Source organism: Citrus clementina, unplaced genomic scaffold (assembly GCF_000493195.1).
Source record: "Citrus clementina cultivar Clemenules unplaced genomic scaffold, Citrus_clementina_v1.0 scaffold_3, whole genome shotgun sequence".
In the NCBI taxonomy this organism is placed as follows: domain Eukaryota; kingdom Viridiplantae; phylum Streptophyta; class Magnoliopsida; order Sapindales; family Rutaceae; genus Citrus; species Citrus x clementina.
In genome coordinates this window covers 16,696,938-16,761,415 of record NW_006262339.1, presented here as the reverse complement: position 1 = coordinate 16,761,415, position 64,478 = coordinate 16,696,938, and the positions used below count along the sequence as shown (strand labels likewise).

At 32.7% G+C, this 64,478-nt stretch overlaps 3 protein-coding genes across 6 annotated transcripts in view; 1 reads left to right on the top strand and 2 right to left on the bottom strand.

Annotated features, from left to right (window-relative positions):
- Positions 1–15,089: 15,089 nt before the first annotated feature.
- LOC18045897 (organic cation/carnitine transporter 1) lies at positions 15,090–17,796 on the bottom strand. Its single transcript, XM_006441321.2, has 2 exons — positions 17,289–17,796; positions 15,090–16,303 (listed from the first exon to the last, which is right to left on the bottom strand). The coding sequence occupies exons 1-2, from the start codon at positions 17,794–17,796 to the stop codon at positions 15,090–15,092; spliced, it is 1,722 nt and encodes a 573-aa protein (XP_006441384.1).
- A 6,590-nt stretch (positions 17,797–24,386) lies between these two features.
- Positions 24,387–35,478, top strand: LOC18050224 (S-adenosylmethionine carrier 1, chloroplastic/mitochondrial). Of its 4 annotated transcripts, none has more exons than XM_024189511.1 (14): positions 24,387–24,612; positions 24,717–24,830; positions 25,409–25,516; positions 26,288–26,370; positions 26,628–26,704; positions 27,457–27,547; positions 28,045–28,098; positions 28,183–28,278; positions 28,553–28,642; positions 29,391–29,442; positions 29,987–30,048; positions 30,124–30,204; positions 30,479–30,637; positions 35,383–35,478. In XM_024189511.1, the coding sequence occupies exons 2-13, from the start codon at positions 24,788–24,790 to the stop codon at positions 30,602–30,604; spliced, it is 963 nt and encodes a 320-aa protein (XP_024045279.1). In that variant the 5' UTR covers positions 24,387–24,612; positions 24,717–24,787; the 3' UTR covers positions 30,605–30,637; positions 35,383–35,478. The 4 variants fall into 4 exon arrangements, with proteins under 4 accessions (XP_024045279.1, XP_024045278.1, XP_006441383.1 ...); XM_024189510.1 differs by lacking the exon at positions 35,383–35,478 and adding an exon at positions 30,728–30,865; XM_006441320.2 differs by lacking the exon at positions 35,383–35,478 and adding an exon at positions 30,716–30,865.
- Positions 35,479–61,829: 26,351 nt separating this feature from the next.
- The window catches only part of LOC18050222, a 4,811-nt gene continuing 2,162 nt past the window's right edge, over positions 61,830–64,478 (bottom strand). The window contains exons 3-4 of the mRNA XM_006441317.2: positions 63,591–63,968; positions 61,830–62,527 (exon numbers count right to left, since the gene is read on the bottom strand). Of these exons, the coding sequence (XP_006441380.2) occupies positions 62,060–62,527; positions 63,591–63,968 (846 nt within the window). The 3' untranslated portion in view covers positions 61,830–62,059. The remainder of the gene's footprint in view (positions 62,528–63,590; positions 63,969–64,478) is intronic.

The window sequence follows — 64,478 nt, the reverse complement described above, 5'->3', positions numbered from 1 at the left end:
GATAATATTAGATTAATCTAATTATTTTCCCCATCGGTCAATAAATAAATTAATTCCACAACCATCAAGTGCAGGTTTTTTTTTAAATATGTCTGTAATTAGAATGCTAAATTATAACAGTAGTATTAAAAATAGCCCAATCTCACAAATCATCAATTGAATTTAAGATAAGTAGAGTTTTATTATTAATTGAGTTATAATCTCTAGTAGTTAAGATTTTTTTGTACTTCATTAAAGTACCAATAATGATATTCATCATTAAATCTTATTATTTTTGGTATTTTTTAAGGTGAAATTGTAATTTTCGTTTTGGGGGTAAATTGGTCATTTTTTAAAGTTTCTGTTAGTTTTCTTAACGGATTCCAAACGGAAGTGGAAAAGTGAAAAAAAATGTAACTTTAGGTGGATTCCAGCCAAAAAATGAAGGAATTGTATATTTTTGAAAAAGGTGTAAAAAATATGTGGACGGTGGATATTTTCCCTAGTTTTTTTTCCTATTTGTACATTCTTATGTGAAGGAACCATTACTTTAGCAAGACACCCCCACACTCGTAAGAATTTGTAAGATGGTACTCTACCTTTTCACAACTCATATGGGGTTTCATCTTCTTGCTTTCAGGGTATCTTATTTAACAAATAATTAGCTGACAAGACAACTTCTCCCCATATATTCTGAGGTCACCTAGAATTTATCAGCACTGCATTCCCATTAGATTGAGATGAATAAGGAGTCGTGACTTGATGTATGATTCCACTTTGTTCACATAATGTCCCAAATAAAACAACATACTCACCGCTACGGTCACTCCTTAATTCTTTGATTTTCCTATTAAGTTGATTTTCAACTTCATTTTTATAGATAACAAATTTTTCTAAAGTTTCATCTTTACTTTTCAACAAGTATACATAACAATATTTTGTGTAGTCGTCAATAAATGTAATAAAATATTTATTACCACCTCTTGTTTGAATAATTTAAAATCACATATATCACTATGTATTAAATTAAGTGGTTTAGTGTTTCTTTTAATTGTTTGAAAAGATTACCTTGTTAGTTTTGCCTCAACACAAGTTTCACACTTATGTTTTAAATCAATTTGGAAATTGAGATTATGCTTCATTTTAATTAATTTATGCAAAGAATTAAAATGAACATGTCCTAATCTACCATGCCAAAGATTAGAAGACTCAAGCAAATAAATAGAAAAATTGGCTTTATTATCAATTTTTGGTTTCACAATCGTTACATTAAACTTAAATAGCCCATTATTGACATAACCCTTTCTCATATACATTCCATTCTTACACAAAAATACCCTATTTGACTCAAACACCATCCGGAAGCCATGTTTGTTCAACAACGATCTAGACAACAAGTTCTTCTGAATCTCCAGCACATAGAGCACATTATTAAGAGTTAGCTCTTTCCCAAAAGTCATCTTTAAAATCACCGCCCCTTAACCCTCGATCTCAAATGTAGTTGAATTCCCCATAAACAACTTCTCTCTGTTGCTAATAGTTTCAAATGAAATAAACAACACTTTGTCCGAGCAAACATGTTTGGCTGCTCCCGTGTCAATCCACCATTCTTTCGGATTAAAGCCGACCAGATTCACTTTAGAAACCATTGCTGAGAGGTTAATGTCTAAAACATTTTGAATGATGTTTTCTACTACATTTTCCTCTCGTTTCTTCTTATGCAATCTGCAATCTGAAGGCTTGTGACCCATCTTGTCACAATTGAAGCACTTTCCTTGAAATTTTGTTTGCTTCTTAGAGACTTCTCATTTCGGACTTAGCTTTTATTTTTCTTGGTTTAATGTCCATGTTCAATAAATGTTCAACAACATTTGCCTTAGCCACAGAAACAACCCTCTTTCTTTCTACAATTCTTTTGTCTTCCTCAATTTGAACTTTAACAACCAGCTCTTCAATGTTCGTCTCCTTGCGTTTGTGCTTTAAATAACTCTTGAAATCTTTCCAAGCAAGAGGCAACTTTTCAATAATAGCAGCCACTTGAAAAGTTTCACTCAGCATCATCCTTTCAGTAAGGATTTCTGATAATATGATTTGAAACTCTTGTACTTAATCTTATATTTTTTATTTAAGGACTTCTTATATTTTTTGTCTAAGGACTCCCATAGCTCCTTGGTTGTTCTTTTTCCAATGTATACATTATACAAGGTATCACCGAGTTCATTCATGACATAATTCTTACACAAGAATCCGAATGATGCCATGCATCAATCGCACTGACAATTTGAAAATTAGTTTCACCCTATTTGGGTTTAAGAGAATCCTCCGTCAAGAACCTTGCAAGGTTTAATGTGGTTAGATAAAAGAATATTTTTTACTGCCAATGTTTAAAATTTTGTCCAGTGAATTTTTCTAGTCTTTCTACATGATTCAAAGGAATAGCCACAGAGACTGGTTCTTTCACAACAAAGGGCTTAGCAGTAGATGTTAAAACAGGGGCAGTCTCAGTCATAGTTGGTACTGCATTAGTGCTTTCAATTGCCATCTCAACTTAAAATCTGTTTTAAGATTATTAGAAAATTATAGTAAGTCAACAATTGAAAGTTTATTAATCTAATTGTAACAGAACGTAAATACATATAAGTAAATAACAAGTAAAAGTTAGTAAATAGGCTGCAGTAAAGAGATAGAGCAGCAACAAAATAAATAATAGAAAAGAAAATGAAAAATGGAAAGTATAGAGAAAACTGAGGCCTGTTAAACAACAGTCTCCTTAAAACAGATTTACCACTTATTATGGTACTTTTGGTTTGTTGGTATCTGTTTCCGAAGGCACAACGGGAATAAATTAATATTCAAGCACACACAAATAATTCTGGCGAACAACAACAGTGCAAAATCTTGATCAAAACAGAACGTTAGAGGAATGCTTTTTCTTTCAAGTGCTTTGTATGTTTGTTGTGTATAAAACATAAGAGAAATATTGCCTTTTATATACATGAGGGTATGTAACTATTGAATAAAAATTATAGTTAATTTGCTTTTGTAGCAGCCCATTGAATTCAAAACATTCAATTCTGTAGCAAATTAAGGTTTATTCACAATGTAACAGCCCATTGAATTCAAAATATTAAATTTTATAACAGCTCAAAATTTATTCACAAATCAAAACTGATTTTGATTTTTAATTATGAAAATGGTTACAAAATTTAAAAGGAAAGGAAATAAAAAATGTGGCCATGCTGGCCTGGGTGATTTTGGGCCGGCATTCATGTATGCAGGACGCGCGGGTGCACACGAATTCAACTAAACCAGGCTTGGATTTACACGCTCCTTGCGCACGCGTGCATGAAGAGATCCTTTATCCCTAAAATTCTTACTCATGTATGAATAAGTATCTATATATAAACACTAATCCTTTTGCTTATTTTTCCCTTGTGGGATAAGTTCCATTTCCTTTCAAAATTCCAACGTCAAGGGTGCACGTTGAGAGTCAATTTCTCATTCATCCAAGCATCATTTTAAGTATACAAATATACTATTTCGAAGTGTTCACGGAGTAGAATCCAAACCTCTCAAGATTTTCTACTTTTGCTAAGTGCGTGCCACTCAAAATGTGTCCTCAAAATAGCATACTAATATGCTTTTTTTTTCAACACTTAATCTGAAAAAAGTAATGACGAGGGGTGAGCTGTTAACTTGGTAAGTAAAATCATTCTCAACACACTAGGCTTATCAATACCAAAAATATTGCAAGCCTTCTTTTTATTAAAACATATATTATAATTCATAAATTTCATAAAGCGACATATTACAATAAGATGACATAAATTCATAGCAATTCAGAATATCAAAAGCATAGTTAATTATGAAAGGAAATCGTATAACACATACACAAAACAAAATGTTAGCTCATGTCACATAGTGTCACATATACTCCCTGTGACCCGGCCAGAAATAGAATCAAAATTCAAATCAGAATATCGTGTGCACACTCAGAACATAAACCCAATACTGGTCCAGGACATATATATTGTATAATACGATCAGAATTAGAATTAGAATAACTACAGACAATGAGTCAAAACATTCAAATTAGTTTTTCATATGTAATGATTTGTACGTGGCACTTTGTACTGTATGTGACACTTTACACTGTATGTGACAATTTGTGGCACTCTGTCCCTCAAGAGGTGGCCCCCATACTATCATAAATAATTTAAATCATACATGGGCACAAAACATTCGTATCAGATTCATAAATGACAATAAACATAATCTAGGCTTGCATAATATTTTATTGACAAAATCATAAAAGGTAATCATGTAATAAAATAAATTACATGTTTGAAAGCATTTATAATATTTAAAAATAAAATAAAAAATAACATAATTTTTCAGGCCTGAAAACATTTACATAACTAATTTTGTTATGAAAATCAATTAATCTTTTTAGTAGTATAAAAACACTTATACTTATAATAATATTAAAATAATTATACATATCCAGTACATTAGGAATGAAGTTACTTACCTTGACGAAAAAATTGATCTAACACACCTCTAAGCCTCTAAAAGCCTCAAACACCTCCAGCATCTTAAACAAATACAAGATATAACTATTAAGAACTTATTCTAAGAACCTAATTTTCTAATTTATACCCGTACAAGTCTTATTCTTAGAATTTTAACTCTTAATCTAACAATCAGAATGGCATACTATTCTGAACATCCATGGGTATCTCATGTAAAATTTCAAGAAGATTTGATAACAAAAACATTTTCAAAACACTTGTTTCTTGACAAATTCGAAACTGTTTCACAATGTCTTAACTGAACAGAACGAGTGCCAAGATTTTTATAAAATCAGAAACTAATAAAAAAAATTATGGAATTAAAACTGCGAATACTAGACACATATATCAATCTCTATTTAAAATTTCAGAATTTTTAGAATTCATTTGGTACTACAAATAATTTTGTGAATTTTGTCATTATACTGAAGTCGCAGTTTTACAATGCAGCAGTGTCTGTTTTGAAAATAAATATAAAATTAAAAACAAAAATTCAGAATCGTTCATAAAATATATGTTTAATTTCGAGATATTCATGCTGTTTAGAATTGTCCAGTGTGTTTATTGTATGAAGGATTGATTAACAAGATTCAACAATAAATCAAAACCCCAAACACAACTTAAACGCATCCTAAATTATGTGTAGTGGTCTATAACAATCTAAAATCATGCCAATTAAAACCTAAATAGAGTGATAGGAAAACTTGTGGAGAATAGGGAGAGGAAAACTTACCAACTGTTATGATTCTTTCCTTAGCAAGAGTTTGAATACTAGGATATGAGAAAGAGAGCAATGAGCAGCAGAGAAAATAGAAGAAAACATTGTGCACTTAGGGTTATAGAAGAGGGAAAAGTATAAATTTATAGGAGTTTTATGAAATCCTATTAAATTTGGAAAAAATAAGTATTTTCTAAAATTATCTCATGAATAATCCTTATTAATAAGGACAATAATGCCATTTGCAATTCCTAATAAAGCAAAATTTCCATAATTTAAAATAATGGAAATTTGGCTTTACAAACCCCCTCAGTTGTTCTAATTGCCCTGGAACGATAGCACCTTGTTGATCCTGATTTACAGTAGCGGAGACTCGCTCTTTCAGGCTCCTAATCGCTCTTGCTGATCTTGTATTATATTACGGAGCCCATCCACTTCCACTTGTTGATTTTGAACCAATTCGTGTAATGCCTCCATCTCTACAAGCAACGCTCCTGTCTACGCATGTGATGTTGTTGTGCGGTGTGTGTCATGGAAAGGATTGGCCTGATTGGATTCCTCTTCAGTAGGCAGTCTCTTTTTAATATAAAAAATGGTTAACTTATTTTTTAAAGAACACAGTGTTAGAGAAAAATCAATTAAAAAAAAAAATTTCAGGATCGATCTCATATAATACATAAGAATTCGTAATCTAAAAAATCATATCTTAACAATCCGAGAAGATGAACAATTGAAAATAATCCAGGCTCCCAGATCACGATCTGTCACCACCACTCCTGTTAGATCACGATCTATCACAACCACGCTTGTTAGATCACGATCCGTCACCACCACACTTGTTAGATCACGATCTGTCATCAACGATCTTCCAGGTTATGACTCAGATTTGATCTGCACTTGACGTGTGGACTTTTTTATCACCACTAAAAGCAACTAGTAGGAGAAAAATTTTCTCTTAAAATTAAAGAGAAATTTTTTTTTCTCGAATATGTATAATGTGACATCTCTCTATTTTTTGGGAGAAAATAAGTCATTTTATATCTCTATCTTAGTAGAAACCCTAGACTCCATATTTTATATTTTTAATTCCATTAAATCAAATTTGATTTAAATTAAAAATAATAAAATCAAAAGTAACGTTACTTTTTCTTGTTACAAGAGCCCACCTTGTAAAATAACACAAGGCCCCTTAGAAACAAGCACATTATATGGAGCCTCTCATTAAATAACATATTTAGGCTTTTAATCCAAATAACTAGTTATCTTTCTTATTAATCCAGTAGAGGTGTAGTCAATTAAATAATCTAACCCGAGGATCATATGGGTACATACAGTAGTGGCTACAATAATTAGGTTTGTAATTAAACTAGTCAAATTATTTAATTCTAAATCTACTCCACTAAAAGATTGGAATTGACCTCCATAATTATATGCTATTTAGGATAGTGTTCTCGAATAATAATTCGACCCATGCCTCATTGATTTCTTTACTGCATAATCTTTTGTACCACATCGTTAATTAAATCGATATATCGACTTTCCAATCAATTTAATTACATCTTGTTTCTTGATACTTACTGGTTTTCTCTAATGATCATTTTCAACATACTAAATATGTTGACACACTCTGGTCATAGAATTCTATAATCAAGTGCCGAAAACCCATCAAAAGATATTTTGTACAAATTTTATATTGTTAATCTATAATTCCAATACTCATAATTGCTTCCACCAAGATATCGGGTAATCTTGACTACAATTATGTGTCATGCCCATTGGTAACTCAAATGGAATAACAATTACAATTATGTAATCATAACTAACTCAAGATTAAGATTACAGTAAAATTAATGTATATGAGATTTAATAAGTTTGACAGTTATTATAAAGTTAATTAAATCTCATATGTGATCTTGTTTAATAAAATCGTACTATATTAATAAATTCATACATGATTAAGACAAATCATTTAATGAATTTATTACAGTGTAAACATAAATAGAGTGTCCAACTCTATTTATCAACTGCGAACTAAATTTATTTAATCATAAGATAATTTATATTATATCTTTTGTTAATCCATTTGATGATCACATAAATACATATAATATGATTAAATGAAACTTATTCAAAATATTTATGCAATTGAAAATATTTCAAATATTTTATTAATAGAAAAATTAATATACTTTTAAAAGAGCATGTAATCCCAACACTTACCTTAGGATCAACAGAAAATATGGATTTTGACCATGCCCGATGAGTATATGGGAGCTCTGCTCGAGTAGCGGTAGTCTTTTTGGGTCGCTTCTGTAGATAAGCAATAGAAAAGTTAACGTGTAAGCACAACAAAAATGAGAAAGAAAACCTCAAAAGAAGTATTTGCCTCAGAGTATTTGTTTTCAGAAAAGTGCACAACCATTCCACATCTTCCTCCGTTACATTTCCTTGAGAATGCTGTGTGCCTCTTCTGCTGTCTTGAACTTCTTAAAATATTGATGGAGCTCATATCTATAATCCTTCCACCTCTTTTCCATCACATAATCCACACCTCTACGCAGGGAACTCTTCCATGTCTGCTTTCTGTTTACAGGTCGTAAACGAAATCAAAGCTTACTCTTTTAGTAACCGGCAAGTTGAAATCTAACACCCCAAGGCCCTACTCCATCCTAAAAAGGCAAACAAATCTCTCCTGTTTAACATAATTTCATACTGAAATTTCAAACCTGAACAATTGATTTTATTCCCAGAAAAATTCAGCAGTATCTCCACCCATTTCCCTGAGATACGCTATTTTAAAATGTATGTAGAAACAAGAGTAGCCATGAAAATTTCTATGAAAAATCAAAGACAGAACTACCATTTGAGATAAAAAAATTGTACGTTATCACTGTTAGATGAAAAATCCAATAATTTGAGAATCTTTATTAGACCAGAGATTTTTATCATCACCATTTAATTCACAAGGATAAGTACTCTCACGTCCGAAATAAGTCTGCAACAATGCACACAATCAATAATCATATGTCAAAGTTCAAACGCATAATTCCATAATTCAATTAATTAATTTATTAATAATTTACTACAATTTATTTATTAATTGCAACGACAAAATAACTTGATTACTTATTGGAACTAATAAATTAATTACATAGGTGTTTAACTAAATATTTTAAATTTGTTAAAAAATAATAATAAATACTTTAAATGCCGAATTATCCAATAAGGAGTTCATATTTCGTAACTTAATTGTTTAAATTTCTACAATCCACCGATCATTGGATACTTTAATCTCAAAAATATTACTAAAGTACAAATATTATTGACAGCTAACTAGACACATTTAATAAATATGATTAGGATCCTTAATTTTTTAATTACTTATATACTTAAATATTTATTTATTAATTTATCTAACCACTGAATTATTCATCAACATAATAACTTAAATTCCTAACTTCTCATAGTACCTAAATATCATTCAACACTTTTAATCTAAAAAATATTACTAAAGTACAAGTACTGTTAATAGCCAACCAGCTAATTAATTTCATAAATATGACTAGAATCCTTAATTTTTAATTGCTAGTATACTTTTTTTTTTTAAATGAATTTTATTAATCTTACGAGACATTCAACATTGGACATAACCATGGAGGTGGAACAGACCTCCACTCTCCCAAATCTGACATAGAACCCTCCACCCTAGCCACGTTATGGGCAGTGACGTTCGTAGATCTACGCACAAAAGAGAATCTCACTTCTCCAATAAGTTGAGCTACAGTTTGACAATCCGTAATAATCAATCCAAAACCGTTAGGACTAGTAGTTGGATTAGTTAATGCAGAATAGACATTCAGGCAATCTATTTCAACAATAATCTTCGACAGCTGCAAGTTCTTGATCCAGCTCAGAGCTTCACAAACAGCCAAAGCTTCAGCCTCACGAGGACGAAACAAGCCAGGAAATCTTTGACACTTAGCCGCAATGAATGCCCCACCAGAATCTCTAATCACTCCTCCAAAGCTATAACGACTTTGAGAGCTAAAAACCCCTGCATCCACATTACATTTTAACCAGCCCTGAGGGGGCTTACCCCAACACACTGAGCCATGGCCCAGCTGCTCTTGCTCTTCCTCAACAGTGATAAAATTCTTCCTCTTAGCTTCCTGCCAACTGAACAGATAATGACCAGCAACATTTACTAGACTTCTAGCACTACTACTATGTCCATTCCACACTTTATCATTCCGATTAAGCCAAAGCCGCCAACACACCATTACAACTAGCTTACAATCTTCCTTACGACAGTGAGTAAAAATTTCCTCTATCCACTCAACAAAAGAGAAGCAACTCCCACCCAAACCAAGAGAAGACATGAACCAGCAAGATTTTGCCAATACACAATCAACCAGACAGTGGAAAACTGACTCGTTAACAGCACTACAAATGGGGCAAATAGGTGACACATCAACCCTCCTAGACAAAAGATTATCCGCAGTAGGCAAAATATTCTTTAAGGCACGCCAAAGAAAGTGTTTCACCTTACCTGGAACCTCCAGACTCCAAAGGAACTTCCACAGCTTGTTGTTTGGAGCATCAGAAACAGAATTTAGTAAGTTATAGCAGCTTCTGACAGTAAATTCACCTTTTGGATCGGCAAGCCAAAACCAACGATCGTTGACTTGTCGAGTGCTGAGAGGCACTTGTAAAATCAGAGCTGCATCTCTGGAATTGAACACATCTGCAACCAGATCGGTGTCCCATCACCGATGTCCCGGAACCATAAGACAGTTAACCTTAGCTTCTGCAATATTCTCAACCAACTCAGTGGTAATGAAACCATTATCAGCATCATGAAGCCATGGATTCTTAGAAATTTGAACCTGCTGTCCACTTCCAATTTGCATGTGACTACCCTTAACTACGACATGCTTGGCAGCCATAATTGATCTACAGGTGTAGCTTGGATTAAAGCCGACAGTGGCATCAACAAACGATGATCTTGGATAGTATCGAGCCTTGAGAATCCGTGCTACCAAAGAGTTCGGATTAGTAATTAGCTTCCAGCATTGTTTGCCTAACATTGCAATGTTAAAATCATGAAGCCTTTTAAAGCCAATACCCCCCATTACTTTTGGTTTACACATTAAATCCCATCGAAACCAGTGAATGCTGCGGCCACCATTGCTAGTCTTACCCCACCAGTAAGCATTCATCATAAGCTCCAACTCTTTACATAATTCAAGGGGTAATAAGTAGATATTCATAGCATAATTTGGAATGGATTGAGCAACTGTTTTCAGCATAATCTCTTTCCCAGCCTTGCTTAAGAATTTCTTATTCCAGCCCTGAAGTCGCTACCATACCTTCTCTTTAATAAAACCAAAGACTGCACTCTTCTTTCTTCCAATCAAAGACGGCAAACCCAAATAGGATCAATGATTACAAGTAGCCGAAACTTCCAGAATTCCACATACCCTGATTATTCTGCAGCTTGTCAATGGTATTTTTCTTCTTCCTCATTGAAGCTATGGCATGGAAAAACCGAGAGTTTATGTCACCCTCCTTTAGCCAAAGAGTCTTGGCTCGCTGTTTCCAATAAACTTCATGGCTATGGAGCAATGCATTGTATTGTTTCTTGATTTCAGTAAAAGCTTCCAAACCCTCCTGATCTCTTCTACCACGAAGTCGAAACATTCTGTGCTTACACTCCGCAATTCGTTTACGAAACTCCCTACTGAATTCCCCCCCCCCCCCATTTCAACAGGTCCTCACCACAGACAGTAAGCTTTCGTTGAATTGGTAAACCAACAGAAGCCTCCCAACTCTTGTGAATAATGTCATCACAGTCAGCTTCACGGATCCAGAAGTTTTCAAACTGGAATTGTTTGTTGCAATGAATGGAATTCGATGGGTTGAGATCTAATAAAATTGGGAGGTGATCAGAGCACGTTGCCTCTAAGCTCCAAACTTTAGCCATTGGGAACAAGCTGCACCAAGCCGTAGTAGCAAAAACCCTATCAAGACGCTCCTCAACCCACGCGTCTGTACCCCGGGACCTTTCCCAAGTGAATTGGTATCCCTTCATTCCCAAGTCCACCAAACCAGCATCAGACACAGCCTCACGAAACCCATTAAACTTTTAGCTGGGGTGAGCTCGGTTCCCTCGTTTCTCAGCACTGGAGAGAAGATCATTGAAGTCCCCTAAGCAAACCCAAGGAAGAGAGGAGTTGTTAGCAAGATGGCGGAGAAGATTCCAAGATTCTCGTCTTCGAGTAGATTTCGGATACCCATAATAACAGTCAACCGCCATTCACCCATATCCGAACCCGTTTCACTCACAGCTATATCAATGAAATTTTTTGCAAACTTTAAAAGTCTAACATTAAACTTGGCTTTCCAAAGTAAAGCCAACCCACCACTACGGCCCACTCGATCCACCACAAATAAATTTTCAAAGCCTAATTTTTGTTTAAGATGCTCCAATTGATGTCTGTAGCAAAGAGTTTCCATTAAAAAATAAAAGAAGGTTTTCTATATTTGACCAACTCTGTCAGAACTTGAACTGTCCATGGGTAGCCCAGCCCACGACAGTTCCAGCTAAGGGTACTCATTGGGATCGGTGGGCCTGATCGACAGGACCCACCGCTAACCCATTTTTTGAAACCATAACCATTTCCATAATAATAGATGTGCCACTTTGAGGATCCACATTTTCCTCCTGCCCAATCTCAGACCTTCGCCTTTTAGCATTTGATATAACCAAGCCCATTTCTATTTCCTCCTCATCCTCATTCGTAAGCCCAACATTACTTTCGTTTTTGCCTTTGTTCTTATGTTGATTGGAAGCTAGCACTAAATCATGAGATACCTTATGAGATACTGGAATTCCATCAATTTCGCCACCAACTTTAGCAACTCCCGATTTTGTGGGAATTAAAGAATCAACCATCACTGCTTCCACAGATTCTGTGTACTTTCCATATTTTTCTTCCCCCATTCCCAACGGCTCTGAACGCAGCCACTTCTCACTGGAATTGAAATTGTTCCGACGTGTGGGAGCCTTCATCCAATGCCCATAAGGCTTGGTGATGGCACCTTCAGGACAATCATATAGCGATGGACATTGCTTCTCGGTGTGACCCAACAATCCACAGATGAAGCAGAAGACTTGAAGGCGTTCATACTTGAAATCTATCCAAATCCATTCTCCTCCTGCTTTCTTCAATCGCATGCGGCGTTTGAGGGGCTTTCGAACATCAATAGACACCCTTATACGCATATAATTTCGCCAAACACCCAGTAAATTATTCTCATCGGATGTTTGAAATTCACCAATGTAATTACCAATATTTTGCAGTACCTTTTCAGAGAGAAAACCAACTGGTAGGTTATAGACTTGAATCCAAAAGGAGTTGTGGTAGAGTGGTACGTTTTGCGACTGTTCTAGTTCATCCAATCGCTTGACAATTAGGATGTGTTGATCGAAAGTCCAAGGCCCTGATTCAAACACTCTCCTTATATTGACTTCATGAAAAAATTGAAATAGAAATAAAGTTGGTGATAAGTCTCTGATATAGATCCCTTTCCCCGGACGCCATAGACCCGCCGTTGTGTTTTTCATCGCCTGAAATTTAATAACTTTGTCCGTTAAAAATCTACCCACCAAACAAAATCGGCAGTCGATCTTTCCTTCCCTTTCCTCGTCAATATCCTCCCCTGTAATGATAAGACCCCCTTCATCTTCGTCATCAATAGATAAAGAAGCATAAGCCGCGTTCATGTCCATTTATGGTCTCGTACTATTGGCCGTCAGAAGGCTGTAAACTTTGCAAAATTGCAATGAACTAGGCAATCAGAGCAAGAACTCCACTTGTCATAGAAGACAAGACAAACTCAACTTGTCATAGAAGACAAGACTTTTTGACAATCTGCCAAATCAGGTTTAAAATATAACTAGTGGTCCCCGCCCCATTTTTTTCTTTTCTCTTATCTTTTGAATGAAAATAAAGATAACTTGAAATTTTAAAAAATAAAAAGAGTAATTCTGAAAATAATTAATTCACGAAAATAATCCAAATCTTACCCTTTTCTTATTGATTGTACATCTTGAGAAATGGCAACATAGTTCAAAAACAAAGAGAAAAAGGAGAAGGGGAAAAAAAATGCATCTGTATGAGGAAATTAATAAACTATACTTTTAGAAAATTTAAAAAAATAATTTAATAATAAATACAATCTCTTCGTGTGAGTGCGGGTGTGAAGTGGGGTAACAATGGATACAGCCGTACAAAAATTCGGTAATTGCTAGTATACTTAAATATTTATTTATTACTTTATCTAGCCACATAATTGATCATCAACATAATAACCTGTATTCCTAACTCGTCGTAGTACTTATTACTAATATAAACCTCTACATTGTTGAGTGAAAATGTTTAAATTACAATCGGTCTTTTCGAAAATGTTACTTCCCACAAAAAAGATGATTCACGAGATTCCTAAAACGTAGAAATGACTAAACCACCCTCCGTCTTACTACAGTAAAACAGAGAGAATTTGGGTATTTTTCAAAATTTCGGCAAAGTAGCATTACCCTTGGTCTTAATCATGTTTGATAATCAATAAAAGCAAAATTCAAAATTTTAAGTACTTTACACAAGTTGACAGAGGGGAAGTAGTTTTCACATTATATGTCAGACGCTGAAATATTCACATTATCTTAATAAATAAATAAAAAAACCATCAGGAAGGAAAAGCAATGCGTTATCTTTGCAACCATAGCCCTAAAATCAGTAAGAACAAGAACCCATTTAACAGATTACGGAACTAAACAGTGAAGGACAGCAGCAAGAATAAAAAACAAACCTCAGAGAAATAGCATGAAACAGCAGCCTCCTACTGAAATGAACAAATTGTGGAGAAATGAGATTGCCAACATCCCTTGCGTTCACATTGAAGAGAAACGATATTTGAAAGAAAAATTTGACAGAAAGCTGAGAAGCACAATGGTATGCCCAGCCTGGTTTATTTTGTTGATTGAAAAATAATCAATTAACATGATACCCGGCCGGATAATGTTATTTTTGTTAGCATTGTATGTCAGCCTTTGGTTTCTTTATCATTTTTCAATTGAAAATGTCACTTGTTTTCCATTTTCAAATATCAGTTTGTAGCTTGAGGCTATTTTTCATCCTCCAATAGCAGTTTGTTAAGGTAATTAGTACCTCTTCTTCAGTTGATTAGTTGGCCTCAATGGAAGTGAAACGCAGAGGCATGATGCTTGATACTTGATGTCTCAACAGAGAAATGGTTTGATCTAGCGTTGTTATTTTTTGTGCTTTCTTTTTATAATAATCATACATTTATAACAACTTATCATTAAGATTCAATTATTTATATATTCTTATCCCCATAACTATTAATCAAACCGTGAAACTAAATCTCCTCTCTTGATTTCATCTCTTATTTAAAGATATTTGTGCCAATTATTTTTAAAAAAATTATGGATGACTCGTATTCCCAATAACCAATCTTATTTTTGTTTATTTATTAATCACGCCATCACCCACCTGAATTTATTTTGACGAAGATAATAAAAAAAATCTTATCCCGGTTTGGTAATGAAACTATGTCTTGTCAAGTTATATTGGATCTAAAAGCCCAACTTAGCGGCTTCTTTGTAGGATTATTTCAGCTAAATAAGAACTTCATGATTTATCTAAACATTAATTCCATTCTCCAAAAGAGTAGACGTTAACCACTTTTTACAATGAGCAGAAATTAAAATTGACAAACAAATTGAGGGACTTCATCGCTTAATTTGTTTCCATTCCAAGTTCGAACACAGAATCACTAGCTGCAGCTTCTAAACACTTTTGTTTCTCTTCTTCTTCTTCCTGCTGCTTCAGGGTTTCATAAAGAGGAGCATTTTTAGTCTCTGGCAGCCACAAACTCAGAACCCCACTGAAAATGGACAATGCCCCAAATACTAGAAACGATAGTGATGGACTCATCCGACCAACAACCACAAGCAATGGCGAAACTGAAGCCCCCAACATCAAAGCCTGCCGCAGAAACGACACCGCAATGTTTCTCACATTCGTCGGGAAAAGCTCAACGCAGTAAATGTACATCACATCAAATGCTGTTGAAGCTGCCATGAATCCCACTCCTTCAATTATCAACTGTGGCCAACTTCCCCCGCCTTTTTCTTTATTATTATTATTGGAAAATAATGTACACAGGATGCTTGCAGATCCAGCTACGTAAGCTGATCGAGAGAAAAGCAAACGCCTGTTTGTGAAGCTCAATAAAACAGTTCCAATAACAACTGCTGGAATCTCCATCAACGCATTGAGTGCAACTGAGAAGTAGAGATTGAAGTTTAAGTTTTCAACGTTGAGTTGGATTCCATAATAAACAAACCCTACTCCAAAACCAGCAGCCATGACCATAATTAGTCTTTTAGCTGCCCATTTTGTACCCCACAGGCTTTCATTTTTATTGTCACTGTTATTGCTTCCCGTTTTGGCTGCTGACGGATTTGCTAGGGTTAAGTTCGTGGGCAGTTTTTTCCCATTGAGTCTTGCAAATTTTTTTAACACATCAAGTGCTTCTCCACTTCTCCCCATGACTAGAAGCCACCGCGGAGATTCAGAGACAAAGGGTAGTAACAAAGTGGCATAGCAGAAAGGAAAAAGTGACAAGATTTTGTATAAGGTTCTCCAAGAAGTTCTTGTGGGATAAGCTATTAAAGGGAGAGAGAGAAAGCCAGCTGAGAAGAAGAAGAAGCCGTACTGGCCAACTTGGCCGCGCCATTTACGGCCGACGGCTTCTGTCGCGAGAACCAGACAGCAAATCCCGATGCCAGAGCGGGCAAAGCCATTGGCAAAGCGAAGGAGAGCATATATCCAAATATTTGGTGAGAGGGATGTGAGAAAAGATGTTGCTGAGGTGAAAATGCATGAGAGCATAACTGCTTTCTTTCTTCCCAGCCATTTGTCAGCTACGCGTCCGAAAAAGGCAGAGCCTGAGCAAGTTAATAAAAATGAATAAAAGTCATTATCAGTGAATTAGGATTTAGTGCTAATTTGACTTTCTACTGAGTTGAATATGTGCTAAGTCAGAATTAAAAAATCATTTTGGCTCGAACGTTGAGTTAACTTTTGAAATGTATAGTTGATGGTTATTAAATAAGAATATAAAATTAAATTTTAATCATGTATTATTATAAATGTATGTACTACAGAAGATTATAAAGAATTGAGTACCGATTATCGCAACATACCTTATCTCATATATTATTAATAAAAAAGAATTAATAAATTTTAATTAAATAAATATTAAATAATAGAAAAAGTTATGTATATAAGTAATGATTCTATTCTTTCATTGTATACTTTTGATGTACGGAAATTTTACTCATTGGCAGTGAAATTCTTTTATGCCTCTGTTGAACATTGAACCAACAATAAAATTATGAAATGTGCACATTTAATATTATATATACATGTGATGATTTTATAGTCTGAGTATTGTACTTACCTTCTCCTATGTAGAAATTATTTTTCTAGTTTGTGGAGATTAAAATTATATTAATAACATACATGTATATATATATATATATATTGACAACTATATATTCTTAAAAAATAAATTCTTATGATTCTTACTTAAAAGAGTGTTAGTTTTTTATAAGAGGAAGCACTTGACTAATTTAGACCATCTCAAATATATTATTTGGAGAGAAAAAAAAACTAATTTTTTTTAATGAAGTTATTATATATTCTCCTTTTGCATTCATTCGATTTTACTCATTTATTTTTAGTATATTACTTTGATCAATCACGAAAATGTCATAAATACATGATAAAAAGAGAATGAAAGAAGAGCAAAGGACGCCTTTAGTTTTAATTACAGCACGTCACTTTCATTTGTTTCTCAGTTTTGATTTTACTTTACACGTAAGCCAAAAGAAAATGAATAAAAACTGTGCAAAAGCAAGCAAGAATTACCCAAGAGAGAACCAAGGAAGAAAAGAGAAGCAGGAATAGCAGGAAGAAACTTTCTGTCACAGATGAGATTCCACTCGGCTATAGTTGAGCTTGTACTCCCACCAACCCATTCCCATGTCCCTGCTGCTAACCCACAGACAGACCCATCAACACTTCCTTTTCCTCCATTATTTTCCAAGCAAAATGAAGAAGAAAAGGATGACGATGATGATGATGATCCATTAAGAATAATATTAACATTACTGCTGCTGCTTGTTTTACATCTCCATGCAGATGGCTGAGCATCAGAAAAAATGGTGGCCAAAGTGTTTTGAGAATCAAAAATCCATGCCAATGACACCAATAAAACATGCAAAAGCTGCGAGAATCCAAAGGATCCAATGTAGTCTTCCACCACTTCATCCACTGTCAGCTCCAATTTGCTCGCAGCTACCTCTGCTCCTCCTTTTTCTGCAGCACTTATTGTGTTTCCCTCCTGCAGACCTATAAGCTCTTGCTCTTCTTCCATTATTTTGTTCTTGTTTTGTTTTGTTTTCTTTTTTTAATCATGTGACTGTTTTGCCATACCTATATATATATATATATATATATATATAGTTAATGAAAAGCTTTTGGCGATCGTGGCATGATATAAGTGTTGTAAGGTGGGTGGACTCACAGAATGAGACATCGGTGAAATTCAATCATGTCAGTTTTCAATGAACAGTACAATGATCTGTCAATCGATATATGAATTTGAATTTGTTTTGTTCCCACTTTATCAGGTCGAACCATATGTTCAGGGTTTAAACACCATATATATATATATATATATATAACTTTGCGGGTGTGGCTGTCTTGCATTTAACTTTCGCTATCTAATTATTTGTTACATATTTATCTATGTATTTATATATTCGATAATGCAGTGAAGTGACTGTAAAAACCATTAAGAAAAGAAAAAGGATACGAGAGAGTCTGATCAGGCTCATAACTCAAGCATTATTTTGATTCCTTATCGTCATCATTAGTAGCTAATTTACACGTCTCAGATTACATTGTGCCAGTTCATGAAAATTTTCTAAAAGTTCAATTAGAAAAAAAATTTCTGTACAGGAAACTAAACTTTACAATAATTTTCTAATTAACATATCTAGAATTCCCAAAATTTGTTTGTTAGTAAACTTGTCATGTTGAGTGTACATCTTGAGTATCTACTTTTATTTTATTTTATTTATTTTATATTTTTTTTATTAATATATCAGATTTATAGCGCGATACATTGAACGTATTATAAACCTTTTATATTATTTGTAAACGAAAAATATGGTACTAGCTTTTTAGTTGATATCGAGACTTGCAATATAAACTAAGCAAAAAAGTAAGAGCCCTTGCCTGTTTGATTTATAATAACGACCAAAGCTCAATAGAAAAAGATCTTGAAATTTAGAAAAAAAAATGTGTGGCAAAAATCTCTCCAAAATTGTAATAATTGGTCGATTAAGGTTTCTAAACTCCTAATCGAAATATAAAGTAACTTTCTTCCCTTCAATATTTTTAATTTATTAAGTTTTACATTTGGGCTTTTAGTTAGGTTTTGGAAATTCATAACTATTTTTCGGATTATACCTCTATATTGTCCTGTGAGAATCACGAAAATAGTCATAGAAAAAAAAATCAACATAAAATAATGTAAATTAAGGAGCACACTACGATTGAAACATTGTTGGGGAGATTTCTTCAGACATCCGTTTTTCTTTTCTTTTTTAATTTATTTTTTCACCATCTCTAGGAGGTTGGTTTTTTTTTTTTCTTGTGTAAATTAAGATTTATGTAAAGTAAATGTTCTTCCTTACCATTTTTTTATTCTTTTTAATTTAGATTCTTGTGTAATTGTGTTATCGTTATTATTTTGATGACTCTTGATTTTGTTTATGCAGCAAATTTGTTATTATTGCTAACAATATGATGGAGTTTGATCAAAGAAAAGGGTGTGAATGGAGTTTGTTGATACTAAAATTTAGATAGATGATGAGAGTTGAGAAAAAAAATTGTTTTACTTAGGGACCAAGCTGTGAGAAAGCTTGATGTCCTTGCAATTGTCATTGTTAAGAGTGGAAATTCAGTGGTCAAAATCCTCCAAAACAATAACCCATCAAGGGTCATCGGAGGTGTTACTGACATAGACTCTTCAATACTTAAGTCAAAGATCGAGAGTGGTACGATAACAACTAAGTAATAAGAGAGAAAAGGGAGTAAAAGAAAGGATTAGAGGATATTGTAACCCCTCCAAATATACATATTTCTCATCTTGTATCTTTTACTACAGAGTGGTAGCCTTTTTATATAAGAGAAATAATCATAGACATAATTGGGTTTGGAAAACTTATCTCTTATTTTTTAGTTTTGGAATTTGTGAAAATTAACTGTATTGTTTTATATTATTTTGATTATGATATGTAATTGGATGTGAGTCTTGAGGCTCGAGACTCATTTGTTTATATCATTGGGCCGAGTTTGATAAAAATATGGGTATAACAGAGTTGCTGCTAATATTTTATCTATTGAAGAGATTATTATTGTAATTATAATTACTTTGTGATAGTGAAAATATTGAATTTTGCTAAATAAATTGTTGCAATTGTAGTGAGCATCAAATCAATTTGTTGCTACTTCTTTTTAATATTGAAATAGAAGTTTTTTAATCCATAATTAGTTTGTTTGTTAGTAGTATGTTCTTTTATATTTATAAAAAGAAATAAACAAAGGATATTTTGCAACCAAAATATGTACATAAAATAAAAATTAAAAAAAAAAGCAAAACATAATTAACAACAATCATATTGTAATTCGGAGCCGCCAAAAGTGTATGTGCTAAATATCATTTGCGACTTATTTTACTTACCCTTGAGACAAACATTTTAGTCATTATAAATCACCTACAGTAACGAAAATATAGTGTCACTAATTTTATTTTTAAACATCTAACTTGACCATTTTAAATTACATTTATGATGTGTTTAATCTAAATTTAAGACAAATAGTTTACTCAAAAAAACATACAATTTTTCGTGATGATAATAATTTTGACCGTTAGAACCTAATATGACACATTTCCTATGATTAACGTATGACGATTTATTTTGTGGCATGAGAAATATAATGCGAGCAATTTTTTGTCTTCAATTATTAAAATTTTGGTGTAAAATATCATTTTTATAATATATAATTATATTGGGACGACCCAGCTCACTTGAAAGTGGGAGGACTATCATGGGGCTCCGATCAGAGGCTCATCGACTTTGTTCATTCTTTTTAGGGACCGCTCTGTCAAGGAACATTCATTAAGGACCGTTCGTCGTATCCATTCAAGTAAGGGCGAAAGTCATTTGGAGAGACAAATTATTGAGTGTTTATCTGAACGACTTTTTTGGTATAAACAGGAAGTGGGTGTTGGTGTTTACTATTTTGATTTAATGGGTCATCTCCATCCAAATGTTAGAAGGAGAAAAAAAAAACAAATAATAAACACTACTAGACTTGTTGGCAATCTAACTATCAGAATGCTGACTTTAAAATGTTAAATTGAATGCTTGTATTAATGACTAAAATAGTTAGCCAAACCCCAATGGGTGGAATTGTAGAAATGAACCTCACCATACATGATGATTTGGAAAAATACTCTATCAGCTAAAGAATATAATTAAAGTTATCTTACTTACTCGGAATATATACCACTCTGATGTACACAACTATAGAGCTTTTAATGCGTCAAGTAGCACTTCAACAGGGAAGGAGTCAGCTTCTTTAATGAACCAAGCGTGGCCACAAAAAATGTCTACACACTCCCCACTTTTAGGGCAGATATTCCACACGATAGCTTTGTGGATCGATTTGAACTATTTTTATTTATGCCAAAGTAGCTTTAATAATGCAAATTTTCTAAGGGCAATTGCTAGTGCTTCCTGACTCAAAAGGCCAAAAGATTGATAGGGGATTAGCAATAATCAGTAGACAAAGCATTAAGTATTAATGATCCTTTTTAATTTGTACTTCAACCAAAAACGAAAAAAAAGTTCTAAATTTGAATCGAAAAATTTCAAGCACAATGTATGTAAGGGATTACAAGTATTTGAAGACAAAAAGTAAGGTTCAAATTTAATCTAAGTGTGCACTTGGTGGCAAGATAATAAGTTTGGTATTAGACTAATTCTATGAACTTAAGAAAACTATTATTTATCCTATCCTATGTTTGGTGCATACACAGCTTTGATTGGATCTACGGAATAATCCTATAAACTTAAGAAAATTTATCCCATGACCCACCATGAAATTAATTTGTTGGGATAATTTGTATAGCTCAAGAATATTTATTTATTTATCAATTATCAATATTAATGTTATACCAATATGTAATGTTTTTAAAATTAAAAAACTAATAATAAAAAATGAAATTATTAATTGATTATGAAAAGAAAATATTCAAAAAATTTCTCTTAACATATTTAATATTTATCATTATAATTATTTATTAAGTATTATTATAAATATTATAATTTAATACAAAATAAATAACTAACATTAAAAAATCCAAACATTTAGTTATTTTTAATTAATTTAATATAAAAATTATATATAGAATTAAATCCAAATCTATGTTATACCAAAAATTAGACACTACTAAATATAATCATATCTTATCTCATTTTATCTTATCTTATTCAGAACGTTTCAAATTTAATGAGAAAGATTATATCATTGCTGAGGCATGTGGACATGTGGGGCAGACAAGAGTGCCACGTAGGTCAAATAAAGACTGGGTCCTCCCCATGGTATGGCAAAATCGAATTGGGCCCGAAATTTATTGGTTTAGTTTGGTTTATTCGGTTCGTTTCGGTATTTTTCTTAGAAAAAAACTAAATATTTCAGTTTGGTATAAAACCAAATACTTTGGTTTAATTCTCAATTGAAAGTTTCAAATCTGAAAACTGAACAGAAAAATTGAAAAAATAATTTTTAAATTAAAAAATGCCACGTGTTATATGGGGAGAGCTCATTTCGGTTTTTTGGGGTTTGGTTCGATTTTTATGGTTTTAGTTTGGTTTTTTAGTTTAATTTTTTTCTATCTAAAAAATTAAAAGGTTTGATACCAAAATCGAAACGAATGAAAATTCTCAAACCGAATTTTTGAATTTTCAAACTGGATGGAACTGAGAATTTCAATTTGGTTCGGTTTTTCGGTGCCCGGTGCGGCGGTGCCCGGTGCCCAACCCCACGTAGGTGTTGTCTTTTTGACACTTTTTTGACACTGGCATTTTTGTTGTCACATGCACATTCACATAACACATTCGTTCTTTGTTTGGTTGGAAGAGTAATGCTATTTGCATACAAAATTGCACGTGACAAACACAATGAGGACACTTTTACATAAAGACAAAATAAAACAAATGAGTTTGTTCTTTTTTTTCTTTTTTTTGTGCTACGTTTCTAGTTTATTTCTTTTAGCAATTAATATACATAAGAAAACATTTGTTTCGCGGGATTTTACCAAGCCATGTGTCTTCCAACTGGCTGGAAAGGTCCCCAGTGGAGTCACAAAATGTTTTAACAGGATTTTGATTTGTCCGTTTGTTGCCTTTGAATTTTTTGGAGACCTTCTTCAAATGGGAATAGAATTTTAGGCTTGATCAGTACTTGGGAGTAAGGTCCACAAAATTATCAAGGTGTTGATCCCCCGGATGAATTTGTGTCAAACCTTTGACTGCAATTGATTTGTTGAATAGTAGATCTAGACCCAAATAGTAATGGCACCTACATTAAGTGGTAGTGTGGAAATAGATTACACCAGTAAATAATGGAAATTTTGGTTTAGGATACTATCTTAGTGATTAATACGGTGGTAAATAAGAAAGAAGTCATAATGTGATCTAAGGTTTAACCATGGAATTCTAGGATGATGGTAACCTAGAAGTGCAAATTGAGTGATGCCTAAGGTAGTTTTCATATTGGTTACTAAGAATAAAAGGATTTGGGTGGTGAATTCATTATCATTGTCCTAACAATTCATTGAAGTTTAAGGCCAATGTTGAGGGTTTAAGGGCATTTGACTTGAGAATAAATAAGTATTCTAAGTTAAGAAAGATGTTTTAATGGTAATGGGATAGTATGGATGACTGGTTTAGGGTTTCTTAAGGTTAAATAAATCTGAACTAAAGTTCTTTATTCAAAGAAGAGGAGCTTTCCTTGAACAAAAGAAGATGAATGGTTGCGGAGGTTGCTGTTTAGAAGACGTTTAGTTTACTAAACTGTTGCTATGTTGTTGATGACAGCTTAAAGGGTAGGTTATGCTGACGGTAAATCTTAAGTATTTGATAAATAATGAGAACTGTGTATAGGGTGTCTATTTATAAGTTTTGAAGGAAAATCTTACTGACAGGATTAGGAATCTCACTCTTTGAAAGTAGCACAAATCCTTATATCATAAGGTAGGGTTTTGAGGATTCTTTCATATTTTAAGAATAGGAATGAGTGTTTTTCTTAATTGGATTAGGATTATGGAATTTGTATCCTAAATAAGGTTTTTTAGCCGTGGCATCTAACTATAGGGGTAGGAAAGGAGATATGCCGAAATTAGGATTTCATGGATCTTCTAGAAGGTTTAATGGGCTTTAGGCCAAAATTAACAGCCAAATCAAACACACTGATCCTACTGATAACCCAATTATGAGCATGCATATCAATGTGCAATATTACCCAATTATAAGCATGCATATCAATGTGCAATATTAAGTCTATTATGGGCTTTTTATGAATATTAATTTTTCACTAACCTGTTCCACAAGACATTCCCGGCCAAAGATTCAATGCTAATTAGGCCTTATTTTAGAGTATATGTACTTTTTAAAGCACAACTCACAATGGCTACCCAATATACTACACACCTAATGGGATGGATCAAGCCCTCATGCCTAACGGCGATTTTGAAGTAGCAACAATATTGTAATATGAAGTAAAATCTATTCTACAGCAAACATATTAATTTTGATCTACCCTAATACAACGCATTCAACCAAGCCCAAAATAAATGCAGTGTACCAAATGCATCCAATTGGTCAAAAAATAAAAAAAAAACACATAAGAAGTGGGGCTAAACGCTAACTCCCAATAGTAAACTAAATGACTCAAATCAATTGTCTAGCCACAAATTGGCCATTCCGGGATTTCGGCTGGACTGTTTGTGATTGAACCCACAATTTTTTTCACCAAAACAAAAAACGAGCGCCTCCTTCTATCTCTTCCCTCGACGAGTCTAGAAGACAAAGCTCTTGTTGTATAACTGTCACCGGTATTTAGCTTCACGCATTACTTGTTTTGCTTTGTTTTATACAATGAAGTTAATTTAATTTTAAATATTAATACTATATTGTTATTTTTGAATTTTGTTATCAGGCTGTTGTTGAGTTACATATTGTCACTATTCAGTTAGCTACTATCATTGAATTGGGAGTTATTGAACCCTAATGGCTCCTTTGACACTAGGCGTCGATGCAAAAACCTCTTCAGGTAACCATTTTTACTTATGTTTATAGTTAAAAATTTTGTTGATTAATTCCAGTAACTTTGAATTTTAATTTGATTTCGATAAGTTCAAGATATTTGAACAATGTGCAGAAATTAACCATCCTCTTATTAGTAAAAAAGATTTATTTTTTGTTAGCTTCTAATTCTAGTTTGTTTTATAGAGCAAAAGTGGTGAAATTTCAAGATATGGTATTGTTTAGCTCTCATATTGCTTCTCGTGTTGCTTTCTTTTTTTTTTTTCTTTTTTTTTTTGTTTCCTGAGAATTTTGTGTTCAAGCTGATCACTGCATTTAACTTGCATTGGTATTGATTTGTTGTGGTAGACAGTAAAACATGGTGAAATCCTTCTAGCATTTCGAGAATGAGATTCCTTTTTGTGAAGGATACGAGACAATTTACTTACATTAACTCAGTACTTATAAATTTGTGTTATTTTGCTGCATATGTTATTCAGAGTGTTTTTTCTTCTTTTTTGGGTAGTCAATTTCATTACTTCATTGTAAATTTTCTCTTATTTGTTTCTCATGGAAATAATTTGAACAGATGGTCTGTTTTTGCAGATGTATCCAATTGGAAAATGCAAAACTTGCAGCTAGAGACAAAAAAGCTATTTGCATCTGTTAGCATGGGTGAAGAAAAACCATTTGATTTCTTTCGAATTTTGTTTGGTATGTCCAGTTTATGTGTAAGTTTATTGTGATGGATGTAAATGCTTCAAATATTGTATGGTTGACATTGTTCATGGACCTCCGGTGTAAAATGGACTTATGTAAATCCAAGTGCTAACTGAGAAGAACTTTATTTAGTGCTGCTAGCATACACATCTACCTTCTCTCCCACTCTCTCTCTACCCACAACCCCTGCTCTCTCCCCAGGCACTCATATATTTGATTTTTTTGTCAGATTGTTATGCTAAGATGTTCTGGTTATAGAGGTTTGAGTTGTCAAGTCTATATATGTTTGTTTACTTATTATCCATGTGGAAGAGTAAGTAACCTGACTTGCTTCAATGCATGGGAAGCATTTCTTGAATTACGTGGAGGGCAGCATTCAAATTTTTCAACAGCAAATCGGGTTCCTTTTATGCTTGACTGGCTAGAAATTTTTAGTGGCAAGTTTTGCGAAATCTTTTTTATATCAAGAGAGCTTTCTCCTCTTGGTTCAATTGGTCCTTAATTGTGCATCAGAAAATTCAGTAATTAACTGTATGTTTATCAATTCTGAACTTGTATATAACTAAAGCATGTTTCTATGATGGCCATGTTCAAATGCAACAAAGAGTTCGTGAAGGAAAGAAAACTCTGTATTCTTTTTCTGTAATCAATAAATTTTGGGAGACAATGTGTACAGAGTTTATAATGCCTTTGTTCCACTAAATGTGAGAAAAGTTAGTCATTTGTCATTTTCATGTACACTTATTAATGTGACCAGTTTTGCAGAGGGTGTTATCGCAGGAGGTACAGCTGGTGTTGTGGTTGAAACAGCTTTGTATCCTATTGATACCATAAAGACACGGCTACAGGTAGGTTGACTATGTGGTGATAGAGTTATTTGCTTTTGGGCAGGAGTCATTTCTGTACGAATTGATGAAAAATGCTAATTCTTTGTTGACTACTGGTTGTTTCTTTGGTGTTAAACCGAGATGTACCTTGTTCTTGATTTTATAAATGAATCCCTAGACAGGGGGAATCAGATTCTTCCTTTTTCCTAGAAACTATCGAGCCCTATAACTATGTGACAAGCTTGTCTGTGAAACTCACTTTTTTATCTATTTTATAGGCTGTTCGTGGTGGAGGGAAAATAAATTTCAAGGGTCTTTATTCTGGATTGGCTGGAAATCTTGCTGGTGTCTTACCGTAAGTGCTTTTGAAACGCATAACTTCTATGTTTTACCTGGAGTCATTTTTTTTTTTTAAACAAATCCTGGAGTCATGCTAGATCTAATTGTTTTGGACCCAATTACGAATTATATTAAGCCCTTTATTTTTTCACTTACATGTATATAGATTGTCCTTGAAGCATTATTTAGTCAAATATTATGTAGCAAATTATTCTTTTTGGCTCTCTGTTCGGTCTCTGTCTCTCAATTTTTAACTCTTTTATCTGCCTATATTGAAGTCATAATGACTAGTAGGTTCTAGATCCTCCAGTCTCTTAGATTGTTAATTATGGTTACTCAAAAGTACTACATTTTGTAATTGGACCTAGGTTTTTGTTAACACATTGTAACTTCAAGAATCAGTATCTACATTTGCAGGCTTTCAAGTTCATGGGTTAGAAATGCCTGGGTATTGGTTTAGGAGTGTGCTTGCCATTTCATGTCTTAGTTCTGCTAATTCACGTGCGCATGCAGACCTATGGATGGGACAAACAAGAAACTAGGACAACTTTGTTTGAGCTTATGAGGTATTATTAACTAATATGTAGGAAGAGAAAATTGTCAATAGTTAGATAATAGTATCTGGTAAAGATTTGTAATCGGTAGGTATTTCTGGAGAAGCTTGTTCAATTATTACTTTACAGTTTTATCACTGTCCATGTGTTTGTCATATGAACTCTTTATTTATTCAGTTGGTTTGGTTGTAATTCTTTTCCCTTATGTGTACAGGGCTTCTGCGTTGTTTGTCGGTGTGTATGAACCTACAAAGCAGAAATTGTTGCAGATCTTTCCTGAAAATCTTAGTGCTGCTGCTCATCTGGTAAGGGAGTCTTTAATTCTTTCTATCTTGGCTTTGGTATATGACTGTTGGTGGCTCTGAGAATAAGCTTCTCATTTCTAAGTTTATGTATGAAGGATTGTCCTAATCTGAAGATTGTTCCTTTGAGCAAGGTGTTATAGTCCCAGCTATACTGTAGCTGCACAAATTTTTTTTATTGTCTCCAAACTTTCTCCATTGGACGAATGTCTACCATATATGTACATTTCTTTTTCACCCCTAAATTATAATCATCATCTTTTATCCAATGGGACAAAAAGTCTGTATTACACATTTGTTTTGGCCCCAGATCTACTGTATTCAAAAATCTATAAGTTTCCTAGAACGTTTTGGAATATTCATCTGTTTTTCTGAATGTAGTTGTCCAATAATTTCTTGAAATTTGTTTTGCTTAAGCTTGCACTTCACCCACAATTCTCAATATTTTTCCATTTTGTGAATATTCTTTCCTTGCAATAAGCTCTTTGAATTTTATGCAGACAGCGGGTGCCATAGGAGGATTTGCTGCTTCCCTTGTTCGTGTTCCGACAGAGGTAGATTTTGCCGCCTATGCATTTTTATATTTAGAACAAGCCGTCCTTTTTCTGGTTTAATTTTTCTCCTTTAACAATCTGCAGGTTGTAAAGCAAAGATTGCAGACTGGGCAATATGCTTCAGCTCCTGATGCAGTCCGGCTTATTGCTTCTAAGGAAGGATTTAAGGGTCTTTATGCGGTATGTGATCTTTACCTTCCTTCTCTGTCACCATTTTGCATGCTCTTACTCATCCCTGTTTCAGATGTAATCTGAATCTCCGTGCTCTTGTACATGGCAAATTTTAACCTTTAATCTTGCTTATGGAAATTTCATTAGTTCATTTTAGGCAGTTCATTCTGTTATTTTGTTCTTTGTTTGTTTGACTTTTAATTCCTGACCTGCTAGCTTATGGTTATTGCATTTTGTTAACTAGTTTGTATATGCAACTTGAGCAACATCTTTGAGATCTCAGGGATATGGATCTTTTCTATTGCGGGATTTGCCCTTTGATGCAATTCAATTCTGCATCTACGAGCAGCTTCGGATCAGTTATAAGGCTGCAGTAAGCTCCCTGCTATGCATCATTTCATGTTTTACAATTGCAATTGTCCAAGGAATGTATTCTATTATTATAATCACTTATGAATGTTCCCACTCCTTCATCTGTGCAAAATGCTAGCTCTTTTGATGAGTAGTTATTTGGTTATAATTCCATGAGCGTAGGAGTTATGAGTTCCTTTTGAATAATAACTTAATCACAGAATATTTTGATTTTAGCAGTCCATCTTTGGCAGATTTCACATTTTAAACTTCACATATTTTTTGCAAAACTCAATATAGCAAGGTTGTCAATTCTAGCATATTGCTTATGCATGACAGAATCCAGTAGTCCACCTGTCCTAATTCTTTTTGTTTGTGTTCTTACATGGAAACCAATGTGAAACCTTAATTTAATATGTCAAAGACCCTAATAGGTATACAAAACCGTATGAAACCAGGATCTAGTTAATGTGGGATTTCCTGAGAACATCTTTCACGTGCCAGCTGAAGAAGAAGAATCAACAATGTATGGTTCAAGAACTCTACAAGGAGGAATCTATAAATTAGGCCAAATAGGACAGTCTGTGATACCAAATATCTAATTATGGATGCCTTGTTATCAGAATCAAATATCTGAAGGGGAATTAACTGTGGCAGTGGAAACTCAGGCTGTCGTCTCATCTTGATATATGTGAAGTTGTATTGTAGTTCATATAATGAATATTGTTGTTTGGATATTTTGACCTTTTTGTTTTTCCTATTTTGGGTAGGCACGTAGAGATTTGAATGATCCCGAAAATGCTATCATCGGTGCTTTTGCTGGTAATGACATTTCACATACATTTAGAGTTATCCATACAATGACTCTTTAGTAATGCAAAAACTGACAAAAATCAGTTTAGGTCTATGGTTGAAAAGCAGGATTTGGAAACCAGAACAATCATTCTTCAAAACCTAGTGGTAGATTCAAATGGCCCAAAAGCATTTTGCATCTTTGGAAAACAGTTTTTAGTAAATAAACAAAAAACTTCTACTTCTCCAAGAGAATTGTATTGGATGTGCTTTCATTATTTTTTTTCTGAAAAAACACTCTTATAATGCATTAACATTTGTGATCTTGGATTTTTAAAATCTGCATAATTCATTTTTTGGCTTTCATTACACAGATTAGTTTTCAAAAAATGTTGTTCTAAGTGTTACCTAAACAGTGGGGTGGACTGGTGAAGGAACTGACTACATTTTATGTGGCATGATGAACACTAAATGATGTGAAATAGACTCCAAAATGATAATAAACAGTACCAATTTATTTCATGAAATAGTAATTTCTATGAAAAATCTAATATAGTTTAGTTACTGCTTGCAGGTGCGATAACCGGGGCTATAACTACTCCTCTGGATGTGATTAAGACAAGGTTAATGGTTCAGGTACGGTGAATATTTTTTCTGCCTATCTTCTTTTGTTAGCTGTGTATTTATTCAATTCGTGTTATTCCTTTATAGGGATCAGCAAACCAGTACAAAGGAATCTTTGATTGTGTTCAAACTATTGTTAGAGAAGAAGGACCTCCTGCTCTTCTAAAGGTACGAGTCTTCCATGTTTCCTTTTTCTCCTCACTATTGGGTATCACTTATCGGCAGAATGTATTCTCTCTATTTGTCTAAGCTTCAATGTCAAGTGACAAAGATTGATGTTGATAATGTGTTGGTTCAAGCCTAATGAGTGTAAATTGGCTTCTATTCCAAACAGAGGTAGAAGAAAAATCTTTGATAGGTCCTAAAATGTTGATCTATTGTGAGAACCAAAATTTCCATCCTAAAAAATTTTTATGCATCTTTGTCTCTCTTGTCACTGCAGGGCATTGGGCCGAGAGTAATGTGGATAGGCATTGGCGGTTCAATCTTCTTTGGAGTCCTAGAAAGAACAAAACGGATGCTTGCTCAGAGGCGTCCTGTACATGATCAAAATTCAAAGGAGGATTAAAATTTCAATGTCAGTCCTGAGACATTTTCTATGGTACGTTTATTCATTTCTCCGACATTGCTTAAAACCCGAAACCATATGTCTCCTGCTCTTCTGTTTTTCCCCTTGTAGATTCTCGAGCAGTGGACTTTCGGAAGAGAAGATTAGATGGGACCTTACTAATCCACTGAATTAGGCATCTCAAACATTATTAATAACAGAAATGTATCCTCGGTGAAAATTTTAAGCTATATATGATGAGCTAGGCTCGAACATTCATTTGATTCTTTGTACAAACATAGTTTCTCCTATAGGGAAATGCATTCTACTTTTAGCGCTCATCATCAGATATGCTTGAAAGGAAGTTTTGATGTGCCAAGCCCATTTGATTCAACATTCAAGTCTTCTGGATACCCAATGGGAAATTTATCAAAATAACCATAATACTTTAGTAAATTACAAAACTAACCACACAAGTTTTTTTCTATCAAAACTAGCCAAACAACAAAGTTTTGGAGCAAATTATCCCTGTCAATCTCACCCAATCTCACCAAAACCTCTGCACTCACTCAAACTTCTCACCAATTGCTAGCACCATAGAGCAAAATTGGAGTTCATCATCGACGACTAATCTCATCAAAGTCACGTTCAATAACATCAAGTCCACTAAAATCACGTCTAATAGCAATCAAGATCTCCAAAATCAACTGTTGAAGTTAAAAAACCCTAGGTTAGCAATTTCAAACACATGCTTTATTTTGTTTTTGTGTTGTGTTGGGGTTGTGTGTTGTTGTGGTGGTGGTGGTGGTGGTGGTGGAGGTTGTTGGTGGTCTTCGCGCATTGTCGGAGTGTGTTGGCCAAAATATCTTGCAATGGTTGCTGACCAATTTGCGAAAATTCGAACAATGATCAGCACCCATCGCACCAAATTTTGTACGACAGATGATCTGTCGCACAAAAATTCAGATTGTATAATCAGAATTTTTGTGCGACATATCATCTGTTGTACAAAATTTGGTGCGACAGGCATGCGTCGCACAAAAATTCAAATTACATAAAATTTAGGCTATTTTTTGGAGGTTATAATTTAGGCTAAATGTGTCCAATTTTTGTGTATAATATACCATTTCGAAACTTACATCGAAAACGAATCAAAACCACAACCTTTTTTTACAGTCTCCTCTATGACAAAACAAAAAATTTGCCTCAAATTATGTGTGACAGGCGGCTGTTATGACCGTTTTAGCGATATCCATGTAAAATGTGTCGTATATGCACTTTATCATGTTTTTTAGTGTGTAACCACATTTGTTTCGTTTTTTTAATAATTTTTAGATTTAATGGATTCGGTTGTGCTTCAATAGTGTTACGACGGTTGGTGGGAGACGTTGGCAGATGGGAGTATGGAGTACGTGAATGGCAATAATATAATTTTTCTAATTCAGAAAGATTGTACGTTTGATTAGTTTTTGGCAGACACCAATAATAATAATAATAATAAATATCATCATTAAATATGGGCGTTACAATGTCCTAAAGGCCAATATCACCATTGAATATGTCTACAACAATCTTCTTCCCAAAGTACTGCCCGTGGCCACTACTAAAATCGAGTCTGAGCTCAAACATTAAATACTTTGTGATCATTAACATAAAACACCGCAATCGCCACTATTCATGTAAAATGTGTCGTATATGCACTTTATCAATTTTCGAGTTAGCTTACTCCGGATAGCTTGGACGACTCTCTTAAATTTTGATGTCTCTGTAATATGGTCCGGGAAATGATCATTAAAACCTAACTTCATCACTTCTGAATCCTTCCTCGGCGCGTGTAGATTACACTTTGCCAATTTTTTTTTTATCATGTAACTAAAACAAAATCAAATTTTTATTTGTTATTAAAATTTACAAAATTATAACAATAAAAATTTAAAATAACTTTTATGAAAAATTACAAATAAACACAAATTATGCCACATATAGCTCTGTGTTTTTGCTTGTCGCACAAAAAAAAATTCAATATTCTATACACCAGCTCTGTGTATTTGTGCGACGGTCATCCTGTCACACAAAAAACATGTGGGACGAGATGCCCGTCGCACAAAAACATAGAACCTATGCTTTTGCGCCCAAAACACAAGTTCTATGTTTTAGTGCAACAGGTAAAAACACAGAGCATGGCCAACCCATCTATGTGTTTTGTGCGATGGCTAGCCCATCACGCGATGGATGCTGCAAATTCCGTCCAGTGGGCAGCAGCAGCCATCCAACACCCATAAAATACATCCACAACCTCCCCCATCTCACTTGCAACCCAACAACCTCACCCACCACCACCATCAACAACCACAAATAATCAATCCATCACCATCGCCACCAACACAACAACAACAACAACAACAAAACACAACAATAGCAAAAAAATTGCAGCACAAATTTTTTTTAAAAAGTAAGAACTCACCTAGGGTTTTGAATTTTAACTGTTGATTTCGGAGATCTTGAAAGATTTTGAACGTGATAGGTGATTTCGGTAGCCAACGATGGACTTCGGTGTCGCTCTATGCCGCCGATGATAGATAAGGGATTCCAGTGATAAGCTTTCAGTGAGAGGGGGAGGATTTGGGTGAGAGAGAATGGTGAGAATGAGAGGGTAGTTTGGTCCTCAAACTTGGTGTTTGACTAATTTTGATTGAAAAAATTTTAGGGGGTCAAACTTAAAAAATGTAAAAATATAATGGCTGATTTAGTAAATTTCCCATACCTAATTGCAAATAAACTTAAAAATATAAATTTTAAAAATTAATTAAAAAAATCTAGCAAGACTCCTTTTATCTCCAATGTCCATTTTTTGTTTGCATATACGATCAACGACTGATCACTGAACCACTCCAGAACTTGCATCAAAATGTGGAACAAATGTGCATGTGTTGGAAGAAAATAATTATGACATGTTCATAGGAAACCGACATGTTCATAAATAAGAGTCTTGTTGAATTATATAATCTATAACTTATACCGATTAAAAATCAATTTTTTGTATGACTTATTTGTTAGTGTCAAATCATGACATGTTCATGGGAAACCAATTTCAAGTCAGCTATAATCCACCCGGGAGCCCCTATGTTACAATTAATGTAACATACATACTCAACAATAACCACACAAATGATGGACCCACACAATTTGTGTGGTTGTTGTTGAGTGTGTATGTTACATTAATTGTGACATAGCATTTGCCAATCCACAAATAAGGTGTTGTAAGTTGTAAATTTGAATCCCGTGCCACGTAAAATCTTATGTACGACTGGTTTTTTTTTTTGGTTACTTATTGCTTTCGGTAAAACTACTTTATTTTAATTTATTCTTAATAAAATCGGCCTGCCTATAAAATTGAATCTTTTGCGCAACCAAACTAATAAAACAATCAAACACTTGATAAGTTCACATATTTCAAACTTAACAATTATATATGACATTAAAAAACTTTCACCGATAAATATTGTGAAGACAGGTAACTACTCAATAGCATAAACTAAACGTAATAAAGTAGTTTTATAAAAAGAAACATGGTAATTAGTTGCCGGTTTATTGTAGGGCTCCCGATTAAGATTGCTTTCGGGAGACTAAAAAATTATTTTGAAAAGTTAAAAGTTAATTTTGGTACTTATAAAATATTTTTAGAAATTACTTTTGGCAAAATCACTCATTCTACAGTAAATTTTGAAAATCTAATTTTAAAAATTAGTTTTATAATTAATACGATTCCATATATATTCTTATGTATATTATAAAAATCTAAAATTATACGAATTTATTAGGAAATAAAATCATTAATTTTAAATAGATCATTATTAATAAAAAATAAAATTAATAATATAAAATATTTATTTTAGTCATCAATTATTATAAATACACAATGAAAAATATTTTATATACATATTTATAAATGTGTAAATAAATTATATTCAACATTTTAGCCGATTTATTCATGTACACTCTCACGGTAATTTATTAGTAAAATTTACCAAATACATACTATTTTTAAAACTCACATCAATTTTAAAAATAAAATTTACTAAATATTTAACCGATTCTCTTCACAACTGATTGTTTTTACAGCACAGTTAACAATAATTATTTTTAAAAGGGTAAAAGTCTATTTAGTCCCTGTATTTTAAAATTAGTATCCATTTAGTCCTTGTACTTTTAAAAATACCTCGAAACATTCCTGCCGTTAAAGTATTGATACCCCTACCGTTACTTTTTATTTCTTTTGGCTTACTTTTACAATATTACTCTTTTATAATATTTTTTTGTTTGGACATTAATAAAAAATAATTAAATTACTAATTTAACCTTAAAAAATAAAAAAAATTATATTAATTTTTTTGCAAGCACCATTTGCACACTCGATAGTTTGCATATAATTTTTGACAATTAAAAATTAATATAATTTTTAGGGTTAAATTAGTAATTTAATTGTTTTCTTTTTATTCATATCTAAATAAAAAATTTATTATAAAAGGGTAATATTGTAAAAGTAAGCCAAAAGAAATAAAAAGTAACGGTAGGGGTATCAATACTTTAACGACAAAGATGTTTCGAGGTATTTTTAAAAATACGGGGACTAAATGGACACTAATCTTAAAATATAAGAACTAAATGAGCTTTTACCCTTTTAAAATTACAGCTTTACCAAAGTGACCCTAAATGCTGAAAATTAATTTCTCCGGACCCAACTCTGCTTCATTATTTCTTTCTCTAGCTAATCCTATCATTTAGTCTATGCCTTTTAGATTCGACATTTGGAAATCAATGGCGATTAAGTTAATTATCATCATCAACATCATCATCGCTGCCACTCCTCACCAGCAACATAATCAATTACAAAACCTCATTAGATTTTACAAAGCACCAGTCACCACATTGACACAATATAAGCAATCTTGTGGGTGATCATGAAGTGTGACAGAAGCGGCACGAAAGAAGACACCTCTGAAACCCTAGTTAGAGTAATTTCAGATATGGAGGCAAAGAACAAAGAAAATATCTTAGGATTTGAGACGTGTTTGCACACTTTACTTTAAGATTTTATTTGCCTTCACCAATCTTAATTTGCTATAAAGTTTCAATGGCAAATTACCACCAAGATATATCAAATCCTGAATACAATCTCTAGCAAATAAGATTGTATTTTCAGAACGTGTATAAAACCTGTAAAATCTAATATTGATCTAATTGTGTGTCTAACTATTTAATGAAGAAGATGTTTATTTGAAAAAATACAACCATTAGAAATGGTACTTTTTCAAAGACACTCTTTTGGTTTGAATATGTATTGATTCACAATTGAAATTTTCAAGCTTGCTAACCGTTTTTTCAGTTGACGCAAAAGCACGCTCTCTGGAAATAAACGGTTAGCCATTTTCTTAATAACGGCGAGCCATTTTATTCTAGAATATCAAATAAGTTGCCCTCTGGAAATAAACGGTTAGCCGTTTTCTCCAAACAGTTAGTCGTCTTCTCTAGAACAGAAAACACGCTCTCTGGAATTAAACGGATAACCGTTTTTTCCAAACGGTTAGCCTTTTTTCAGTAGAACAGAAAACATGCTCTCTAGAATTAAACGGATAACTATTTTCTCCAAACGGTTAACCTTTTTCTGTAGAATAGAAAACATGCTCTCTGGAATTAAACGGTTAGCCGTTTTCTCTAGAAACGGCAAACCGTTTTCTTCTAGAATGTCAAACCAAAAAATAAAAAAAAAAATGTTACAATCTCTCTTACACTAGCTTCCCCGCTCCAGTCAATAATCTGCACGTTACTGAAATAATGGATCTGCTAGTTTCATCATCTTGCTGCACATGATTAAATTTTTTTTCCTTGTTACTCAGATTGATAACGGATAAGATTTGCATGTCATAAAAAAGCCAACATAACTAAGGCGTATTGAAATTCGCGATTTAGATTTCTCATACGGCATCGTTAAGTCACAGCATATGTAAATTACATTAACATGTAACTAGTTTTCCGTGACCCTTTATTGTTTGACTGATAATAATTGAGCCATATATATATATAGGGCAGTTATAAAAAAAATACAGAACTTAAGTGGACAACTGATACAAATAATAGGAATTGAAAGAGTAGCGTTTTAAAACTCAAATATTAATATGCTAAGAATTAAAGTATAATTAATCATCTTTCAAGAAAAAAGAAAAAGAAAAAGCAGTTGATCAATATTTATACTTGTATGTCATAAAAAAGACAATGTAATTAAGACTTTATTTGGAATTGAGATTATGCATCTGTACGACACTAAAATTTGGTAAACAATAAACTGTTTTAGTTTTGTAAACTAAATGATTTGATTTTATACTTAGTATAATGAAAATTTTATTCTATTTTTACTAAGTTTTTCAAAATTATTAGTTAAAAATTATATTTACTATAGCTTTTTTCCACAACAGATGTAACTTAAAAATTATTGCATCTCAATACCAAAAAAAGCCAAAAGACGAAAATTTGTATGACATTCGAAAATTTGTAGAAAAGGTTTAAAAAATTGTCATAAAAAGTCTAAAAAATTGACACCGTAGCCAAAAAACGGCTTGAAGCAGTCGTACAGGATGTGGGAATTTGTAGAAAAGGTTTCTTGTAAGTATTTGTATTCTTACGAAAATTCATCTCTTTTTCTTTAAAAATAAAGCATCTCGTTTGAGCCTTTTATTTTTGCACAAAGAATTGAATTGTTACACCTATTTGCTTTGGGAGAAATTAATAATGGAATATGACGCATTACCATCTCATTTTCTATATCATCTTTGTATTTGCATTACCATTTCTTCGAAAGGCTTAAAGAATTTTGCAATAGAAAATTCTCATTTATGTAATTGCTTTGTGAACTCTCATTAATGGTTGTTGATTTTCTTTATTGACGTATATATGTTTTCTTATATTTGATTATGTTCTTTGATGTGGGTTTTTTGCTTAATTTGGGATTTCATAAATATGGCTAATTTGATTGTATGTAATTGAATTTTAAATTTGATTTTTGCATCATGAATGCCATTTTTGTAGAATCTTAATTTTTGTGGAATCAATTGAGCATCTATAAAAAGGTTTTGGACATTCTATTTTTTACTTTAATTTTGTCCAAAAGTAAGGATTTTAATTAACATTTGTACATCGCATGTAGTGGGCACCTTCTTAGGAGCCATGACTGGACCTTTAATTGGATAGAAAATTGAGAGTGGATTTGTTTGAGAGACTGCAGTTGGAGCTGATTTTCTATTGAGTATTTGAATCTTCAATTGAATTGTGGGATCAAACGCCTTTTATATTTGGTGAGCCATTTAGCCTTAATAATATTGCAAGAATATTTATTTATGTGGACCAACTTCTAGCGTCTTGTTAAGATTGACAGCTTGTCAAGTTTCTTTGATGCATAAATTTCATGTGATTTCTTTCAAGCATGAACAAGGAGATATGAGAAAGGAGTTAAAAGAAAATATAAGCTGAAAAGAAAGTAATAGCTGAGAAGTTACAAGAGAAGGTAGAGGTTTTAATTAAACTTTCTCTTTTCCTATTTAATTTCATTATATATATAAATATATTCTAGTTTGTTGCGTGCACCGGATTTTAATTATTATGGCCAACGGATACTTGTGAAATTTCAAGTAAAGATAAGTAGCATAGAAATATATTGGCTTAAAGAATAATATATAATTTGCTATTATAGTATTTGTAAGGTTGTGCTTTTTGGTTACAAGTTAATTAGTTATTATTTTAATTTTCACTTGGAATTTTTTCTTTTTATATAATGTCATACTTTTCAAAATATTTGTTGTAGGATAACTTTGAAGCTGACATCTTTAATCTACAAATCTGGAAGCATTTGAAGAAGATAGTGCAAGACAAGTTCAGATCAATTTTCATGACAACTAGAAATGCCATTTAATTCATTTATAATTACCAAGGACCAAGATAATTAGTAATCCTTTTCAATTTTTCTCATTATATTATTTTAGGTAATTGATATTTGTAATTTTTATAGTTGAGTTTATTTGATTATATTATAAGTTTTTTTATATCAACTTTTGGTTATTTAATTTTATAATTATTTGTTCATTTGTACATTCTTACTTGTCAGCGTTTGTAGTTTTTTAATTGTTATTATTAATATTAACAAAATAATTGCCAAAATAAAAATTTTGGTCATTAAATTTAATTTGATGTAACTTCTTAGAACTATCAAATTTAGTCACAAATGATATTTTCTAATGACAAAAAAGACTAGTCACCTACAATCTTAGTAAAGCATAAAAGACTTTAGTGATTAAAATTTGCGATAAAGAAAAAAGTCACCAATTCTAACAAGTAGAGACAATTAGTTTTCATCACTAAATGTAAAATTCCATGACTATGAAATATTGTTGCGGATATGTTTTCAAAGCATTATTTTGTCATTTTTTAATATTATTTATGACTCTTAAAACTTTAATTTGAGACGAAACGGTTAGTCATTAAAAAGTTCATTTTTCAGTGACAAAAATAATTTTGGTCGTTAGAACCTTTTAAGACGGTCTTTCTACGACCAACAAGTGACGATTTATTTATTGTTATAAAAAATATAAGGTGACCTATTTATTATCTTTAGTGACTAAAGTTTTTGTAATAAAATATTATTTTTCTTGTAGTGGCGCACATGAGTTCAACGAAATCGGTTTTGGATTTGCACCCCTCTCGCACGCACGCGCATGGAGAGAGCCTCTATCTTTAAAATTCCTGCTCATGTATGGATGAGTATCTATATATAAAGACAAATTCCTTAGTTTATTTTTCCCTTGTAGAATAAGTTCCATTTCCTTTCAAATTTCAAATTTTAAGGGTGCAATTTGAGAGTCAATTTCTCATTCACCCAAGCATAATTTTGAGTAAATAAATATACAATTTCGAAGTGTTGATGGAGTAGAATTTGAACCTCTTAAGATTTTCTACTTTTGTTTAGTGGATCCCACTCAAATGTGCCCTCAAAATAGCATACTAATATGCAATTTTTTCAATAATACCCCACATAAATGAAAATTGGCAGTAAAACAAAAAACCGCTAAATTTTGACAATTAAAACCACTTTTGACCTTAATGATCGAGTTCACTGGATCGAAACCATGCATAGGATAGGTAGGTCGCATCTTTTGAACCTTCCCTTGTGATAGTATATTTACTTTACTGGCTAATCAGTAGATGCGATGTTTTTGAACTATTATGCCGTTTGCATAAATAATGATCTACTACACGCAGGCATCTCTCCTAACACTGTTGAGTTCTTATAGTTATGTTCGTTTTAGCTTGAACATCTACCAGGTTCTACAAAGAGTTTCTAAGAACTGAACCCCTATCAGTTCCCTTTGAAACGGCCCCACTTTTCTCTCATGTAGGTGATATCTTAATTAAGAGTAACATGTATTACTCCGCTCAGATTTCCGACGCATAAGAATCATTAAGAGCCTAGCTCAACCTTTCCCCTACGGGCATCAGTGTTTCATCATAGAAATGATCCATAAAGTAACCCTCACAAGAGGATGACCCCCACATTGATCCAACTTTAGTCTTTAATAATTAGGTTGTTCCTTTGAACCTAGATCTTGGGATTTTTAGTCAACTAGGTTGGGTTTTCCTTCGTTATTGACTTATCATTCTATGTATTTTAATCTCATTCCCCTCGATGATTTTCCTACTAGCTCTCTATTTAATCATTTGGTTAGCGGATCTGCGATGTTATCCTTTGACCTCACATAGTCAATAAAAATAACTCCAATAGAAATAAGTTGTTTAATGGTATTATGTCTACGACGTATGTGTCTAGACTTACCATTATACATATTGTTTTATGTTGTACCAATAACTGATTGACTATTACAATAAATACAAATTATAGGCACAGGCTTTGGCCACTTTCGAATACCCTTTAAAAAATTTCGTAGCCATTCTGCTTCTTCACCACATTTATCTAATGTAATGAATTTAGATTCCCTTGCAGATATGGCGATTACTGTCTGTTTAGAAGACTTCCATGATATAACTGCAATTGCTAGTGTAAACACATAGCCACTAGTGGATTTTAAGTCTTTTACATATGATATCCAATTAGCATCACTATATCATTCTAATACTGTTGGATGCCCAGTATATTGAAGATACCTAAGTACTCTTACAATAACTTTCCAATGATCAGCTCCTGCATTACTCGTATATCTACTAAGTTTACTTACTGAATAGGCTAAGTCTGGTCTAGTACAATTTGTCAAGCACATTAGACTGCTTATCACTCTAGCATATTCTACTTAAGAAATGCCCTCTGCTCTATTTTTAGATAGATGTAAACTCATATTTAACGGAGTTTTTGACACATTATTATTATTATCTTTATTAAATTTCCCAAGAATTTTATCTACATAATGAGTTTGGCTTAAAATAAGTCCATTAGAAACCCTTGGGATTTTGATCCCCATAACGGCATTTGCTAGACCCATGTCTTTTATGTCAAACTTAGACTTCAACATATTCTTGGCGGATTTAATCATGACATCATCACTCCCAACAATGAGCATGTCATCAACATATAAACATAAAATGACAGCTATTTTCTATTTCTTTGACATAAATACATTTGTCACATTCGTTGATCTTAAAACCATTTGTGATCATTGTATGATCAAATTTTTCATGCCATTGTTTTTGTGCTTGTTTCAACCCATATAACAACTTTACCAATTTACAAACTTTCTTTTCTTGTCCTAGAGCTATAAAACCTTCAAGTTGTTCCATGTAGATTTCTTCACCGAAATCTCTGTTTAAAAAAGCTATCTTTACATCAATTTGATATATTTTGAGATTATGCAAAACTACAATCGCTATTATCATCTGAATGGAATTTATTCTCGTAACAGGAGAATAAGTATCGAAGTAATTAAGGCCTGCTCGTTGCCTATAGCCTTCAATTACAAGCCTGGCCTTGTACTTATTGATTGATCCATCAGCTTTCATTTTCCTTTTGAAAATCCATTTTACCTTAAAGGTTTACATCCTAGAGGAAGGTCTACTAGCTCCTAAGTATGATTTTGCAAAATGGATTCAACCTCATTGTTAATGGCTTCTCCCTACAAAACACCTTCAAGTGAAGTTACAACTTCCTTAAAGCTTTGAGGTTCACTTTCTAGAAAAACCGTCAGAAAGTCTGGACCAAAAGACTTTTATATTCTAGCTCTTTTGCTACATTTGACCTTAACTTATTGTTCTTCTTCTTGAACTTCTTTTTGAGCTTCATAATTTCCTTCATTTTGACTATCTTCAATGGTTGTTTCATGAAATTGTTGTAGTTCTCTCAAATTTACTCTAGAATTACAGGGAAACACATGTTTGAAAAACGATGCATTTCTTAATTCCATTATCGTATTTTTGTAGACATCTGGAACTTTAGACTCATGCACAAAAAAATGATAAGCATTATTGTTATGTGCATAACCAATGAAAATGCAATCAATAGTTTTTTGTCGTATTTTTACTTTCTTATTTCAAGGAACCACTACTTTAGCAAGACACCCCCACACTCATAAGAATTTATAAGAAGGTGCTCTAGCTTTCCACAAATCATACGGGGATTTTATCTTTTTGCTTTTGGGGTATCTTATTTAACAAATAATTAGCAGCTTCTCCCCACATATTTTGAGGTAACCTAAAACTTATCAACATTGCATTCATAATTTCCTTTAAGGTTTGATTCTTTCATTCTGCAATCCCATTATATTGAAGTGAATATGGAGTCGTGAGTTGATGTATGATTCCACTTTTTTCACATAGTGTCCCAAACGGAACAACATACTCACCACCACAGTCACTCATTAATTCTTTGATTTTCCTATTAAGTTGATTCTAAACTTCATTTTTATAGAAAATAAACTTTACTAAAGCTTCATCTTTACTTTTCAACAAGTATACATAGCAATATTTTATCTTTTTGCTTTTGGGGTATTTTATTTAACAAATAATTAGCAGCTTCTCCCCACATATTTTGAGGTAACCTAAAACTTATCAACATTGCATTCATAATTTCCTTTAAGGTTTGATTCTTTCATTCTGCAATCCCATTATATTGAAGTGAATATGGAGTCGTGAGTTGATGTATGATTCCACTTTTTTCACATAGTGGTCCCAACGGAACAACATACTCACCACCACAGTCACTCATTAATTCTTTGATTTTCCTATTAAGTTGATTCTAAACTTCATTTTTATAGAAAATAAACTTTACTAAAGCTTCATCTTTACTTTTCAACAAGTATACATAGCAATATTTTGTGCAGTCGTCAATAAATATTTATTACCACCTCTTGTTTGAATGGATTTAAAATAATAAATATCATTATGTATTAAATCAAGTGGTTTAGTGTTTCTTTTAATCGTTTGAAAAGATGACCTTGTTAGTTTGGCCTTAACACAAGTTTCATACTTATGTCTTAAATCAATTTGAAAATTGGGAATATGCTTCATGTTAATTAATTTATGCAAGAATTAAAATTAACATGTCCTAATCTACTATGCCAAAGATTAAAAGGCTCAGGCAAAATAAGCAGAAGAACTAGCTTTATTATCAATTTTTGTTTTCACAATCATTACATTAAACTTAAACAACCCATCATTGACATAACCGTTTCCCACATACATTCCATTATTCGACAAAACTACCCTATCTGACTCAAACACCATCTAAAATCCATGTTTGTTTAACTGCGATCCAGACACCATCTAACAGTTGAACTATTCAACTACTGAAAAAGAAATGCTAGCAGTAGTGTTTGCATTAGAGAAATTTCGATCTTATCTCATTGGTTGTAAAATAATCGTGTTCACAGATCATGCTGCTCTTAAATATTTTCTCACAAAGAAAGATGCAAAAGCTAGACTAATTCGTTGGGTGTTACTTTTGCAGGAATTTCACTTGGAATTCAAAGATAAGAAAGGGACAGAAAATGTTGTGGCGGACCACCTCTCTCGTCTCCATTTTGACACAATTACAGAGCCATTAATATTGAATGAGTCATTTCCAGATGAACAATTAATGAGTGTGGAAGTATTACCTTGGTATGCTGATATAGTTAATTATCTTGTTACAGGTAAACTTCCAGAGCATTGGACTAAGCAAGATAAGGCTAAATTCTTTGCAGAGATAAAGAATTTCTTTTAGGATGACCCGTATTTGTTCAAGTATTATTTAGACCAAATTGTTAGACGATATATCCCAGAAAATGAAATTCAGAATATTCTTTCATTCTGCCATGAACAAGCTTGTGGAGGCCATTTCAGTGCTAAGAAAACAGTAACTAAAGTTTTACAATGTGGTTTCTATTGGCCAACTATATTTCGAGACGTTTACACTTTCTGTTCTTCATGTGATAGGTGTCAACGAATGGGGAGCATTACACGAAGGAACATGATGCCACTAAATCCAATTTTAGTGGTTGAGATTTTTGATGTATGGGGTATCGACTTCATGGGACCCTTTCCCCCTTCTTTTGGCCATCAATACCTATTGGTTGCTGTTGACTACGTATCGAAATGGGTAGAAGCAACTCCATGTAGGACTAATGATCACAAGATGGTGATAGCATTTTTGAAAAGCAACATTGTCTCACGCTTTGGATTCCCTCGAGCAATAATCCGTGATGGTGGTACCCACTTTTGTAACAAAGCATTCAAAGCTCTTTTGACAAAGTATTCAATCACTCACAAAGTGGCGACCCCGTATCATCCGCAAACCAGTGGCCAAGTTGAGATCTCCAATCGAGAAATAAAGCACATATTAGAAAAGACGGTGAGGCCGGACAGAAAAGATTAGTCATTAAGACTTGATGATGCATTATGGGCATATAGAACGGCTTTCAAGACCCCGATTGGGATGTCACCCTACAGGTTAGTGTATGGAAAAGCTTGCCACCTACCTGTGGAACTCGAGCATTGTGCGTATTGGGCCATCAAGAAATTCAACTTTGACATGCAGTAAGCCAGCTCAGAAAGAAGATTACAATTGGCAGAACTTGAAGAAATTCGAAATGACGCATACGAAAATGCCAAGATTTACAAGCAACGAATGAAAGTCTTCCATGATAAGCAAATTATGAGAAAATTGTTCACTCCAGGTCAGAAAGTGCTTTTATTTAATTCTCGCTTGCACCTATTCCCAGGTAAGTTACGCTCTCGTTGGTCTGGTCCCTTTATTGTTCATACTGTTTTTCCACATGGGGCAATTGAAATTAAGAACCCAAAGAACGGTGTCACGTTTAAAGTTAATGGTCAAAGATTAAAGCCATATCTAGAGTACCAACCACATGGAGAAGACACCGAAATAAATTTGAGTGACCCACTAGATTTGAATTGATTTTTTTTTCTCTTTTCATTGATTTGATTTTTTTTCTTTCTTTATATTATTCTTCTGCTAATTGAAATTATTTTTGTATAAGTGTGTTTGTTTAACTATTAAGTTTTCTTTTATCATTTTTAATCATGAGTACCTTACTTAGACCGTTCCTCCTGAACATTCTTAAACCACTTCAACATGTCAAAACTCATCTCAAAAGGCAGATTTAATTTTGTAAAACACATCGCATTTGGGCTCTACAACCACCAGAGTTAGTAGCCTATGTTGAGGGTTTAGAAAGCCAACTCAGAGACATTGAGAGAAGTGTTTACGACATCCAGTTGGAGCTTGAGGTAAATTCAATAAGAGGACGATTTTAATTTGCTTTGTGTGTTTTAATTGTTTTTCTGTTTATGTGCTTTAGTTTGTTACCCCGGTGAAGTGGCGGATAATGGTACTCCGTGACAATCAAGTCGGTTACTTCAGTTTCCCATAATAACTGATATTCTGAGGTGAAAGTATGGACAGAAACGAGATTCTAGCGAAGCTTCACAAGCGATTCCCTTCACTTCCTCAGAATGCCCTCCTTACGATCTATAAAGCTCGGTCCGAACGCATGCGATTACTCATGAGGAATAACATACCTGCTGACATTCGTTGGTTAATCGAGGCTAAAGTACGATCGGCAGGTGAGTTACTTCCAAAATTTATTGCATACATGCCTGGTTGTGGTAAAGGAAATTATGCAAGAAAACGACGAGCTCGAAGAATTTCTGTTGCTTGTCATAAGTGTGCCAGAATGAGTTGCAATAAAAACCCATGTTCTTTAGGAATGATGTCTGATAACAGGGAAGATAAGATTCAATTCATTAGGGATGGCTTGAATAAGGAGTCATTGGATGATATCCTTTTGTCTCTTGAAACGCATCCCAGTGGATATGTGCAAGGAGTGATTCTCTAGTTATGGCCATTATTCCAGAAAGAGCATGCACGATATAGTCTCAGGAATCTGACTATAAACGACATTGTTTGCCAGTTTATAAGAAAACTGGATAGGAAGCCTATCCTCGACCTATAGAGGGCGTTTAAGCCGTTTCTGGACGTAAAACCAGAGGAAGATGTGAGCCATAGTCGCAACTACCTGTAAATATCCTTTCACTTTACTGTTATTTTATTTCACTATTGTTTTATTGTGTGCATTATTGTCTTTAATAATTTTATTACTGTTTGCTTTTTCCTTATTACTATTTACTTTTTCCTTTTTACTGTTTCCTTTTTGACTTGCGAGCCACGTGCTTTACGCGTTATTTGACACTGACATGTTACCTCATACACAACTGTGACCCACTGTCACCAAGACTCTTAAATGTGATTTTTTTTGTCAAGCACTCACAAATTATTTTTTGAGAAGTATCACAATGGCAGCTACTCCAAATAGACAATTCAAGAACATTTGTGTGCTTTCTGGATTTACCTATGGCAAACATAAAGAGTTCGTTGAGGCAGCCATCGATCTTAGTCGAAGTATAGCAGAGAGAAAATTACACTTGGTGTATGGAGGAGGTAACCGAGGGTTATCAAAAATGGTCTCTAAAGCAACTTTTGTTAGAGGAAGCCAAGTGTTAGGCATCATCCCAAGAGCCCTAAAACCTTTGGGCAGTTCGTCTGACTCATCAACTGGAGAAGAGTTAGTTGTCTCAGGTATGCAAGAAAGAATAACTGAAATGCTTAATCATGTTGATGCTTTTATTTTCCTTCCAGGAGATCTTACAACACTAGAGGCACTTATCACACTAGCATCTTGGGCCCATCTGTACATTCACCAGAAACCCATTGGTTTGTTAAATGTCAATAACTTTTATGATGGCTTTATCGCATTTCTTAACCATGCAATAAAAAACTATTTCATTCCCTCTAATGCGAAAAAACTCTTTATTTGTGCTCACACTGCTAATGAGCTACTTGATATGTTACAAGCTTATAGACCGGAGCCAGACCCCTGGACCTTTGTGTTGGAGCATCCAAATAATGATGGTAACAGTAGCCGCAGTAAAAAGTACAAATTAGATTTAACTCTCCGCTTGTAAATATTATTTTCTGTGTTGCACCACCCAGGTGATGTCTTCTAAACTCTACTTCTTTTGCTTTCAAACATTGAGGACAATGTTTCGTTCTGGTTGGGCAGAGGGAATAGTCGACAATTGTGGAATTTTAGTTAAGTTTTTACTAATTTTTTGTTGTAAAAATAACTGTTGCTAACTTTTTGTGTTGAAGATGGCTGAATATGGAGTGTAGTGACTCTAGAAACGCATCTTCATCGTTTAAAAAAAAAATTTCAGACATTTTCTTTTTCTTTATTATGTTTTTATGTTTATTTTTATTCTTTTTAATTTCTCCTCTATAAATATACATTTTCCAACTTGTGAGTCGAAGATGGCTGAATATGGAGTGTAGTGCCTCTAGAAACACATCTTAAAAAAAAAAAACTATTTTCGTTTTCTATCATTTTACGTGTAACTTTTCTAATTAGTTTTTATGCATCATTTTCACATTTCTGCATGCATATTTTCCTTTCATGTTTAGAATAGGTTGGGGGGTAGAATGTTGTTTAAAAAAAAAATTATGTGATTTGTTTTAACATTGGATGACATGATTAATTTCAAATTTTAGTACTTGTATTATCTTTGGTCTTAAGTGATGTTACATTATGTTTGTTACTCTACATGTTGATGTCGGAGACAAATATGAGTTGCTTGAAGGAATGAACATGTCATAATAAGTACCAAGTGAGTTTTTGAGCCTATTATTTTTCTTGAAGAGTAACCCTTTTGCCCATTCTTTATACAGCTTAACAGTTTATTATTGTATACACGATCTCTTGATTTCTTTTGAGTTAACCCTCCAAAAAAAATTGTAAAATTAAAAAAAAAAGTGTGTTGCTACATTTGGAGGCTCATCTAACTAGTCGATATGGAAGATTATTTAGAGTCCTAAAAGACGATGGAAATGTCATCTTTGATATGTTTGAGTCTTTCTAGCCATCCCTTTTATCAAATATCCATAGTTAACCCTTTTGAGCCTTTAAAAAAAAAAAAACCTTTCTTTGTCAAACTTATCATCTTGACCCACTCCGATTTGGAGTATTACCCAATGTCTTATAAGTTCCATCACCTATTTATGTTTGAGAAAAATGTAAATAATTATTTTATTTAGTGACGTGCCAAGCAAAAGCAAAAAAAAAATTGTTTCAAAAAAAAAGAAAAAAAATAACAATAATAGGTGAAATCCACCTTGCAATTTCTAAAAAAAAAAATTCCTCTGCATTTTTCTCAAACATACACTTTATTTTCCTTATTTCCCTTATTTGTTAACCATGTCCATAGCCTACGTTACATCCTAATAAAAGTCCTTGATTTTAGGGAAATATAATCTGAAGTAGAAGCTAGTTATGTGGGCTAAAAAGATGTAGTGGTGCATAATAAAAATAAATAAATAAATAAAAGAAAAAAAAGATAAATAAATTGGGTTGACTAGCATTTTTGTTTAACTTGAGATCGTATTATTTCTAAGCTGAGGGCATATTTATTTCATCTTGGTGAGAGCATGTGATATCACTTCTTTATTATTTTCTCTCTCAATTACCATTAATTGGAGTGACTATTTTTATTGGTTTTAATTTCTTTGTGAGAGTGTCATTATTTCCAGTGAAATTTTGGGGTTTGACATGTCATTCTTGATTCTTGAAAGTAGCTATAACAAAGTCTACTGGGCTGATTCATGTGGATGGTTGATGTGGGTGTGATGTTGCTTTAGACTGGAGATAATGCTTATACTTTTATTTGATTGCTATCATTAATCTGATTGAATAAACATGAGTGTTTCTAAATTAAAAAAAAATCATTTTGAATTTGAATTTTATTTTTACTTTATTTGCTAGGGACTAGCAATAAGCTGGTTGGAGGGTGTGTTGAGTGTTAGAAAATGCATATTTATAAAGGAGAAAACCGTCATTTTAAATTTCAAGTCTTACTAACAACCCTTACTTCTATGAATTTAATCTTCTTGTGATTTAATTACATGTGTTTTATTTTAATTAAGTATTTTCTGTATTTTAGGAGCATTATAATCATTTCACAATAAAGAAGAGATCAGACGGCAAAAGGGACATCACTTTTGAACTCAGGACGGTCGAAAACCTTAGCAGGAGCATAAAAGGAAAAATAATACTATTCACATGTACGGTACTATTCACATGTACGGTACTGTCTACGTTACTGTTCACGACACTGTTCACATAGACAGATCGATGACGTGGCATTGACCGATGATGTGGCATTGACTGATGAGGTGTCACGATCCTGTTGAACTAAAATTCTTATGTAGTGTTGATGGTGACGTGGCAGCATATTAGTGGACGAAAAATCTCGCGTACGGTACATGCATCACACAGGATTATTTTCAACCAAACCGCGTTACTGTTCAACCTAGGTCAAACCGTGTTACCATTCATCCGCGTGGTCAAACCGCGTACTGTTGACTGATGACGTGGCGCAATCATGAGCGTCCAAACTGTTTTTAATCTGATGGCCATGATTTACTCCGTGTATCTATAAAAAAAGGGGCCTTTCCCCCCTAATTTGATATCTCTGAATCTATTTTTGGGATCCATTTTCTGTAATTCCTTCTCCATCTTGTATTTTCTATGTATTTTAATAAATTCCCATTTTTCCCCTAGTTCAATTATGAGTAGCTAATTTTCTTTCAAACTTGGGTTGAAGATGAAGTCTCAACATGTGTCATGGGCTTTATTTGGTAAATTTACTTTCTCTTCCCCTCGAATTTTTGTGGATGTTTTGACTTCTCGTCGACAAATAATACTAATCTTGTCTAGTACCGCCTTGGTTTCACCGGCCCCCTAGTACAAGGTTATTATTATTTGGCACGATAAGCCCTTAGCACCATATTGATTAGAGCGTGGTTCATGAGGTGTGGATTCCCCCCCTCACGATTTAATTGGCATTAATAAGGATTATTTAGCTCATGATGCATGTTGATATGGATCCATATACCCAAGTACGTCATTTTAATAGAATTCTCTTCAATTTATTATCGCCATTTCAATTCCAATTTTAGAATTTATTCTCGCCATTTTAATTTAAGTTTTAGTATATTCCAAATCATTTCCACCACAAATCCAATCACCCATTTACAAAATTAATTCTATACACAATTAAAATCCACCTCCTCGTGGGATCAACACTCGTCACCATTGATCTATACTACAATAGATTCGTGCGCTTGCGAGTACATTAAAATTTGCACAACAAGTTTTTGACGCCGTTGCCGGGGAGGTAAGTAATTTTAATTCATAGAATTAATTTTTGTGAATAATTTCTTTTAATTGTTTTATTGTAATTTTTTTTTATTAAAAAAAAGTGAATCTACATTTAAAGGTTAGTATTTCTTTTCTTTTTCTCCTCTTTAAAATTATGTAATTTAATTTTCAATTTATTTTTCTTTGTAATTTTTTTTGTTGTTTATCTTATTAATTTATTTTTAGTTAATTTATTTCACGTATTTGTTTTTGTGTATTTTTATAGAAATGTTTTAATAGCGCAATAAGGTTAGTATCGTAATTTCTCCCTCTTATTTATTTTTGTTTGTTTTGTTCCCATCTTTATTTTCATTTTATTTGTTTTGCATGCATGGTCGTAGGTCATTATTACCTAATCTTGAACCTATAGACCTTGAACTAGGAAAAACACTTCGCACACACAAACAAATTAAAAATAAAATGGATTTGCAACCACAGGAGAGGCCATACTAATATGCTGTTTTTTCAACAGTATTTATAGGCTAATTCTATCAACTTCTCCTTTTATTGCATCACTTCTAAGCCAACAATCATTTGCCTATATTCATATTAACGAGGTTCATAATCTATAACAATATTAACCAAGTTCTTAATTTATAACACGTTATCAACATGAATTTCACTCTGATATCGAAAGTATTCTAGCCATTTACTCTTTTATTTTGTACATATTTATTTAAAATTATTCTTATAAGTAAAGCTTATTATTTACACTCTTTTCAATTTTTATTATACTAATCTTTATTTATTTGTTTGTGATAATGTCTCACTTAACAAAATTAGAGTTTAACGCCTTGGATATATCTAGGGAGAATTATTTATCTTGGATCCTAGATGCTAAAATTCATCTTGATGCTATAGGCCTTAGTAACACGATAAAAAATAATAATGACCCATCCAATCAGGATCGAGTCAAGGTCATGGTTTTTCTATGACATCATCTCCACTAAGCACTTAAAATGGAATATCGCACTATAAAGGATCCATATGTCCCATGGAAAATTTTGTACGAAAGATATGGTCATTTAAGGCTAGTCACTCTTCCTAATGCTCGTAGTGAATGGAATGCCCTCATGCTACAAGACTTTAAGTCAGTACATGAATATAATTATGTTCTGTACAGAATTACTTAACAGTCAAAATTGTGTGAAGAAAATATTAACGATGAGGATATGTTGAAAAAATATTTACAATATTTCATGCTTCTAACATGATTCTACAACAATAATATAGAGCTCGTCAGTATACAAAATATTCTGACTTGATTGCATGCATTCTTGTGGTAGAGAAGAATAATGAATTATTAATGAAAAATCATCAAGCCCATCATACTGGTACAAAACCAGTTTTTTAAGCAAATGTTGTCTCACATGATCGTGAAGACAATTATGAAAATGGACGTGGTCGTGGGCATAATCGTGGCCGTAGACATAGTTGTGGCCGTGGTTGTGGCTATTATCAAGGTTGAGGACATAATAAAAATCATTAGTATCGACCTCGTGGTGGGTATAAGAACCACAAAAATAGGGAAAAATGAGGGGGGGGGGGGACATCTGCCCAACATAATATTCAAGAAAACAATTATGATAAATGCGGAATGTCTGATCATTTTTGGAGACAATGTCGTACTCCCAGATATCATGTGGATATGTTTAAGGCATCCTTAAAATCAAAAGGAAAGAATGTTGAAACAAACTATGTTAATGACTCGGATCCAGTTGATGTTACACATCTTGATGTTTCAGACTTCTTTGAAGACAAAGATGGAAAAATTGATCACTTGATTGGTGATGGAAATGTTCATCACATTTAAAAATTCTACTTGTATTTTATGTTTGTTCATGTAATTTTTATTTTTCGTCTTATCTAATATATATTTCCTTTTTTTTTTACTTTTGTTTTAAGGAAATAGATTTCAATAAAATGTTTGATGGAGAAATATGTTTGGTTGATAGTGCAACTACACATACAATTCTTCGAAACAAGAGGTTTTTTTTTTTAATTTAAATCTAATTAAAGCCAATATGAATACAATATCAGGTCTAGTAGATCTTATTGAAGGTACTGGAAAAGTAATGATTATTTTAGTAAAAGGTACAAAATTAGATATTCATAATGCTTTGTAATCACCTAAATAAAAAACAATTTACTTGGTTTTAAAGACATTCGTCGTAATAATTTTCATATAAAAACAATGAATGAGAATAATGTAGAATATCTATACATTACTTCTAACTTTCTGATTTGGCTTATATTATACGACGATAAAATCAATGGAAAGTTACACAGTCATAAAAGATAAGTTATATGATCCAAAATCTTTTATACTTTAGCATGTCTGCCTTGGTTATCCTAGATCAACAATGATGTGTATAATTATTGAAAATTCTCATGGACATCAATTGAAAGATTTGAAAATTTTATTGTCAAATGAGAATATTTGCACTGCCTGTTCACAAGGAAAATTGGTAGTTAGACCATCACCTAGAAAAATTAATTCTAAATCTCCATCATATTGACAATTATTCAAGGAGATATCTGTGGACCTATATACCCACCAAGTGGTCTATTTCATTATTTTATGTTTTTGATTGATGCATCTGCACAGTGGTCACATATTTGTTTATTATCTACACGTAATGTTGCATTTGCAAGATTGCTTGCATAGATAATCAAGTTACGTGCACAAATTCTAGATTATCCAATCAAGACCATACGTTTAAATAATGTTGGTGAGTTTACTTCTAAAACATTTAATGATTACTACATTACAATTGTGATTGATATAGAACACCCAGTACCATATGTATATACTCAGAACAGATTAACAGAATCTCTCATTAAACGTTTACAGGTAATTGCCAGAACTTTTTTTTTTACGAAGTTAATTACCTATTTTGACATAGGGACATGCTATTTTGCATGCTGGGGTATTGATTCGCTTGAGGCCTACTGCCTAACAGCAATATTCCCTATTGCAATTGGTATTGGGACATCAACTAGATATATCCCTTTTACTCACATTTGGTTGCATAGTGCAAGTGTTGATTGCACCCTCGCAACGCATCAAAATGGGACCCCAACGTCGATTGGGAATATATGTGGGATTTGACTTACCATCTATTATCAGATATCTCGAACCACTGATGAGTGATGTATTTACCACACGATTGTGGATTGTCATTTTGATGAGACAAATTTTTCTCGATTGGGAGAAAGAAAAAATATCTATGAGGTTAGGCGTGATCCTCAGTGGAAGGTGACCCATCTGTCTTATTTAGACCCACGCACATCTTAGAGTGAAAATGAAGTGCGTAGAATAGTTCATTTGCAGTAAATTGCAGAACAATTCCCAGATGTATTTACATATACTGTAAAAGTAACCAAATCATATATGTTAGCTGCTAATATACCCGGACAGGTCATTGTACCTAAAGAACAATTAATAAAAGTGCAGTTGAGGAATAGTCTGTGGCACGCCAAAAGCGCGGTAGACCAATTGGTTTAAAAGATAGTGTTCTAAGAAAAAGAAAAATGAATAAACAAGGTTCTGTTGCAAATGATGACAAAAATCTAAAAGAACAAATTGTTTCAGAAGAGCAAATAGTCTATGAAAAGACTAAAAACCTTGACAATATACAAACTCTTCATGAGGAAAGAGCCTTGAAAGGCACTTGAATCCAAGAATAGTGCGATTTCTGTTGACTATACTCAGGGTAATATTTTGAAAAGGTGTCTAGTCATTAATGAGACAAAATACCCTACAGGACCTTTCTAAAGAGGCATATGCCTAAGATATGGCTCAAGCCCTTGAAGTTATCATCAATGATGTGTTTGTGTCTACAATAGCTATAGACATTGTAAATGATCATGATCTGCAAATTATTGATGAATGTAGATTGGGGCATGATTGGCTTTAATGGAAAGAAGCAATCCAAGCAGAGTTGACTTCTTTAGCCAAACGTAAAGTATTCAGACTTGTAGTCCAAATACCTAAGGATGTCAAACTTGTTGGGTACAAATGGGTATTTGCATAGAAATGTAATGAAAATGATGAAGTCGTAAGATATAAAGCACGACTTGTTGCACAAGGGTTCTCACAAAGACCTGGTATTGATTATAATGAGACATACTCTCTGGTAATGTGTGCAATTACGTTCCGTTTTTTAATTGGCTTAGATGTATCCGAAAATCTTGATATGTGTTTCATGGATGTGGTGACAACTTATCTATATGGGTCACTTGACACCAATATATATATGAAAATCCCTGAGGGTGCGTTTGGCACACTATATTGTATTATGTTGTATTGCATTATTTTAATGCTAGTGTATTGTATTATGCTGTATCATATTAGCACTGTAATATTATTCAAATTTATTCATATTGAACTATTTATTATTAGTTATAAAAAATTATAAATTTATTAATAAATCATAATGTAAAAATAAAAAATATAATATAATAATATTGAATAATAAATTGCATATTTATTAATTTATATTAATAATTATAATGTAAAAATAAAAAATATTATATTATATTATATTAAAAGTTATATTTACACATTATTATTATTATTATAAAGCAAAAGTCAAAAAGCAAAAGCAAAAATCAAGCGGCAATTGCCGCATTAACTTAAACCCAACTATGAGTCGGATTTAGTTGCTGCATTAGCTTGGCCCATTAATGTAGTGCTACTGTAACTTTTTGTTTGCCAAATATGGGCTTGTATAAATTTAATGTAATGAGGGGGTTTAATACAACAACTAAACAAGCCCTGAAGGATTTAAAATGTCATAATATTGTTAATCATTACTTCGTAGCTTGTATTCAATAAAGCTACAAAAATCTTTATATGGATTAAAACAATATGGGCGCATGTGGTATAATCGCCTCGATGAATATTTGATAAAAACAAAGGGATATGTTAACGATCCTATATGTCCATGTATTTTTTTCAAGCAATTAAAATTTGGAATTGCTATTGTCGCAGTTTATATTGATGATTTAAATTTAATAGGAACTCTTGAAGAGCTTTAAAAGACTACTGAATGTTTGAAAAACAAATTTGAAATGAAATATTTGGGGAAAACTATGGATTGTCTTGGGTTGCAGACCGAGCACTGACCTAATGGTATCTTTATCCACCAATCAACTTATACTGAGAAAATTTGAAAACAGTTCAATATGGATAAAAATTACCCATTGAGTACCTTAATAGTAGTCCAGTCTCTTGATCCTAAAAAGGATCCATTCTATCTTAAGGAAGATGATGAACAAATACTTGGTCTTGAAGTACCATATCTAAATGCAATTGGTGCTTGATGTATTTAGCACAATTTATTAGACCAGACATAGCATTTTGTGTTAATCTGTTAGCTCGATTTAGCTCTGAGCCAACTAAAAGACATTGGAATGGTGTCAAACACATGTTTCTCTATTTTCGAGGAACAATTTATTTGAGTTTATTTTATTCTAATGAACTAACAAAAAATTTAGGTCTTGTTGGTTATGCTAATACAGGTTATTTATTTAATCCTTATAAAGCTCGTTCACAAACGGGATATGTTTTCACTTTTAATGGTACATTGTTTCTTGGAAGTTTAAAAAAACTAACTCTCGTTGCAACATCCTCCAACCATTCTAAAATTCTTGCACTACATGAAACCTGTCAAGAATGCATATGGTTGCACTCTGTAATCCATCATATTCAAAATACATGTAGAATATCTTCAAGTTCAGGTATCCCAACAGTGATATATGAAGATAATGTTGCATGTATAGCTCAACTCAGAGGATGATACATTAAAGGGGACAAAACAAAACATACTTCACCGAAAACTTCTACACTATGAGCTCCAACAGAACAAGAAAATTGATATCAAACATATACGCTTCATGGATAATTTAGCAGACATATTTACAAAAGCTTTACCTACATCTACATTTGAGAAAATTGTATATAGCATCGGCATGTGTTGTTTCAACAAACTATCAAATTAATACATCTTACCATCAGGAGGAGTATTCATCAAGAGGAGTACTCATTAGAATGAGCACTAATGTGGGGGAGCATAATCTGAACATATGTGCATTGTACTCTTTTTTCATTTTGACTAGATTCCCCAATTGGGCCTTTACTAGCAAAGGTTTTAACAAGGTAGTATTAAGCATATCTAATTAAATAAATGGTGAATCTAAGGAGTGTTGTGGAATACATGTGGATTTCCACCATTTCAAATGTGTGGTAATAATGATGTCTTCCACTACTTTATATAATGGCAAATGACACATCCCCCATTATATTTACACTATATAAATGAATAAGAGATGAAAGTCATGTATGCTTCGACAATTACTCCTTCCTTATTATTTTCTTTCTCTCTCATGTTTTTCTTTATATTCACATGTTAATTCTGTCAACTTTTCCTTTTATTGCATCATTTCTAAACCAATAATCATCTGCTTATGGTTATATTAACGAGGTTCATAATCTATAACAATATTAACGAAATTCCTAATTTATAACATATCTTACATAGTAACAAGTAGCAGTACATGCAATATATTAAACTTAATAACTTAAAATATGGAATCTAACAAAACGCATCGCATGATTTCACGTGTTTTACGAGTCTCAGCATAACGTATATTAAAAAATAATAATTTAAAATATGGAATGTGAGAAAACACATTACGTGATTTCAAGTGTTTTATGATAGTCTTTACATAACGTATATCTTGTACAATAATAAGTGGCAACACATGCAAAATATTGAACTTAATAACCTAAAATCTAGAATCTAACAAAACGCATCACCTAATTTCACTTGTGCATAACGTATATATAGGGACAAGTGGCAAAACGTGCAGTATTGAAATTTTAATCTAAAATATGGAATATGATAAAAGACATTACGTGATTTCACATGTTTTATGATAGTCTCCACATAACGTATATCTTTTACGATGATAAGTGGTAGTCCATGCAGTATATTAAAATTAATACTTTAAAATATTAAATCTGACAAAGTACATGAATTAACACATGGCATATCAGGATTAAAATCTTTGATAAGGTTAAAGATATTTGTTTTTTTAATTCAAACTTTAAGATTTAATATTTTATTAAAATTGAAATACTTTTAATGGGTCTCGCATTATTGTATTGTGACCATCTTGCATTCTTTTTGTTTTCAAATATTGAAATATATATAGTATGTTCATGATTGAAAACATGGTGAGTTTTGTAACTGAGAGGGTGCATCATGTGACTTTTAGATTTCAGAGGACAGTGACACTCTCCACATTACCGATTAATGAGATTGATAGTGATAATTTAATATCTTGCTTTGCATATTTAGTTGCTCTCATGAACAAAACAAATTGAGATAAGAGGAGTGGTAATCCGCTTATAATAACATTAATGTTTGAAAAAAAGTGGTATCTAATGTTGAGTTGGGTATTCACTTTTTTATAATCTCTAGCCATACATGTATTTAGAAATGTATGAATGTACAGCTAACATCTAAATATTTATATATTCTTATGCAATAGCTATTTAAATACATCTTTTAAAAGGTCAGCAGAAATCTTAACTCTGAATGCAGATTTTCAAAGAAAAGTACGTATACAGGTCTTCTTGAGTAATTACTCACTTTTAATCGCGTGTAGCACCTTGGCCTTTCACCAGATGCATGTAAAGCACTTTTTGAGTCTCCATGACAACTCATTCCTCCGAAGTATATATTTTGGAAAGGAAATACAAAAACGTGTTAAAAGTGAACAATATTAGAAATAAGACCATTTTCTTGCAAATTATGGTATTAAAGATTTGGTTGAATGCATATAAAAAAAAAAAATTGATTGAATGAAAATACAAAAATCAATGCAATTAATGAAAATAATAGAAAAATGTTGCACGTACATAATAGGATTACATACTTTATATCCAAGTGACATCAAAGAGGCATATGACTTATAATTCACTGATAAGTTTTGTAAGATTATTGGGAAGTTTATATTGGTACACATTGCTTGAAATACAAACAAACTGGTCCCAACTATGTAAGCGAAATTTTATTAAGTAAATGATCATTAGTTATTATTTCTTATTTTGAAGGATATGTAATTCTCTTGTGAATTATTCTTTTTTTCATTTTAGGCTTCATTTATTCAAGAGAAATGATCAAGAAACTGTAATCATTATAGAAAAATCCTCAAATCATTCAAATGTATCGCGACAAATGTTGTCTTCCTGACCTCGCTTATGTTCAGAATTTATTTAGTATTCTAATTTTTAAAGCTAATAATTCTAATTTATTGTTAACTACTATTTTCTTTGTTAGATTTCATATGTTGCTGTTATCAATTTCAACGTTTAAGTGATCATTGAACTCCAAATTAAAAGTTGATCCACCTAATTAAAAATATTTATTTCAACATTAGATGAAAGTTTTCAAAAAAAAAAAAAGCATTAGATGAAAGTTTTAGAACACTATTTGAATATTAAGCGTTATTCTATAATATCGTGATTTCAATACCGGAATTAAATATAAATTGTGTAAATTAACATAAAGTGTAAAATAAAATATAACACAGGAGTGATTACTTAGTGTATTACTGGTAAACAAGACAAAAACTTATAGATGTAAAATAAAACTTGTAAATTAATGTTAAGTGTAAAACTTAAATTGTGCAAATGAAACATAAGACTTGTAAATGGAAGGTAAAATAAGAAAATCAACATAAAAATGGTAAATTGATATATCATTGGCAAATAAAATAAAAATTTATTAATATAACATAAAACTTGTAAATCAATATTAAGTGCAAAATAAAACATAAATTAAGTAAATAAAACGTTAGACCTGTAAATAGAAGACAAAACAAGCAAAATTAATATAAGAGTGGTAAAATGACGTATTATTAGTAAACAAAATATAAAGTTCCAGATTTAACATAAAACTTGTAAATCAATATTTAGCGTACAGTAACAATTAAATTATGTAAATGAAATAGAAGACTTGTAAATGAAATGTAAAACAAGTACATATTATAAAGAGTTATTAAAAAATAAAAACTTACAAATGTAAAATAAAAACTCATTATAAATAATTATTACCTTCTATATTTACTGTTTTTGTTTCAACATTGAATAATGATAATTATATATTTATATAATACATGTGAAATTTTATTAAGAATAAAAATTATTCTCAAAATCAAATTTTGAAAAACTTTTTTTTTCACATTTCTAAAATTATTTGTAAGATGAGTGATTTTGCATCCTTCTAAACCACTTCAACAACAACCCAAAATGATCTTTTAGTATAAGTAAGAAGTAAAGTTTGAAACTATATGAAATATGTATAAAACTAAAAATTAGATTTAGTTTTATTGATATTTCATATATGTCTAGTAATATAAAAATGCCTTTTTATTTTATTTTGGATGATCTACATAAAAAAATTAATTTCACTTAATTAACTTATAAAGTAAATAAATACTATGATAGAAAATTTAAAAAAAAACATTTATAAACATCCCATCATGAATATAGAGTTTATGGTTAAACCAATTTAATGAAACTTATTCAAATTGTTTTCAATACAATTTTTTTTTTGTTTTCAATTGATAAATTTTTCTTTGATTAAACAAAATAAATAAAAAACTAATTTTTTAAAATTAAAGTTTAATTTTAATTTTCAAATTTTATGCTATTTTGAGTATTTTCACAAATGTTTGTTCTTTTTGTAATTTTAAAACACCAATTTACCACTCTTATATTAATTTACTTATTTTACCTTTTATTTACTAATTTTATGTGTAATTTACAAAACATATCTTTATTACAACATTGATGTTGTAATTTTAATAAGGACATTATAGAATTTTCCTTTTAAGCTTTTAATTTTTGACTTGAAATTTTAACAAAACCTTCACCAATGACCTTTTAGTTTTGGTCGGTCAAATCGAAATATGTCGGTTTAGTTCAATTTTGATCTGTAAGAACCGAATGATTCAAGAAATGTGAATTGATCGGTTTTTTATTTTGGGCTGCACCGAACCAAAAACCGATCAGTACAGTGTTAAAATTAACCCAAAAAAATATCAATTTGTATACACAATAATATTTTTTAGTATTATTTTTACATAAAAAAAAAGAATGATTAATGACTATAATTGATTAAACTAAAAAATAATAAAATGTAACTAAAAAGTATAAAAATTTAGCTAATAATAAAAAAAATTAAATTTTATGAACTGAACCATATAAAACCAAACTGAGCGAAACTTAGGACCGGTGAGGATTGATTCGGTTTGGTTTTCCAAATCAGTTTACGTTCACCGCACTTCAAAATATAAGTTCGTCTCCATGTGCCAATTTAAGGAAAAGTTTATTCTATCTCCACCGTTTATCAATCTAATTGTTAACATTGTTTTCTCAGAATCATTACTAGCTATCTCAAATGTTTCTGCAAATTTGATGTGAAGATACATACATAATCGATAATCTCCACATTTGATCTAAAATTAAAAAAAAAAAAAGGCATAATAAAAAATGCTTAACAGCTTAAAAGTCGGCAAAGTACTTCAATAATCGATATTCACTAACTACAAAGAGACCACTTGCCCTTGGCTTCAGTGAACAGCAGTATCCAGTTTTCTGTAGAATGGATTATATTCCTCCGACTTAGGATGGCAAAATTCTCCATAGGTTTGGGGTCCCATGGAACTCCACTCCAAATGAGATGAATTTTGAATAAATTTTGAAGAATGGAGTGAATAATAAGGAAAAAATAATCCCCAAATTCTTAATGGGGTGGAGTTTGATTTTGTACTCCCTACCCCACCGGCTCACCCCCACCCCAATCCCCATTATCTATAAATATTTTTTTAATTTTTATTTCATAAGTTATAATATTAGTTAATAAATTTTCTTTTTATTTTTACTTGACATAAATGGACTATAACTAAAAGAAAACCTTACAATATAATTTTTATTCAACTTAAAATATTGTTATGTTTTTTTTTCTCTCTTAAGATATTGCTTTCTTCAAACATTTTTTTTTAATTTTGATATCATTTCAAGATATTATTTCAAACATTTGGGGATTTTTTAAAAATAATCTAAATACTTTATAATATGGTAATGATTTTATTTAAATTTTAAAATTTTAATTTATTAAAATCATGTATCTATATCTACTATAAAATAAATAAATAGGAATTGGGATAGGGATGGGGAAATCATTCCCCACGTGGGGATTCCCCATTCCCATCCCACTTAATTTATTGGAGAATAGGGTGGGGAATGGAGACGAAATTTTTAATGGGGTGGGGAATGGGATAGGCCTTCCCACCCCCACCCCGCCTCATTGCCATCCCTACTCCGACTGTCCGATTGTTAAATAAACCATTAACTATGCGGACACTTCAAATGAATCTGACTAAAAGATATCTTGCAACTCAACTCAAAAAAGATACAATTTTCAATTTGTCCTCTATCAATCATACAAAACACTACAACATGGCATTGACTTTCCTTTAGAGCAAAATTGAAGTTACCTGTTCATGTTCCAGCTCATCCCATATTAACAAGCAAGATAATCGTGCATTGTTCATCAATCTGACTTAAAGAAGAGAAACGATTGCTTAAACCAGGGCATGGGAGCAGCTAGCAAGCTTGGAAGTCAAGGAACAGACGCAATTTCTGCAGGAGCAGCTCACGAGTGCCAAAAAGAGGCTTGCCACTAACAAGCCAATCCTTCTCGAGAACACCTGCTTTGGCACTACTGATCATCTCGTCATGGAAAGCAGAAACGATACAGTAAATTGAGGTCCTTAAAACATCAGCCATGGCAAATGCTTTTGAATGCAACAGCCCACCTCTCTTTTTGACCATCCCTGTGTCTCTTCTTCCTGTGTTTAGTTGAGCCCATTTAATACCAGCCGGCCCCATCAAATGATGCGGTGCTTGCAAGTTGGTCTTCTTCCCCATAAATGCTTCAACAGCAAGCAGGCAGGATAGAAGAGTTGAAATAACATCAATATTGCTACCAGAAAGTTGAGCAACTCCAAACCTGTCTTCCTTGTGAGAGTGCACAGTCAAAGACGCAGCTGTCCGAGCACACCAAGAACATAGCTGCACCAATGCACCATCATCTAATTAATAAACTCTCACAATAACTCATACGAAATGTAAGGAGCACAAGTTCGACATCCTTTATTCTTCGCAAGCATCTGTGGAAGCATAAAGACAAAAAGAAGAAAAAATAAAAGAAAGTCAAAAGCACCTAAACAAAGTTCCACAAAACAAGGAAAATTCCTACATCGGTTATAACAGAAGAGCCTTTCAGTATATAAGAAGCTTGAATTGAAGATCGACTCAGCCCATTCACTCAACCTAGTTCAACAAACGGACCACTGTACTTCCTACCATGCTTTCAAACATATGTGCATTGACAGTAGATAGACTATGCTGCAACTAAGGGGTTGAAAATAGTTATGGTACGCAGGTGGAGATTTTCTTATGCAGGGTTCACTTGCAGGATAGAGAGTCGAGACAATCCTCTTTTGAAGATCAAGTCTAATTAAGTTTACGGTTAGAAGAAATTTTTAATCAATGGTCTCCTCTCTGTCTCTCAGAGTAATTATATAGCTTCTTCTTGCTCCTATTTCTGTTGAGTTCTAACTAATATACAATTGCATGGCAAAAGATAAAATCATTCCTTTCTAAACGTCAGCATTATCTCCAATACCTAATAAATTAGCCCCAATCCTCCCAAAAAACCACAAAGGACAAACCTTGGCCTTTGGTCCATTTAAATTTCTTCTTGTGAAACCTTTAAACCTACTAAGCAAATTTTAAGCTGGATGAACAGGTGTGGATGCAACTAAATAGGGCATGATCAATAACTTACTGGACTTGGGCATGTGGAAATCTAGCAAGCTTGGGTAAAGAATGAGAAATGACTCAGAAGTATCCATGCCAAACACACACATTTGATGCTTACACACAAGCCCAATCTAACCCACAATCAGGTCCCTGGGATGTTCCTATCCAAGTATCCTGAATCAATATGCTCAAACTTATAGTAGAGGACTCCTAGTGAAGACCAATTCAGAAGGAAATACATACAAGCACATATGCAAACATGCATACATTAAACTGAACCAAAAGTGCTATCAACAGCAGTTCTGGATACCTGGAAGTTATTCAATTCTTCAGAATACTTTGAATCTACTCGCATGTCAGTTGGTGACAGCAACTGATTGGATATGTCTTTGTCAACAGAGCCAGCTTCCATACCTTCACCCAACTTTGTTGCAAGCTGTTTCAGAGGCTTCAAGCTTACATTTATAACTCTTCTGTAAGTTTCACTGGTTTCTTCAAAGAAGGCAGCTCGCCGCCAAGTGTCAACATTGTTCTCACAGACCATACAAAGATCAAGATATGCAAGATACTGTAGAAGAGAACTTGGAGTGCTCTCCTCCAAAGCTGCAAGAAGAGGTTCACTTGGATTCGTTTCTGCAGCTGCTGATCCTTTAGGTGGAGCAAACATGAACCTTTTTGTATGTAGTACCTAGATAGCAATGTAAAAATATCACACATACATATAAATAAATATGAAAACGTCAGGCAGTGAATGCGCTTTGCGCCTGTGGTACCTAATAATAGGGGGACAACAATTGGTGTCTAGCAAGTGAGGTTTCTTATCCCCATCCAAACCTTTAAAAAATGACAGAAAACTTTAGGCTAACAGCATCTTCAAACAAAAAATAATTTTAGAAAGACAGCAACTTAGGGAATGGGAATGGTTACAGAAACAAAACTGCTGCATTAAACTTCAGCATTCCCAGCTCAGCAATCTACACATACCTTTACACCCAAAGGAATGCTAGACTGAGAAAGTTAAGTAGATGTGTTGGCTAATTAAAAGAACTAATGTAGAATATAACAAACATATATGACGAAGATGCAGCACCAATAACACTTGCTAAATTTGCCATTTTACTTTTTCATTAACACCCGCATGCGGGGGGGGGGGGGGGGGGGGGGGGGGAAGAAAAAAAAACAAAAAAAAATTTAATTT

What these genes read in the sequence shown, in the direction of transcription:
- LOC18045897 (XM_006441321.2), bottom strand. Translation starts at nt 17,796, where the DNA reads ATGGAAGAAGAGCAAGAGCTTATAGGTCTGCAGGAGGGAAACACAATA. An exon ending in CTTCCTTGGTTCTCTCTTGG is followed by an intron (nt 16,304 to 17,288) that starts GTAATTCTTGCT and finishes TAACTTGCTCAG; the next exon opens with GCTCTGCCTTTTTCGGACGC.
- LOC18050224 (XM_024189511.1), top strand. Translation starts at nt 24,788, where the DNA reads ATGGCTCCTTTGACACTAGGCGTCGATGCAAAAACCTCTTCAG. An exon ending in CCATAAAGACACGGCTACAG is followed by an intron (nt 26,371 to 26,627) that starts GTAGGTTGACTA and finishes TCTATTTTATAG; the next exon opens with GCTGTTCGTGGTGGAGGGAA. An exon ending in TTAGTGCTGCTGCTCATCTG is followed by an intron (nt 27,548 to 28,044) that starts GTAAGGGAGTCT and finishes AATTTTATGCAG; the next exon opens with ACAGCGGGTGCCATAGGAGG.